Here is a 72,089-nt window from a genome sequence, read left to right as displayed (position 1 = left end):
AAATCATCGATGGGTTCGATTCAGGCAGTCAATCGGTCGCTAATATTTAGCTTTTTGGCAGGGCCGTTTCTAGGTGTTTTGCCGCCCTAGGCGAGAATTGAAAAATGCCGCCCCCTCCCTTTTACAACCACCAGTCTCTCCCCTGTCATCCAGGCCTCTACATTTTCTCACTCTCTATACACTTTCATTCTTTCTCTTACAACAAAATCGTTTAGCACTTTTTGAGAACTTCAACTGCCAGTTACATTGGCAACTCTCCTCGTTTTGCTGAAGAGTAGACTGGCCTTGGTGACTGGCCCATTCCTATACCTGGCTGTCATCTCATCACCTTCTATCTCATCAAAGGGTGAGCTCAGGAGCCTCTCTGACCTCATTCGATCCTGTGACAGGATGTGAGAGGGTACAGAGAAAAATCTAGAAGTGAAAAACTGAACTCTGCGTAGTGAAGACAGACAGATGTCAGCTTTCAGTTACCTACCTTAGAGCCTGAGCCTGGAAGTAACTGCATGCTGCCTGAGGGTCCATGCAACAGCAGCTGAGGAGCAGTAGTGGACTGATGCTGGCAGATGAAGCCAGGAAAGTTGGAAAAAAAACTGTCTATGTGTGAGAGACAGTGAGTGCATGTGTGTGTGTTTGTGTGTGTCCGATTGTGTGTATGTGAGAGAAACAGAGAGAGAGAATGTGTGTCTGTGTGAACACGTGAGCATGTGTGTTTGTGAGTGGAAATGATGCATTTCTGGCAATTGGCATATGTAAAGTAATTCTTGGCAAAATTCTGGCATTGGTATACTAGATGTAATTGTTAACGTAAGGCAAAACACCCAATTCATATTAGGTGCACCAATTGACATACAGAGTGTACCCACTGCACATTTTGAATAAATGGGGTCCACGCCTAGGGAGCGTCAGGCTGCACTGGTTTGGCACACCAACGGCTATTTTGCCAATTAGTGTAAAATGTGACCCCATATCATTCAAAATGTTACTTTACCAGTGGAGAATCTCCCTAAGCCCTTATAGCAGAAGTCTATGAATATGATTGAAACCTGCACTGCTACCTTCGATGCTGTTCCTGATCGCTGTGCCTTCCGTACCTAGTTGTGCCTTTTCAGGTGGTGCTGTAGCTGGTATTGAGGCAGTAACTGGATATTGGGGCTGTAATTGGACAGCATAGCAAGGTCATCTGGAGATATATATATATATATGACAGCCACATCCTTGTTATAATTGCCGATCTGTTGGAATATGTATAATAACTCAAACAGACTTGTACCTTCTTTAGCATTTTTGTTATTTTATTGACTAGGGATTTAATTTTGCTCCTCGGACCATAAGTTGCCGCTTATTGTACACCTGCTGCTGAGCCAACATATGCCAAGTCTGATTAATATTTTATGCAGAGGTTAGTAGGGAGGTAGTTGAGGCGCTGGGTGTTTATTAAAGAAGGCCACGGCTCCTTAGCTGATGCGGTACATCTTACTTGAAGCCGAACACATAGTGCCGAGTTCAGTTGGCACCTCCCTATGGCCCTGAAAATAGAATTTGAAATTATTATCTTTATCGAATCCGACGCTGTCTCGATACTGCACCTTTAGTTCCCTAATGGGAACATTGTTATTTTTTCCGATTCCTTCCACTGGAGCCGACCGCCGCAAATAGCAGCATTTATTCATAGTATCAGAGCTGTGATGAGCATAACCATAATTTCCGAGCCGCCAAATATAAACAACAACAACACAAATGGATTGTTGCTCTCCCTTTACTTTAGAAACACCTTTGGGGTGACAAGACGGACTACGTTTAACTTTCTCCTCCACTGCATCCCTAAGCTGTTGCAAGAAAGTGACAGGCGATCTCAAACTCCTGTTTTTTGCCGCCCTCCCCCTTTTGCCGCCCTAGGCGGCTACCTAGTCTGGCCTAATGGCAGAAACGGCCCTGCTTTTTGGTGGTATAGAAGGGAAATGGTGGATTATAACCAGTTATGGCTCTTACTGACAAGAGTGGGTGTTGTTCACCTGGACTTGCACCATTTGTACCATCTGTAAATCACTGCAACGTGCTTGCTTTAGGTTAGCTATGGCCAATCTCAAATTGTGTGGCTTCTTTGAGCTTTGTCGTTGGAACTGTTCACTTTCTGAAAGACATACAAGTTTTGCGGAACGCATCTGACGCCATCTGGGGTGTCCGCTTCGGGGATCACCGGCACCATGTTCACAAGCGAAAGGATGTGGTATGAGGACTCTCTTTATTCAAGTTTTGGTAAGCGTGAATATATTCTTTTGTTTTTGGTTGCCACCACTTCTAATATTTCTCTGCATTTCGCTGCTTCTACTCACAGCGTTCTCTTGCACCTGGCTGTCACCGCTCGTTGCACTTTCCGTACATGATCGTTACTGCCTTCAGTGTTTCTTGATGTCAGAAATAGCACAGCCTCTCTTTCCTGTACCTGGTTGTCCCTGCCTTTAGCCTTGTCGTGCTGTATGAATGACAGCTCCGTATCTCGCTGTGGCACAGTACCTAGTGTCTCAACTTCATGAGCAAATTTCTAGTTGACAACAAGCTTAGCACTGGCTGGAGTGGCGTTTTGACTCCACAAACGCCTACTGTCGATTTTCAGTTCAACTGAGGCATATGTAGCATGCACAAGCAGTTCGCTGGACCACAGCAAACTCTCCGGGAGAGCACTATTGGTTATTCGGGTTGCGGGTTTACATAATCCCCTATCTCATCACCAGATGTAGTATCCTACCCCAGCCCTGGTACATGCAAATGATTACACCATGGAGATTGGTATTACAAGTCTTTATTCCTCAGAGTGTAACCATTAACTGAACATTCTACATTAAGATTAATGGGGCAAGGCTTGACCCACAAAGATGGTGGTCGCGGTTTAATCACGCTCCGTCCAGCCTTGCAATATCCTGAATAAATATCCTGCCTATGGTGATTTAATTTGGAGCATACTACGCCGGTGAGCCCCTGTGATTGCGTGCAAGCAGGGAGCCGCGGGCGGCAGTGAGACGCGCTGCGTGGAGCCGGGGACTCCATCAACTAATCCGGCCCTGCACAGGGCCAGAGAAGTGGCGCGGCTGACTGGCGCGCCCCGGGAGGATTGGCGCCCAGATTACTCTTCCGGCCGGGTTCCCCCTCGGGGGGTCACAGCGCCGGCGGGAGGCAGGAATGGAGGTGCTGGTGGTGCCCACACGCGGAGAAGAGAGACGGCTGTTCTCGGTGGCCGAATCGGGCCACAGTGGTGGTACCCCCTAGTGGTAGAGTCACCGGGGAGCCAGCAGCCATCTTGTGGAACCCCGGGGCGGCCGCGTGTGGCCTGCTGGCTTTGGGGGTGTGACGGTAGAGCTGGGGGCGCCCGCATAGACCACTTGCCCACCCAATTGGCTGCCCCCGTGCTGCCTGCTCCCCTCCCTGGCCGGCCAGTTCTAACTGTTCGGCAGCCACATCGGACCGCAGCGGTGGTGAGACGGTGCCCTAAGACTGCTGGTGCCCAGGAGCCGCCTGAAACAGTGCTGGGATCAAGACTCTGAGGGAGCAAGGGCGCGCCGACGAGCGGACCCCCGTGCATATCCAAGGACTGTGCGCATATCGGTGGCCGGATCGGGCCACAGAGGTGAGGCCCTTCTGTGATAGGGGCGAAGGAGAACCGGGGGCCATCTTGTGTGGCCTCTGGGCAGCCACGCTCCCCCGGGTGGCTTGGAAGGGGGTGCCTTCCTGGCTGTGGGACTTTCTCGGTGCTCGCTCTCCTGCCGGGCCGCCTCTGAGTGACGGAAAGGAGGGCCAGCGATCAACCATGATGCGTTACAAGGGTAGAGGGGGGTCACACCAAGCAAGGCACCATTGACAAATTTACTGGAGCGGGTGCAGCGGCTGGGACAGCGGGCCCCCAGGGGCAGGTGACGGACAATGCAGCGCTCATGGCAGCCATCACCCAGTCCAGGAATATGCTCGATGCGAAGATCGGAGCAGTGGGCGCGGATGTCATGCTGTTGAGACAGGACCTGCGTAATGCGGTGGAACGCATCACAGTGACTCAGACCCGCATACCGGAGGTGAAGGATGATGTTACAACTTTGAGAAGAAAGTGGCGGCCATGGAAAAGATTCAGAAGGGGTTGGCGATGCGGGCTGAAGACGCCGAAGGGCGCGCCCGGCGCAACAACCTTCGCCCTGCGGGATTTCCGGAGGGATGCGAGGGAGACAGCGTGGAGAGCTACTTGACACGGTGGCTGGAGGGTTGGCTCCCTCCGGATGCACTCTCGCGCTGCTTTGTGGTGGAGCGGGCCCACATGGCGCTCATGCAGAAGCCCCCGCAAGGGGCTCGCCCGCGGCCGATCATTGAAAAATTTCTAAACTACATGGACCGGGACAATATCTTGAAACAGGCCAGGGCTCAGGAATTCCTCACATGTGACAACGCACGTATCCTCATATTCCCAGACTAGACACGTCTGAGGCAGCAGCAGCGGCGGCAATCCTTTCTGGCGGCAAAGTCTTGCCTCCGGGACCTCAAGCTCCCATATGCTTTGTTGTATCCGGCCCGCCTGAGGGTTGTGTACCGCTCTCATACACATTTCTTTGACTCCCCTGAGGAAGTCTTCAAATGGACTGACGAGACTACACGGGTGCGAGTGCACACACCTCCAGGTAGGGAATCGAACTCGCCTTCGAGCGAGGCGGCCTGGAAGGGCCCGCCGAGGCCAGCTGAGAGGCACCAGGAGATTGAGGTCCAGGCATCGTTCTCTGTCCTGCTCCGCTCTTCTGCTGGGGGGGATCAGCTACGGAGAGGCAGGCTTCGGCAGACTGATCACTGGGCCTGGCAGGTGTCGGGAGGTTTGGGATAGCATCTAATGTCCAAATAAGCATGTCTATGGGGCTGGAATCCCGGCCACACAATGGTGGTTGGGGACGGGTAAAGCCCGAGGGCTATGGGTGGTCTGTTGGGGATCCATTGGAGGTATGGTTCCTGTACCCCGGTTGGGGATTTTGCACCTATCCGACCGTGACAGATGTTTCCACGTTTGGGAGGGGTGGGGGGTTGTTGGGGCTTGGGGTTTTGTTCTGGTTGTTAGATTGCGCGTCCATACTGGTTGCTCGTAGCTTACTGTATACATGGGGTAACGCACACACTGGCCACGATGGTATGCTTCGTGTCCGGCGCACAAAAGGAGATAGAGATAACCCCTGGTTCCTTGTGCATAGTCAGTTTGAATGTCCGTGGGGCCCTAGACAAGGTGAAGCGGGGGGGCCATCCTCCATTACGCCAAACGGGCGGGGCCGTTGTGCTCCTGCTATAGGAAACACACTTGATGGGTACCAAAGCCCTGTGCCTACAGAGGTATGGGTATCAACACATTTTCCACTCAGGCTTCATGTGGGGGTCGAGGGGCGTGGCGATACTGATTCATCGCAGGGCCCCATATACACATGAGAAACATTTGTCAGACAAGCAGGGAAGATACATCTTTGGACAGGGCAGGATTGGGGGGACGTCTTAATGCTGGGCAGCGTGTACGCTCCACCGCCATTACAATGGACTTGGGTGGAACGACTCTTACACATCTAGGGGGACATGCCGGACACGCTCTCGGTCGTGGGTGGGGATTGGTATGACGTGATGGAGCTGGGTCGGGATAGATAGGAGGAGCGGGGACTTGGCGGAGCGGGTGGTTCCCCTATCAAACTACACTCTTTGGTGACTGGACTAGACTGGGCGTATGTCTGGAGATACATACATGGTCCCCGTCGGGAATATACCTATTTCTCCGCAACACACGATTCTTTCTCGAGGATCGATTATTTGTTCGTTCCCAGGGGGCTACTACACTGAGTATCGTCAGCAGACATTCTGCCTAGGGGCTTGTCGGATCACTCACCAGTTGCTCTCACATTCCGGATCGGCCCGGGAAGGAAGCCACTCCGATGGCGTATGTCAGGGTGGCAGTTGCAAAAGGAGGAATAAAGGGAACACTTGACCAAGGAGATAGATAATTAATTGGTAGCCAATGTGGGGTCGGTTGAATCCCCAGCGACACTCTGGGAGGCATTGAAACCCACGCTGCGAGAGGTGGATATCTCATGGTGTGTGGTGGCGCGGAGGGAGCGGCACAGGGACCTGGTGTGTCTGGAGGCGGAGGCGTTGGAACGTAGAGGTCGGGAGGCGGACGGCGGCCCGGCCAAATGACAGTTGGTGTTGGCACAACAACAATATGCAGCCCTGTTGCTGGACGAGGCCCGTCAGGCTTGGCTGGCAATGCGTAGTAGGGTATACCAAGGGGGGGATAAGTCCAGCATGATGCTGCATCGTTTATGTCAACGTGCATTGCATTCTCAGCTTCTACCGCAAGTCCTGGACCCCACGGGGGTGCCTCTTCTTGAGCCCCCCGCCATTGCGGAAAGCTTTGAGGCCTATTATGAAGACCTCTATGCGCCGAAAGAATGTCTCAAATCCGCTGTCATTGCGAAATTCATAGATGACCTCCCCCCTAAGACTATCTCGGATGAGGTGAAGGATCACCTAGATAAGCCAAGGTCTAACGAAAAGTTGGGTAAGGCTCTGGGGGAATTGAACCCTGGGAAGGCCCCGGGACCGAACGGTTTCCCCAGTGAGTTTTTCAAGAAATTCTTTGTACAGCTGGCCCCCCACTATCGACCTGTGGTGGAGGAGCCGTGGGAACATGGTTCGCTCCCTCCGGACTGGAGACACGCATAAGTGGTAGTGTTCCTCAAACCGGGTAGACCTCTGGAACAGCATGCCTCGTCTCGGCCCATCTCCCTTCTTAATGTGGAGGCGAAGGTATTGACCAAGGCACTGGCCAACTGGCTCTGACCTCATATTACCACACTGGTACACCCTGACCAGGCTAGGTTCCTGCCCCAGAGGGCGACCCGTCATATCAGGCGCGCACAAGTCGCTGTATCGGCCAGTGGGCGGCTTAGGGAGCCGGCAGCGCTATAATTGGCCGACATGGATAAGGCCTTCATCCCCTGAGCTGGGTGTACCTGTTTGCTCTTCTGAGGAGACAATGTCGGCCCGTGCTTTTTGGCATATTTGCAGTTGCTCTATACTGGTCTGACGGTGTCGGTGCGGGTAGGGGGAGCGATCTCTCGTCCCTTCCCCATCCGGCGGGGAATCCAGCAGGGCTGCTCCCTCTCCCCCTATCTTTTTGCGCTCGCCATGGAGCCGCTGGCGGCCTGGGTGCGCATTGATGCCCAACTCCGGGGGTTTGAGTGGGCGCCAGGTCTCACTGACAAAATAGCGCTGTATGCAGATGACATCCTGTTTTTTCTCACCGCCCTGGATAGGTCAGGGCCGCGGCTGCTGCGCATAATGCAGATTTTCAGGAAGACCTCTGGACTGTATATGAATTCCACGCAAATCCACGCTGTTGGTTCTGGGGGGGGGTCGACCGAGCGTGGAAGCCTGGGCCTCATCCATACAATTGGCGACAAGGGGGCTGAAATATCTGGGGTCTTTTTGTCCGACGTGTCAGCTTTGTCCTGGGAACACAATTTGATCCCGATGTGAGAGCGAACCCGGGGGGATCTTAAGGTATGGTCTCGCATGCCCTGAACCATGTACGGTAGGTTGGCCATCTTCAAGATGGTGGCGCTTCCCCGCCTCCTCTATCAGTTGCAGAACCATCCCTATCAGGTGTCACCCCAGTTGTTTCGGCAGGTGAACTCCGCTCTGGGAGGGTTCCTGTGGGAGGGGGGCATGGTGAGGGTGGCCCTGCACACCTGTTTTCTATCTACCTATTCTGGGGGCCTCGCTTCTTCAGACGTCCTCTCTTACTATCAAGCTGCACATTTGCTGGTCCTCAATGAGTGGTGGTACAAGGACAGGGGGGATCCAGCGTATGCGGTTGAGCGGCAACTCACTACACATGCTATTACACTCTGCACCGCTTCGGAGGCTCCGCCCCCGGCCACACAGGTGGTATTTCACATATGAAGGCAGGCACTGGGCAGGATGGGGTGGTGGAAAGTCTTGACCAGGGAGACCCCCATCTGGGGCAACGGGCGGTTGCCTCAGTTGGCAGACTGCAGGGCTTACATGGCTGGGATTCCATAGGGGAGCTGCCGGACCGCAAGATCTCCTGCATATACCATACATTGGTTATTCACTGTTCCGCCAATCTGCAGAAACTCAAGACCACTTGGGAGGCTGATGTGGGCGAATTGGAGAAGGACTGGGCTGAGGTCCTGGCGAGCCCACGGGGGGCAGCAATTGCTACGCGCCTGCGCTCGGTACAATTTAAATACCTGCACAGAGTATACTGAGCTTATGGAGGGCAGGAATGATTGGATCCCCCGAGTCTCTCTGCTGTCAGCGGGAGCAGGGCACGCTTTTGCACACTGTCTGTAGTTGCTCTGCTCTGCTCAGATTCTGGAGGGGGTGTATTCTTGTTTGTCAGAGGTATTAGGTTGGGAGTTTCCCTGCACACCGTGCTTGGCCCTGCTACACGTCATGGAGGGAGTGGGGGGCAATCACTAGAAGAGACACCTCTTGTTCCGAGGTCTCACGTTAGCAAAATTAGATATTGCTAGTGCCTGGAAGGCGCCCCAGGCTCCGTCACTGGCTGCGTGGAGAAACGGGATGGACTTTTGCATGGGGCTCGAACAGCCGGTCTTCGTTGCCAGGGTTGCCCACGCAAACATTATAGGATTTGGAAGAGGTGGGCAGACTACCGGGAACTGGATCCGCCTTAGGAGGGTGATGTGCGTTTGCCAGACTGAAGTATATGCTGGTTCTATAGAGGTTGGGTGGTCGATGGGTGTGCAGTTACGCTCTTGATGCATCCTTTTTTCCTTTGAGCCGTGGGCGCAATCGGGGGCAGGTGGTGTGGGGGGGGGGGGGGATTTGTTAATATGCCATTTGCTTAGCTTTATAAAAGTCAAAAGTCATCATTATAATTGTGTACTTGATGTGTGCAGAAGCCTCTGGGATGCAGAGCTATGCAGCTTATGTGAAACGTGACAAATAAAATTTGTTTGAAATAAAAAAATACTATATCCACTCCCACACATTTATGATCACCTTAAAGCCCAATGTTTGGCTACAACTTGCAATGATACAGTGGAAATGGGTATCTTTAGGGTCTCCATGTCGCCGACTGTGACCTGGGACGGAGCCTTACTTTATCGCCCACCAGGACCGAGATTGAACTTTGTCAACTACTTGACGGAATTTATAGCTATGCAGGCCCTGGCCTCCAGTAACTTTATCTTACTGGGGGATTTTAATTTTCACAGAGAGGATCTGTCTAACCCAGATGTTACTCAGTTGATCTCAAGCTTACATGACATGGGTCTACTGCAACAGGTCTGCAGTCCCAAGCGTAGCACAAGCCCTATGCTGGATCTGATCTTTACGAACATGGAACACTTAAAGTTTCACTTCTCGCGCTCTCTGACATGGACGGATCACTATCTGATTCTATTCTCATGCCCGCCTAACAGGGATTGTACTAACCGAAAGCCTCTCAACCCTTTAAATTCACAAAGGGGTAGACCCTGGAAAAATCTCACTGTGGATGCGTTCAAGGAGACTTTTCTACGCTTTAACAAGGACTCCGGACAAAATCATCAGGACACCTCCGCCAAATTAGCTAGTTTTAACTTGGCTGTGATACAGACTCTGGATGTAGTCATCCCTGAGTGCAATAATGCACCCTCTACCCGACGGAAATCGGCTCCATGGTATTCAGGGGACCTAAAAATGGACAAATCTTCATGTAAAACCTCAGAGAGACGATGGAGGAGAACTAAAGATGAGGCGGATAAACAAAGTTATAAAGCAGCTTTATCCTGCTATCATCATAAAATTAAAACAGCTAGATGCACATTCATACAGCTGCAAATAGAACAAGCCAGAAACTCATCTAAGGCACTATTTGACACTGTGAAAGATTTTGTTTCCCCTCCTTCTTGTAAACAATAATCTCTAGAAACACAGGAGCTCTGTGACTCTTTAGCGACATACTTTCAAAATAAAATCTCACTAATTTATGACAATTTCCCTACCAGTAGCTCTGATCATATTAGATCTACTGGGGTCGCTGATGTCTCCACTATAGTGCATGGCCGCCATCTTAAGCACTTCGAAGTTATCTCATTGGAGGATACAAAACATCTACTTCAGATAGCAAAATCGTGATCTCCGAGTGACATATGCTCCCCTAATACAATGGCCCTTCTCTCCCCCATTTGTGCTTCGCCAATCCAGGAAATTCTTAACTCCTCCATTGTAACGGGCCTCATTCCAACAGTCTGGAAGGAAGCATTTGTCCGACCAATTCTTAAAAAACCGACAGCAGATCCTCAAGGCTTGAATAACTATAGACCAATATCTTTGCTACCCCTGTTAGGGAAGATACTGGAAACACATATAAACAAACAATTGAGTCACTATTTAGAGATGAACAACATCCTGGACCCCTCGCAGTCAGGCTTCCTGCCAGGCTTTAGTACCGAGACCGCCTTATTGGTGGTCACGGACTCAATAAGACAAACCCTTGATGAGGGTGGATCCGCAATATTCATCCTCTTGGACCTCTCCGCCGCCTTTGATACTGTCTCCCATCGATTGCTGTTGGAGGGGTTACGGGAAAGCGGTGTTGAGGACATCGCCCTGAAATGGCTAAAAAGCTTTCTGACAGATAGAGGGCAAACTGTCATGTTGGGCCCTTACAGGTCTCAAAAATTCTGGTTTGATAAGGGAGTACCACAGGGCTCCTGCTTGATCCCTACTCTCTTTAACCTCTTGGCTGCTAATGACAAGGGTAACTCGTCATGCACTTTTCATTGATTTCAATGGAAATTAGATGAGAATAGTAAAATGGCCTTAGCAGCCAAGAGGTTAATGTATATATGGCTCCACTGGCCAAAATCGTTTGACCTTTTGGGTTCGAGATTATATTGTATGCAGACGATACCCAGCTGATCTTCCCTATGGGATCAAATCCTGATGAGGAGAGACTGGAATGAAGGCCATTTCAAACTGGATGACTGAATGCTGTCTCCAGCTTAATCCAGGAAAAACTGAGCTTATGCTTCTGGGAAGAACGAATAATCTCAATACGGCCGACTGGTGGCCTGCCTAGTTGGGGAGGGCCCCCAAAGCCTCACCCTCAGTTAGGAGTTTGGGAATATAATTGGATGACAAATTGACTATGAAGGATAATGTCAAAAACACCACAAGCTCCTGCTTCTATAGTCTTAGTCTTCTTCGTAGAATTATCCCATATTTACCAGTGAAATATCGCAGAACGGTGGTCCAGGCGATGGTGGTGAGTCGCTTGGACTACGGGAACGCTCTATTGGCCGAAGTGGGTGAAACTCTCAGGGGTGTGAAATTTATTAAAATATCTACTTGTCCATGGGGCAGGTTGCTTCATAAATCGACTTGTCCTGTAACAAAATCCACTTGTCCCTTTAGTGCCATGTAGTGCGGCGACAAATTATGGCAGCAATCTCATTATATAAGAGCTCTTAAATAGCCAGCAATCTCATTATATAAGAGCTCGTAAATAACCTCTCTGATTATGCCAGGGCTCATACCATGGTAGTGTTTGAATACTAGCAATCCCTTTATGTTGCCATGTTTCGGCAGATCTACATACTGGGACTGAAGGTAGTGGTAAGCAATAGTTTCAGGGTTGGAATACCCTTTTGAGTCTGTGCAAACCTACTAACCTGCATGTTTAAGGGTTTTCAACAACTCTTCTGTAATCTTTTCCCATACTGAGAAATGTTCGAAATGTACTCCTGATAATGGCAGACGCAACCCTTCTTCCAGAGTTAGGAAAAAAGTGGTTGGAGGGAAAACGTACTTGCAAACACTCAGGGTTTTGCATGAGCAAATCTACACATGCACATATTGCTCATGCTAAAATGCAGTTCACAAATATTTTCTAGGAGTACAATTTCTTGTCCTACTTCTGTAAATTCTTGTGAATTCATGAAAACCATATAGCTAAACTTAATGCAAATACATATACCATGGGTGCACTTTTGAGACTTTCTTTAATAATTGGGCCCCTAATTTTGTCTGACCGTAACAAGACCTTTTGGGTTTATTAAAATTCTCTCTCTCTCTCTGTATTGGCTGGCTTCACTGTGAGTGACAGCATTCTGCTCTTTCACAAGGAGCATATCGGCACCCAACATAGTTTTGTTCAGTGCCAATAACTAATTTGGCAGTGTGTGCTTTTTGAGACCAAATACAATTTTTGCTTTTGGCAGTGTTTGTTATAATGATAAGGGCCCGGCAGCTCTCGCATCAATAAGGTTTTACAAAAACCATGCCAAAACAAGTCACGTATTGCTAAAACTAAAACATTGACCAGCAATTTCAGACCTACTGGCTTTGCCAATGCTTGTTAATTGTTTTGTTTTCCATAATCTTATTGATACTGGTTACTCTGATTTTCCATTATGAATATCTTTGGGAAATACTAGCATGCATCAACACATTTTACTAAATGATGCTGCATAGAAATGGTACCTGAAATTTTACAGTAGTTTAGCAAAATGTTTTTTCCCTATTTTCATTTAGGAACATTTTATATTGAAAGCTAAGAATCATTAATCTTGCTTTCAAGCTTCTGCGAATATTTGCATCTAATCATAGAGCATTCTGGGAGCATTATGCATAGCCTCATATTGCTAAACTTTGAAACCGTGTGTATACATTTTTATACTGGAACCATAGTAAATAGTGCAGTCAGAATTTACATTTACTTAGAGCGTTCACCCTAATAAAGGCTTTAAGTTAATGAAGTATGAATACAAATTTGAACAGCATTAAAATATGCAAACAAATAACTTAACTGAAGGCAGTGTCCTTCCCTGACCTTTAATGTGGTACTGCAAACTGGTAGCCAAAGCGTTTGTGCTGCAGGGGGCTGGGCCTTCTTGTCCCAAGGACAAAATACACATTAACACGTGTTGTCCTTGACCCCAAACAATATGTTCTGGACATCGGGCTATAGGAATTCCACATCCCTAAACTCTGGTGGCGAAACTTCAAGTCATCCAAAATACTGTGGCAAGGATGGTCTTAAACTCCCACTCCCATTGCTCAGAGAGCTTCACTGGCTCTCAGTGGAAAAGAGATCATTCTTTAAGGTCTGCTGTTTCACCTTTAAAGCCATCAATGGTACAGGTCCTGGTTACTTGCAAAAGAAACTCTGTAAACAGATTTCCTGCCGGAACCTAAGATCAAATGATATGGCATTGCTGAAGATCACCCGCATCCGACGCACTCGTTCGGTGGGCAAAGCCTTTTCATATATTGCCCCTAAATACTGGAATTCTCTACCTGAGGCTCTACGTAAATGTTCCTCCTCGGCTTTGACACTCTATTCTTCCTCCGTTTTTTTCCACCTAAGTAAGCGCTGAGATGCCCCTGGGTGAGTCATGCGCTATATAAGAGGCCCAAAAAAATAAAAAATGTCGCTATTCTACGGAGTCCATCAGGAACCAAAAGGGTCCCATCATCTCTAACTCACAAGACACTACACATGGTACCAGATGCAGCAGAGACCTCAGGACGCTCTGTCCTGTCTGGCTGGATCTATGTCAACGAATGCCGCCTCGGAGATGCTTTGGGACTTCCTCTTGGTCAGCTGAACACAGTCCATTGGAACACATGGTGCACCATGAAAATTACATTAAATAGGATAAGGTGTATTAAGTTTAATCTGTGAAAGCGCATTTAACCCTTTGAGGTAAAGATAAGTTGGATAACCTCACACTTTGCACTCTTTTGAGAACCACGCATCACAGAAGAGAAGTGGAGAAGTGTGGCTCAATGGTTAGAGCGGCAGACCCTGATGCAGAGGTCTAGCCCGGGACCAGGGTTCAATTCCCCGCCTCGGTGGGTCTTGGGCTCAAAATTCCACGGACCTGATAATGCTCGCCTGGGTGCCTATTCCAATCATGGAGTCCCACTCTGCAACTCTGGGCAATAGCTTGCTTAATCTCCACAACGGCCCCCACAACGCTTAGGATGCCTGGCCTCCACCTTGGGGGTGCCCAGTAGTGGACGCCTCACAGGGAAAGCCAGGATGGGTTCCACAGCGGTATTCGTACAAGCGCCTTGAGATCCTTGCGGATGAGTAGTGCGCTATACAAGTATCAATTTACGTTTTAAGTTACATTGCACCTCCACATGTCAGGCTCAACACATAATTGTGGATGAAACATAAAAAACTATGACATGTCAGTGGCCACATCATGGTTACAACAAATTAAAGTGTTGTCCCATACTCCCTCCCACATACGCTGGTCCTGCTACATGATGCAGGAGACATCCATGCACTTTCAGGTCATGCTTGCCGCTTTCTCACCACGGCAAAACTATGCAGTCTCCGGCGTTGGCGGTCTCCACGGATACCCTCCGAGGATGAATGTATACAGTAGCTGCCTAGCATTGGATCATATATCGGTTACAAGACTGACTGGACCTTTTTTTCTACCATCTGGACCCCTTTCCTGGACCATGATCCTCACTGCCCCAGCCTTACTCCCCAACTGGGTTGTTAATTTCACAACCTGTTCACGACAGGTTAAAGACTTCACGACCGGTATCACTGGGGAGACCCTCACCCCTTGCTGGATTCTTTTCTTCTGCTGTACGGCGCGAGTTGTTTTGAATCCTAGCGTGTAGGCCAGACCGATGAAGACCATCCTTGTGCTGTCACCCTCCTCCACACCACCCTCCCCTGCTAGCTACCCCCCCACTGACAATGCTTTTAGAGTTGACACAGCCCTTCCCCACACCGTTTTCCTCCCCTCTGGGGATCTTCTACTCCAGGCGACAGGGGCAGGACTCTAACCACCTTGACTGCCGGGTTCAGTTACCTGTATACTACATCAACCCCTGCACCGTGCATAATATTTGCCCGCTAAGGATCACCTCAAGCTTCATACCCCATGACCTCTTTTTCCTCCCCACTCACCATCCTGGGAGCATGGATGGGCTCTCGACCCAACAGCGCTTTCTAAATTTTTTCTGTTCTTCAAAAGGGACCGGTGTGGCTGGGTTTCCACTATCCCTTTCGCCCTTTATACTTATGCAGGGAATATCACTGCTTTGGACATCAATTGTACAACGGGGTGATTTTGTTTTCTTCTTCTTACTGTCAGTGTGTAACCACAACATTTCAATAAAGAATGGAGTAAAAAATAAATGTAAATGCTGACACAACATCCTATTCCAGGAATGGTTCTTGGCATTTCACCAGCTACTGTTCCACTCAATGATTACAGATAACTTGCAAGAGAGAAGTCCACAGCTTTAAAGCTTTCCTGAGGACCATTTGGTTAAGTAGAGAACAACCTGCCAACCACAAATATTTGCACAGAATAGGCACAAGCAAATCTACCCACCCTTTCAAAGTGAGGAAGAAGTTATTTGCTGATCTTCAACAAAGGTAAGGATGGAACACACTGTGAAAGTTGAATGAAGTGAAAAAGGAATCGGTTTTCACTCACCATCCCAAAGACTATGGATTTTTAGACTAACGTAGGAGATTGTAAAAAAAGACCCCACAAATTCAGGAATCTTTATTGTTAAAACGATCTCTTTAAGACTCCTATATTTCAGCCCATGGGCAAAGTTAGTCTGCTACATTTATCCATGAAAAAGCAGCTTCCTAGCTGCCATTGCATCGAAGTGCAGGGCCACTGAGATACAGGCCTGTGAAGCTTAAAAAGTGATTCATGGGTGAAAGGTACTTTTAGAAACCCAGCTGACCTTACACATATAAGCTACCTCAGAGTCCATTTAAATCCATGTAGATTTATGCCAATATCGACCTTCTCTGGCTTAGCCTCTTTACATCCTCGAGGTGATGAGTACTCCCCGATAAGATGTAGATATTACAGAGCATGTTACAAAGTCTAAATTGCAATGTCTCTTCTGAAAGTATCTATATTGGGATGATAACATGTAACCCGTCTAGAGCATCGTGTAGTGTAACTGCTGCCAGAGGGACACTTGCTGAAGGGGGGTGAGAATTTGAAGTAAAAAATCCGCATGGCACCATCTTGGTACACTCTATTAGAAAGGAATGAAAATAAATGAGAGCAGCATTGCAAAGCTAGACCCCGGAAGGAGCTCTAATGAGATGGAAGCACATGCAGTATTAAATGCCGCTGAAAGAGAAAGCCAAACCAAGATGTAGTAAATTTGTCCCCCAGTGGCCATGTTAATGTCATCCAGCACTTATGGTATTCTTGAAGTTGTGTGTGCCCCTACTTCACACCCATAACCAATCTTCAAATAAACCACCGTCGAACTTACATTGCTTCTGCTACTGTGGAAGAGTCACCACCCCAGAAAATTACACCTAAAAGTATCAACATATGAAAACATGGTAAAACTAAGCATTAGCAAAGCAAATAGGTCTAGTCTATGCGATGTATTGGCTTTGTCGATATTTTTGCCATGCTGCTGTACAGTGTAGGAAGAAGGCTCTTTAGTATATCAAAACGAGATCTACTTTGCAAGGAGTCCGGGTATTCCCTTACAAGTGTACAGGGCTTGCTCTAGCAATCCAAAGGTGCTCTCTTAGGGGGCAGTGTGGTCGTACAACCTTACGCTTATGAGAGAAGAGTGTGAGACATCTGCAAATACACACAATAGTCAATAAATAATGTACAAAACTCAATAAGGAGTTACACACCAATTTATAATAACACATATCTTTATATAAGTTTAGGAACCAGACTAAATATGATGAGGTAAGTATATTTTTGAAGAGAAATACTTTTGCATTTAAACAGTTGACAGTGCATTTTTCAAAGGCTGCAATGTTATCCTATGGAGAGAAGAACAAATACAGGATACAAGTTTTTGGTAGCAACTTACGATACCAACCTCTTGGACTTGAGGTGAGGAGGGGGCAAGATCCAAGGCAGCATTAGCAGATCACTTCCAACTGCGCAAGAGCGGCTGGGTGCAGTGGTACAAAATAGCGTTGGCTGCCCAATCTATGCAGATGAGGGGGGTTCGGTCTTTGTGAACACGTGCTACAGTGTCAGACTAGCAAGACAGTTGGGCTGAACCGACAGGAGGGCTCAGACCTCAACATGCTCAGGGATAGGGGTCACCTCTGGTCCTCTTCTCCACGAGACAGAGATGTCCTTCAGCATCGGGTTATCGTCACTTGGAATGGTTGTGGTAGATGAGGGGCACAAACAGATGTTGCAGGCAGCATTGGAAAGTCCACAGCGGGATGACCCAGGTGGGCTTTGAGTCTGGAAGTTCTGAGGACCACACTGGCACAGTTGGCCCTACACTAGGCGGATGGATGTAGTCGTGCATTCTGGTGTCGGGTTTTTGCGATCTTGGAGCCTCACAGCTCAGTCTTTGGTACCTGCAAGATGCAGGGGAACAGTTCTGCTGTTTCACGGGGTTCCTGTGTCTTTGGAGAAGTGCTGGCTGTGCTCCCATGCTTTGGAGGATCAGCAGCTTGCTGGTATAAACATCTTTGGTGCAGTTGTTGAGAATAGGTGAACAGAAAGTCAGGGCTGGTGCCAAGTCAGTTGCTTCCTCTGTGGTTTTTGCTTTCGCAGCTCTTTGGCTCTACTTCTGGTCATCTGGATCCGATTCTCTAGTGCCAGGGGCTTCTCTAAATACTGAATTTAGGGGTGTTAAGGGAGTGTAGTGTAGTAGCTGATGGGCTATGTATCCTTTGGGTCAGTATGCCACCTATATGACCACTTCATAATTCCTGATTTTGCCATCACCAATTTTGCTAACTTTGAAAAGTCGCCTCCACTTCAGGTTGCCCACCTTAGGGGTGGCACTAGCCTGAAGGTGGACAGGCCTGTCTGACTAGCTAACTTTCCCGTCTGTACACGTGCCAAATGACTGGAAAAATGAGGTTGGCTTCTTCTGTGAGAGAAACTAGATTGTGATGGTGTTGTATTCTATTGAGATCTTCATGACTTGTATCAGAACTCAGCATCTGACAAAGAGGCTTCCTTCTAACCAGCCATGAGAGGATTATTTTGGCAGCCGAGAATGTTTCCATTCGGAGATGTAACACACTAAACCCTGCTTCTCTATCACCAACCCCAGAGGGAGATGATGAGGGTGACTTCGACCATGACTGTGTGAGTGTAACGAAGTTGTGCACAAAACAAGGCCTGATTTACTGGATGTCCCACTTCCTGAATCTGACAATAACTTTTTTGTTGACAGGCCTTGTCTGAGAAATCAACATCGGTACAAAAGGGGGTGGTGATAGACGGAGCATCTGAATCAATCAAACACTCACACCCAGTCAAAAGATCTGGGTTTAATCCACCACCGTTCTTTATCCCACTCTGCCACCCCAGTTCAGACATGGCTATATGCAAATCAGTCTGACCCTGTGCCTCATGGGAACAGTCCAGCCCGAACTGCCAAGCCATGTCTTCCCTGGACCGGAAACAAGCTCCCGAGGACCGGTTTCTGGCATTCCAGCCGTCTGCAGCCCGGCCTGCTTGAATCCAGTGGCAAAGTGAGCAAGGGACTCACGTCTGAGCATACCCTGCCACACTTATGGCGGCCAAAAGCGGTACAAAAGGGGGTGGTGATGGACGGAGCATCTGAATCAAACACTCACACCGTCAAAAGGTCTGGGTTTAATCCATCACCGTTCTTTAGCCCACTCTGCCACCCCAGTTCAGACATGGCTATATGCAAATCAGTCTGACCTTGTGCCTCGTGGGAACAGTCCAGCCCGAACTGCCAAGCCATGTCTTCCCTGAACCGGAAACAAGCTTCCGAGGACCGGTGAGAAATCAACATGGCATCCTAAGAGCTGCCTATGCCATATGTACACTGAGCGGAGTGGTGGAAGCTTCCTACTTATGTAACCTCAGTGCAAGTAGCTGAATTGATTGCCTTTACCAGAGCTTGCTGTACTACAGAAGGTTCAAGAGTTATCATTTATACGGACAGCCAGTATGCGTTTGGAATTGTGCATTACTTCTGCCAGTTATGGTTGCAGTGTGGATTTCTGACTTCGGCTGGTACAAGCATCCGAAATGGGTTTTGTGTTTCAAATTTGCAAAATTTTGCCAGAGGAAATTGCAGTGAAGTGTGCTGAACACTAGGGTGGTAGAGACTTTGCCACCAGGGGCAACCGCTGTGCGGACAAAGTCGCTCAATACTACACTCTTGAGTCCAGTACCTTCATCTAGATGATCCATGTAATACAGAGGGAGCACTAAAAGAATAATTAAACAGGTTGTGTAGATTAGACATAATTGAGGAAATTGAATGGTCAGATTGGTTATCCCCAGTGGTAGTGGTTCACAAATCCACCAGAAATATAAGACTTTGTGTGGATTTGAGAGCTTTAAATGATTGTATATGGGTTGATCGCCATCCAATTCCGAACATTGAGGAAATGTTTACAATGACAGATGGTGTCACAGTGTTTTCCACATTGGAATTTTCCAGTGCATATCACCAAATTGCACTGCATAATGATAGCAAACATTACACCTCGTTCATTACCCCGGAGGGAGCTTTTCGTTTTAAAAGAATGCCTTTTTGGCTTTATTTCAGCATCAGCCATATTCCAAACAGTGATGACAAACTATTCAAAGCTGAGCAGAAAGTCCTGTATTTTCAAGACAATATTCTTGGGAAAACAAAGGAGCAGCACAAGGAGATCCTATACAAGGTTTAGGCTATTTTGGGAAAAAATGGTTTAACATTAAGTATAGACAAATGCAAATTTGAAATGAACTCTGTAGATTATTTATGTCACAATATTGGGAAACATGGAATTTCTCCAAAGCAAAGATCAGCTAAGGTCATTTTTTGGTCTTGCTGAATACTATGCAAAGTTCATTCCCTTGTACTCTGATAGAACCAATTGCATGAGAAAATTAATGGAAAAAAAGCAAAAGTTTATTTGGGATGACAAATGTACGTTAAAGTTTGGAGAGATTAAAAAGGCCATAGTCACGGTTCTAACTTTGGTGGCCTTTGACACCAAATAGAAGTCAGTTATGACAGAAGCAAGTAATGTGAGATTTGGAGCAGTCGTGTTGCTAGATAACAATGGCAGTTTGAAAAGTGTGGCATTAGCTTCAAAACCTTTGAGGGGTGCAGAATTGAAGTACTCAACATTAGAAAAAGAAACGTTAGCATGCTGGTGGGGAATAGACTTCTTCAGGAAGTATGTGTAAAGAACTAATTTCATTGTAATGACGGACCATCGTCCTTTAGTGGAGTGAGTGTAAGAGGGCCACACCTAGAGTAGGCAGGTGGCAGTACAAGCTTTCATGTGGAATACATTCCAGGTGCCAGAAATATGTTTCCAATAGGTATCCAACTTTAGGCCTATCTCGTTGCTGCCTATTTTTTCTAAAATCTTGGAAAGGCACATCAATTCACAGCTGACTCTCTTGGTAGAGAGTTCGGGCTTTTTGCATCCATCGCAATCCGGCTTCAGAGCACACCATTCCACAGAGACCACACTTTTGGGAGTTACTGAGAATTTACGGTATCGATCGCGGGGATACATCTGCACTTATCCTTTTGGACTTAAGTGCGGCGTTCGATACCATGTCCCATTCCATCCTTCTCACATCTCTCCAGTCTCTGGGAGTTGTGGCTCGGCTCTGGCTTGGATAGCCTCTTTTTTAAGTGGTCGTACCTTCCAGGTTTTTTCAGCCAAAGCATCCTCGAAAATATGTGCATCGCCTTACGGCGTTCCCCAAGGGTCTATTCTTAGTCCACTACTATTTAATATCTATGTTAGACCCCTGGCCACCATTGTGGAGGAAGCCGGCTTGAATTTATTTTCTTACGTCAATGACACACAAATCATCTTCTCCCTCTCTAACAGGGAAGGTAATAACATCTCAGCTCTTAAGCAGTGTCTGACTCGAGTGGCAGAGTGGATACAGGAGAATTTCCTCAAGTTGGATGGGGATAAGACCGAGGTTGTGATCCTGGGCAAGGGTAAAGATCTATGGGGTCCTCAACATTGGCCCTAGAGCATGGGTCCTACCCTTCAATCCGTTGCTCAGGTTCGCAATCTCGGATTCCTCATTGACGAAAAGCTCACAATGTGGCAACAGGCCGTCAGAGTGGCTTCCATCTGTTTTGCCACCTTAAGATGGCTTAAAAAAATCTTGTGGATGCTTCCCGCCTCTACACAGTGGACTGTGGTCCAGGCTTTGGTAATATCTCGCCTGGACTACGGGAATGTCCTCTATCTTGGTGCCGATTAAACAACAGTGAGTAAACTTCAGGTCGTCCAAAATGCAGCCGCACGGCTGTTACGTAATGTTCCTCGGAGAACATCTGCCCTTCGCGATCTACATTGGCTGAGAATTAAGAGTAGAATTAAATTCCAGGCCTTATGTTATATCTTTAAGATAAAACAGGGCTCTGCCCCGAGGTACCTACAGAATCTCATTCATGCTTATAAGCCCAGTCGCAGTCTGAGATCCTCAGGAAAAGGAGATTTTATCGGCCCTAGATTTAGGTTAGTGAGTATGGGCTGCCGTTCCTTTTCTTATCTATTTTACAAAAAGGGGTGGTGATGGACAGAGTTTCTGAATTAAGCAGAATACTCTCACCCAGTCAAGAGATCAGGGCTAGATCCAACACCGTTTTTTAGCTCACTGCACCATCCCAGCTCAGAACCTGGCTATATGCAAATTAGTCTGTTCCTGTCCCAGTGCATGATGGGAACAGGGCAAACCAAACTACCAAGCCAATTCTTACACTGGGAAGGAAACAAGCTTCCGGGGACCGGTTTCTGGCATTTCAGCCGTCGTCGGCCCGGCTTTCTTGAATCCTGATGGTGCAATGAGCAAGGGACTCACATCTGAGTATACCCTTCCACGCTTAGGGTGGACAAAATATTTTACAAAAAGGGGTGATGATGGACAGAGTTTCTGAATTAAGCAGAATACTCTCACCCAGTCAAGAGATCAGGGCTAGATCCAACACCGTTTTTTAGCTCACTGCACCATCCCAGCTCAGAACCTGGCTATATGCAAATTAGTCTGTTCCTGTCCCAGTGCATGATGGGAACAGGGCAAACCAAACTACCAAGCCAATTCTTACACTGGGAAGGAAACAAGCTTCCGGGGACCGGTTTCTGGCATTTCAGCCGTCATCGGCCCGGCTTGCTTGAATCCTGATGGTGCAATGAGCAAGGGACTCACATCTGAGTATACCCTTCCACGCTTAGGGTGGACAAAATATTTTACAAAAAGGGGTGATGATGGACAGAGTTTCTGAATTAAGCAGAATACTCTCACCCAGTCAAGAGATCAGGGCTAGATCCAACACCGTTTTTTAGCTCACTGCACAATCCCAGCTCAGAACCTGGCTATATGCAAATTAGTCTGTTCCTGTCCCAGTGCATGATGGGAACAGGGCAAACCAAACTACCAAGCCAATTCTTACACTGGGAAGGAAACAAGCTTCCGGGGACCGGTTTCTGGCATTTCAGCCGTCGTCGGCCCGGCTTGCTTGAATCCTGATGGTGCAATGAGCAAGGGACTCACATCTGAGTATACCCTTCCACGCTTAGGGTGGACAAAATATTTTACAAAAAGGGGTGGCGATGGACAGAGTTTCTGAATTAAGCAGAATACTCTCACCCAGTCAAGAGATCAGGGCTAGATCCAACACTGTTTGTTAGCTCACTGCAACATCCCAGCTCAGAACCTGGCTATATGCAAATTAGTCTGTTCCTGTCCCAGTGATGATGGGAACAGGGCAAACCAAACTACCAAGTCAATTCTTACACTGGGAAGGAAACAAGCTTCCGGGGACCGGTTTCTGGCATTTCAGCCGTCGTCGGCCCGGCTTGCTTGAATCCTGATGGTGCAATGAGCAAGGGACTCACATCTGAGTATACCCTTCCACGCTTAAGGTGGACAAAATATTTTACAAAAAGGGGTGGTGATGGACAGAGTTTCTGAATTAAGCAGAATACTCTCACCCAGTCAAGAGATCAAGGCTAGATCCAACACCGTTTTTTAGCTCACTGCACCATCCCAGCTCAGAACCTGGCTATATGCAAATTAGTCTGTTCCTGTCCCAGTGCATGATGGGAACAGGGCAAGCCAAACTACCAAGCCAATTCTTACACTGGGAAGGAAACAAGCTTCCGGGGACCGGTTTCTGGCATTTCAGCCGTCGTCGGCCCGGCTTGCTTGAATCCTGATGGTGCAATGAGCAAGGGACTCACATCTGAGTATACCCTTCCACGCTTAGGGTGGACAAAATATTTTACAAAAAGGGGTGGTGATGGACAGAGTTTCTGAATTAAGCAGAATACTCTCACCCAGTCAAGAGATCAGGGCTAGATCCAACACCGTTTTTTAGCTCACTGCACCATCCCAGCTCAGAACCTGGCTATATGCAAATTAGTCTGTTCCTGTCCCAGTGCATGATGGGAACAGGGCAAACCAAACTACCAAGCCAATTCTTACACTGGGAAGGAAACAAGCTTCCGGGGACCGGTTTCTGGTATTTCAGCCGTCGTCGGCCCGGCTTGCTTGAATCCTGATGGTGCAATGAGCAAGGGACTCACATCTGAGTATACCCTTCCACGCTTAGGGTGGACAAAATATTTTACAAAAAGGGGTGATGATGGACAAAATATTTTACAAAAAGGGGCGGTGATGGACAGAGTTTCTGAATTAAGCAGAATACTCTCACCCAGTCAAGAGATCAGGGCTAGATCCAACACCGTTTTTTAGCTCACTGCACCATCCCATCTCAGAACCTGGCTATATGCAAATTAGTCTGTTCCTGTCCCAGTGCGGTGATGGATCAAGCCCTGATCTTTGGACTGGGTAAGAGTGGTCTGCTTAATTCAGACACTCTGTTCATCACCACCCCCTTTTCTGAATCGTTTTTGGCCACTACAGGTGTGGCAGGGTATACTCAGACATGAGTCCCTTTCTCACTGCACCATCAGGATTCAAGCAAGCCGGGCCGAAGACGGCTGAAATGCCAGAAACCGGTCCCCGGTAGCTTGTCTCCTTTCTGGTGAAGAATTGGCTTGGTAGTTTAGTCTGCCCTGTTCCCATGATGCACTGGGCCAGAGACAGACTGGTTTGCATATAGCCAGGTTCTGAGCTGGGATGGTGCAGTGAGATAAATAACGGTGATGTATCAAGCCCTGATCTTTGGACTGGGTAAGAGTGGTCTGCTTAATTCAGACACTCTGTTCATCACCACCCCCTTTTCTGAATCGTTTTTGGCCACTATAGGTGTGGCAGGGTATACTCAGACATGAGTCCCTTTCTCACTGCACCATCAGGATTCAAGCAAGCCGGGCCGAAGACGGCTGAAATGCCAGAAACCGGTCCCGGTAGCTTGTCTCCTTTCTGGTGAAGAATTGGCTTGGTAGTTTAGTCTGCCCTGTTCCCATGATGCACTGGGCCAGGGAGAGACTGATTTGCATATAGCCAGGTTCTGAGCTGGGATGGGGCAGTGAGATAAATAACGGTGATGGATCAAGCCCTGATCTTTGGACTGGGTAAGAGTGGTCTGCTTAATTCAGACACTCTGTTCACCACCACCCCCTTTTCTGAATCCTTTTCTTATCTAGGCACTAAATCCTGGAATGCCCTGCCTGTGATCCTGAAGTTGGAGACAGTTCTTCTTCGCTTCCGCAGGGGTTTAAAAACTTGGCTCTTTCAGCAGTAATTTGAGCAGTCTTCTTCAGTAGCTTCATTGACAGATGCTTTGTAGTTCATTCTTCTTCAGTCTATCCCTTGGCGCCGGGAAACCCACTGCGGGTAGCCGTGAGCTTTATAAGTTTAAATAAATAAATAAATAAAATGTTAGCTGACTGTTTGTCACGACTATCGGTGGTTGAATTAGAGAATGGGGGGTTCAAGATGAGGAAATGGAGGTCATTTCTATTTGTAAGGTGTTGTGTGGGTGCATTTCGGAGTCTCAAAAGATGCAGACATGTAGTCAGTGTTCAACAGACCTGTGAACACCAGGCCACCATAAATCACTTCGGATCTTTCTTTTCATACTACTCATTGCTGGATGTCCCTCATGAGCCATTTCCAAAACTGTTTCTGTTAGAGATTCAGGAATCATCATTTGTTCCCCATGGAAAAACACGCCATTTATTTTCGAAAGATCAATAGCAATGTGAAAGTAGGATAATATGTATTCTCCCAATTGCTTCTTACTAGGCCATTTGGTTTTAAAATGTGAGCTAAGGTCTTGTATAAATGTGCGAGAAATGAAAAGCATCAGAAGACTATTTGGTATGTTCAGGGTCTCATATTGAGACCAAGTAGTGTAGGAAAGGATAACATTGGACAAAGCAGGACTAATTTGTTTGTCTAAAAGCCAAGTATATTGTTTAGTGGTAATTGACCAGTTATATCCGGGCCGGAGGTTAAGGTGGTCAGCCAGGTGACATTCAAATGTGTGATTGACTTCATGAAAGACATTTTCGAAAGAGGGTTTTCCTAGGAGTCTGGTAACGGATAATGGTTTTCAGCTTACATCAAGGTAGATGGCTTTATTCTGGGAAGGGCATAGCATGGAACATTTCAGGTCGTCTGTATATTATCCCCAAACTAATGGGATTGTGGAATGGTGAATAAGGTCTTCAGTTGGCCATGATCAAAGGAAAAAGTTGTTGGTCCGCAATCAATGAGCTACGGTGAAGTTATCGAACCACACCTAGATTGCCTGGTGAAAAACGGACATTTGAGAAAACGAGAGTTAAGCCTTCCTTGTATATTGTGAAACAATCCTGGATGTTGGATCTTAAAGAGGATGTCAAGAAAGATGGGAGTAAAAGTCTGATAAAAAAAAGGTTTTCAGAGAAAGAAACATCTGAAGACTGCACAGACAAATCTAAAAATGTTACTAAGTTGAACGTGGGGGAATGGCTGTGAGTGAAGAAGAGTTGGTTGGTTAGATCAGGTGAATCCAAGTTTTTGGAGCCTTTGAGAATTGAAGAGTGGGTAGACAGGTGGTGGATTTGTTGGATTGAAATGTGTGGAGCATGAGTAAAGTAGTTAAGGTTCCAGAGTGTCTCTTGGAAAGCAAGTTCAAATGTTCGGGTATTGTTAGGGAAAGGAGTAATGGGTTTTCTCTGAGTAACAAATGGGTGGGTTCACCCTACTTCAGTTGTGAGGATTCAAAAGTACGTCAGCCTTCTCTCTGTACGCAAAGAAGTAGACATAGTCCCAGGTGGTTAAAAGACTACTATGTAAATGAATGTGCTTGTCAAGGGGTGATGTTTATGTGTTAATCAGTGCTCAGTACTGACCTCCGTCATATTTTATGTTTACTTCTAAGTAGTAATAATAGGAGTGTCACTACACTGTTGTAGAAGTAATAATTATTATAAGATTCAAAGTGCAAATTTGTTGCATGTTTACGTTTGTTTTACTGTTACTGTTATGAAGAGAGATGTGTGGTGTCATGGGTGGAATCCGGAGGTGAGGTCAAGAATGTATCGCACATCGGGATTCCAGCCAAGACGGTTAGCCCGGCCTCCTCTGCCAGAGACAGTTTCATGTCACTATGTTTATAATTAAATATATTTATTACACTCAGTGTGTGACGTTACAGAGTGCCTGATCTGGTGCGTTCTATCTCTCATCAGGTCGACGTCGCTACTTCAGTCTTGAACCCTGATGACTGGGTCCCCATCAAGAAACAAGTCTGCAAGTCATGCCTGGAAGAGTGCTAGCATAGACCCTAACAAGTGATTCTGGACACCAACACCGCTGTCAAGTGTTGGTCAGCCAGATTGGATACACGCCTCCCATACTAAGAGGGCAAGGTACGAAGGCGAAGAAGCAGAGTCAACATCTGCTGATTTCTCGAGCCACACCAGGTCAGAGATGAGGAAGACCAGACCGGAGATCCGCAGTCTCTATTGGATGAGTAGCATGCGGAGCCACAGACTAATGGGAACACTACAAGTCCAGCCACCACTGTAATACCAACAACTAGATTGAGAATATGAATTCAATAGGACAGTGAAAACTCATGGAAGGCCGAGACTAACCTGTCTGAGCAAGCTTCCCCTAGGAGTGCAAGCCGGGGAAGAACAAAGAAGCTCCTCCCCAGAAAGTAAATCGGCCCCATCCCTAGAGACGATTAAGAAAGATGGTGAGTTAGAGGAACAAGAATAACTGGACCAGATTGACAGCACAGATGTAGGCATGGAGTTGAGCAATACAATACGATCTAAAAAAGAAAGAAAGACTAATTGAAAATATTCAGGTCCAGGCTGTATCAATTTCGACACAGATGACTGCCTGACTGACCCCGGCGAACCTCCCTGATATCAAGGACTCGTGGGGACGAAAACCTCTTCACATTGACAGCTGACAAAAGTCCAAAGGACGAATATAAAGTCAGGGTAATGGTCAGAAGACATTAGCTTCCTTAGGCCTACAGCTAACAAAGAATAAAAATCCTTGTAGATTTCGAGTAAGGGTATAGACAATATGGTAGAAACTAGAGGATTAACCCTTTAGGGATTTTCTTGATCTGATTAAAGCTAAACATGGTGCAGTCACGCTGAAAAGTTGTAATTGTGAGTATGGCAGTTGCCATTTCAGTTTCTGTGTTTGGATGGCTATTAGATGTTTAGTTCCTAGGAAGAAATAATATTCCTGTATCAACCAGTTTTACCACTGCCCCTGTAGATAGGCTTCTGTTATGGCAGAGTTTTTGGCTTTATTTAGCAGTGATATAGACCTTAGTCTTGCTCACATCTAGTATAGGTATTCTTAGCCTGTGTTGGCCCTTTTAAGCCCTTTTTTCCAGACCTAGAAGAGGATAGCTGCTTAATATGATAATAGATCCTTTATTCTTGACTTTAACCTGTCTATTGCCTATTGGCTTTGACATATTAGACACATTGGTATGGTTTATGTAGGTATTCTGGCAGAGTTAAGGGGCATTTCATCCCTTTCAGGCCTACAGGCCTAGAACTAGAGCGACTCCATCTTGATGAAGCTGAGAGGCTTTTCAGGGTAAAGGCAAAGTTTATAGTTAAGGCTGTTTTTCACTTGGAGAGAACCGGTCTGGGCCAGCCCTTATCGGTAGGCTGTATTATTCTCTGTGTGGAAGACACAACAAAAGGCCGGCCGGCTGGGTGTGTGTCCTTGATGCGAGGTGATGCAGAGACCTGGTGGGCGGCAGGCTGATGGCTGGAACTTTCCATGAGGAAACAGCATTCTATATCAGTGAAGTGCAGAGGCGGAGTCAGTGAATCGAGTAGAGTGAGAGTCGAGTGGAGGTGGCGGTGCCAGTCAGTCGTGTTAAGGTGGAGGAGTGGAAAGCAGTGGAGTGGAGTTGGCAGAGAGAGAGGGTTCAAGCTGGAGAGAGAGCTGAGTTGAATAGTGAGCTGGAACTGAAGGAAGCAGTCAGAAGCAGTTGCTTATCAGGAGGAGGTGTGAATAGCTGGAGTCTGAAGTAATGCCTTTTAGAAGAGACGGAGAAGAGATCGTGGACTAACCTATGGGAGCAGATGGAGTTATTTGGACATTGGTGCAGAGACAGAGTGAATAAGCTAGTGGAATGAACGGTGATCAGAGCGGAAGGAACCATTAGATTGAAGCTGGAAGGTGGAGACAGTTCGTGGGGGAGAGGAGTCCAGTGCAAAGTGATCAGCGCAGAGGTGTACCCAAGAGTGCAGGAGAGAGAGAGAGTCTGAGATGAGCCAAGGCACAGACGAGAGAGGAACCCAGATGACAGCTAGAACAAGACTACACACTAATAAGGTGAATTCTATCCATAATCTTGTCCTTATTCCCTAAGCCATTGTATGTTTAAATCTTTTCTCTTTCAGCGGAGTGTTCCTGTTATGTTTAATCTTTTCTCTTTCAGCGGTGTGTTCTACCTATAGTCTTTGTCAGTTACAGATCTGTGTAAATGTTTATATTGTTCTAATAAAACCCCAATTTGTAGTAAATTAAAGCGCCTTATATCCTTGTTCAATCTAGGTAAATACATCTCCTAGGTGTTTACTAGGTACATGAATGGATGAGTAATCCCAATCAGGTAAGTGGTGATCACATAAATAGGGAGTGAGTGGACCTATGATGCCAAGAATAAGAGGTACATTATATTAATTGGCTAACTCCTAATATTGTAGTAGCAGACCCTTAGTGAAGAGACTTCCCTATATATATATATATATATATATATATATATATATATATATATATATATATATATATATATATATATAGGTGTTCATAGGAATGTGGTCGTCGTTGATATGCGGCGTTAGTGAGAACGCTGGCTAGGAGACCAGCGTGTATACCCACAAGATTGTGGCTTGAATAAGTGGGAGCGTCAGGGGGGAGACTGGCGTGGAGGTTTGCAGGATTGCGAACCGTTTGGAAAAGAGAGCATTGGGTTCTGCAGGCCCATGTGTAGACGCACCGGATTGTGTGTCATATCTGCCCTAGGGTAGACCGGTCTGGGTCGGGGTGGCCGCGAGACCAACTGATGTGAATATAAGTGTGGTGTAGGGTATGGATATCCCTAGTAATCAGTGAGTATTCTTAGTATCCCTATAGATTTAGTGGTGTTCTTAATAATATGAGCTTGTATATTGCGAGTTCCCCTTCCTCAGGTAGGTACCCAGGTGCCTGGATAGTTGGTCCTGAGGAGGGATGTGATTACGTTCTGGCTGGGTTGGAGGGGCCCCTAGGGGCTGATCCCATCTAATCAGAAAATCCGGTCATTACAGCTTCCCTGGCTCGACAGTAAGGTTTCACATGTTCCACAGAATGAGTGTGTGTACAGCAGAGGTCTTCAAACTTGTTGATGCCGAGACCCCCTTGTAAAACTTTTATAGGCGTAAGGACCCCCTTTCGAAAAAAAAATCTAGAAACTGGTACTCCTCATCATCAACTTCTGACAACCATAAATGCACCTGTTAGACCCCATCACATCCATCCATCATCATTCATCCACCCACACTTTCACACATCCATCCATCTATCCTTCATCCATCTACCCTTTCATCCTTCCATCCATACTTCATCCATCCACCCTTTCATCCATACTTCCATTCTTCATCCACCCACCCTTTCATCCATCCATCCACCCATCATTCATCCCCCACCATTCCACACAACCATCCATCATTCATCCGTGCAACCTTTTATCATCCATACATCCACCCTTTCATCCATCCATCCTTCATCCATCCGCCCTTTTATCCTTCCATTCATACATCCAGCCTTCATCCGTCCACCCTTTCATCCTTCCATCCATATATCCATCCACCCTTTCGTCCATACATCCATCCTTCATCCACCCACCCTTCATCCATCCATCCACCTATCATTCATCTCCCCACCTTTTCACACATCCATCCATGCATCATTCATGCAACCTTTTATCCATCCATACATCCATTCTTCATCCACCCACCCTTTCATCCATCCATCCACCCATCATTCACCCCCCACCATTCCACACATCCACCCATCATTCATCCATGCAACCTTTTATCCATACATCTATACTTCATCCATCCACCCTTTCATCCATCCATCCTTCATCCATTAACCCTTTCATCCTTCCATCCATACATCCATCATTCATCCATCCACCCATCATTCATCCCCCACCTTTCCACACATCCATCCATGCATCATTCATCCATGCAACCGTTTATCCATCCATCCATACATCCATCCACCCTTTCATCCTTCTATCCATCCATCCTTCATCCGTCCACCCTTTCATCCTTCCATCCATACATCCATCCATCCACCCTTCCATCCATCCATCCATCCATCCATCCATCCATCCATCCATCCATCCATCCACCCATCATTCATCCACCCACCTTTTCACACATCCATCCATCCTTCATCCATCCACCCTTTCATCCTTCCATCCATCCTTCATCCATCCACCCTTTCATCCTTCCATCCATCCACCCTTTCATCCATACATCCATCCTTCATCCACCCACCTATCATTCATCTCCCCACCTTTTCACACATCCATCCATGCATCATTCATGCAACCTTTTATCCATCCATACATCCATCCACCCTTTCATCCTTCCTTCCATCCATCCTTCATCCGTCCACTCTTTCATCCATACATCCATCCACCCTTCATCCATCCACTCCTTTCATATTTAATACAATTCAGATGGTCATCAATACCAAAAAACAGCTGTCTTATCTCAGTGTCAGCCTGTATATACCTTTTTGCTCTGTAAATTAGAAATGAATTTTGTTGTTAAAAAAAATGTTACACAAGTTTGGTATTTCAGTTTTGCAATGAATATGCATTACCTAAATTAATGACAGGAGTTTTTCGATCTCTGAAAAACTTAGCTGGGATCTGCCAGCTGCACATTTATCACTCCTCCCTACCAAATTGTTGCTGCTGGCTGGTAACATCCTGTCGCAGGGTTCGGTTGTCTCCCGTGTTCAACAGTACACGTCACAAGAAGCGTTCTGCTTACCGTAAAAAGCCTGGGATCGGTAGAATGGACATTGTGCCCCTGTTCCTGAAACTTATGGGATCAGAGGGCAAGAGCTGCGAAGCGTTTTTTTTTTTTACAGCAATCGGAGGTAAGTAATCTGTGGGGGTTTGGGAAGGCATACCAACACCCTCGACCATGACCCCCCCCCCCCTCCCCCTTCAACACTCTAAGGGCCGGGTCAGACGGCACAGAAAGTCTGCATATGGCGGCGCTGAAAAGAAAAACAAAGATGCCGCCCTGCGTCATTCTGTCTATCTGGGGCCAATATGCGAATTGTGTGACTCCCCCAGCCACCCCACCTCACCCCCCCCTTGTGTATGTGAGGCTGGCTGAAAGAGCTTCAGAGACACACCAAAGCCCAAGCACTTCACATTACTTGTTAATGAGGCTTGGATGTTTTTTCACACCTCGGTGTGAATTAGGCCTCCACCGTGAGCACCCTCAATTAGCCCGACGCCACTAAGGCAAAGGAACTGCACGCTCCAACAGAATGTGGGACCCCCTTCCCAGGACTCCACGACCCCCCTGGGGGTCGCGCCCCACAGATTGAAGACCTCTGGTGTACAGCAATAATGTGTGTTGCCTGATGATGTCTGAATATGTAAAGGTCATGGAAGTAAAGGATTACTTCATCTGCTCTTATCTTCCTGCTTCAGCTTGAATTCCTTTCACCTACCTTTATCCTACTCTGTAGCTTGTTTTGTCTTTTTAAATCTATTTTACCAGCAAAACTCTATTAACTGTTTTATTCAGATTCTAATAATCCTTTAGAAAATGTGCCATTCATCAGAGGAGAAAATCTGTGTACTACCAAACAGATCTCATTCTTATCAAGGGTCGAAACTAAGGGATCAGCGGGATATATGATGACATTCTTTACCCCTGTGACTAACATGAGCAGTACTAACCAGAGGCTGCATAATGTAACTTGCGAAATTAACCAAGATGAAACGGTATTTGTAGACTAATTGAACGAAAGGATATGAATAGATGAGGAGAGAAGGGCAGACAAGCGCAGACCATATTATAGGGAATGGCAAGGAGATCTTAAGGGGACCCCAACATTAAGCATTGAAGTCACCAAGAAAGGATCTTCATGCACAATATGACAGTCAGAGGGGAACGAGAGTTGAGAAATTGAAATGGAGCCAGTGTGAGCATAAATATTTAGTAAAAGGGAAAACCTTTTCTAATTTAGAGGTTATCATCAAAGGCATTTATTATGTGTTTTATGCAGCTTTAGTTTTCCCCAAGATCTATCATACTACTGAGTTAGACTTTCCTCTTGAACAACACATTAGGCAAAGTAAGCGTAGCTTTAAGCAGATCAACTCACAACTAACACGGAAAGTGCATTGACTGATTAATAAAGAATTGCTTGCAATGCGAGCTATGATTATGCAAAGTCGCCTTGTGTTGGATTTACTCCTCGCGAAAACAGGCAGAGTTTGCAAAGTTATTCATGCTCAAAAATGTTGCGCATACATTCCTCAAAGATAAACAGCTCGACAGCTATATTACTAATATTACAAACACAATGCAAGAATTAACTGAACTGTAATAATCTGGTGCATGGAAATCATTAGGATTATTCTTTGGATCCATTGGTAAAGGGTTTGCTAAGACAGGAGAATGGCTTGGCCGTGTAGGTGGAGGAAGAATGAAGTTGCTACTAACCCCTCGCTTGATTATTCTAATTGGAATTGCATTTGTGCTCATTTTGTTGAAGTTTTGCAAAGGAATTCCATCACTGAAGGGGAAGAATTGTGGGTATAAGAAGATGTCACAAATGAGAGGAAGAAAGCGGAAAAGACTGGATGTAAAGGTTGAAGAGATGCAAAGCGAACTTTAAGACACTGAAGGATCTGGAAGAGACCAAGCAAAGGAATCCAAAGTTGATAGATGATGTGTTGTAATAAAGAATTTAAGTGAGGACTCAAATCATCAGAGGGGGGACTGTGAGAGTTGATTTTGTGTTATAAAAGAGCATTAAGTTTAAGCTGTGTGGTTACACTGTCTTCCATCTTGCTCTCATGATAACTACTGCTGGTTTACGTTCTAAAAAAAAAAAAGAGTATTACTAGTGTTCGCATGACTAGGCAAAGAGTGCTCTCAGAGATGTTTTCTCACTGTAGTGAATCAAGGATTTACTCAACCGTCCCCAGCTCTTGCTCAAACATTGTTCCGTTTAACTGTTCAGCTAAAAGTTATGAGAATAACTGAATCTCATTGTACTGCTACGCAGAGAGAATCTTTGAATGTATTTTGTAGTTCAATGTTTCTTCTAGATTATTTCCTATTGGTGCAAATCCTGAGAACCATGTATGAAATACAGAATGTATGAAAGTCTTTGTCCAAAGCCCTACAAAAGGACGTGGATTTCTGTAACAGTGACACCCACCCTTTTGTCCGACCTTTAGAAGGCAAATCTATGCCAGGTTTCATTTAGAACTGCACCGAGTTCTTTGTACTAATGATTTGTATGCTTTGCTGCTAAGCCTACAGGTGACATGTTTATTGTAAGCCGTCTATTAATTCTTTATATAAAGCTTTGAAATGACAATCCTAGTCCGTCATTCATAAGAGAATGTTTCAGCATATTCATGTAAATTTATCTTAAACAGAAAAAGTGACCACTCCAGTCCCAGTCCTCGTCGTTGTAGCGCCTAGTGAGTAATGGTTGGAGACCAGTATATGCACTGCCATTATCAGTTACATTATTCCTTTGCATTCCGTGAATGCCCTAAGAGGATTTCAGTGAGTATTAGCTTAGACAGAGCAAGGTTTAGTTAAACACGCTTTATGACACTGCTAGCACTGGCCGCGTCATAGCATTTTTTTTTCCAGGCGCGGGGGCATGGGCAAGCAACAGAGTTGGGAGGCCAAGCAACAATAACAGAAGGGGACATTCAACAACAAAAGGTGGGCAGGTGTAAGCAATTGGAAACAACAAAGTAAAGAGAGGCTACCAGAGATTGCGAGGCTACAAGGTAGGGACAAGGGCTACCAGAAACGGCAATGACGGGAAGAAACAAAAAAAAAGTACTTCAATCCCAGAATAAGCAGTGTAAGGACATCTATAAAAATATTAATCATAACTTGGCCCATGCTCCATCAAAAGGGACAAACTCACAAAGGGGAAGTGAACCCGGGACTAGTGACCAAAGAAAAGCGAACCAATTGTAAATGACAAGCGGGCTTAAAGGCATTTTCCTTTTTTTTTTTTTTTTTAAAGAGCAATAGGCTCACAGAAACACACTTTCTCAGGTAAGATGTAAAAAACGAAATAATGAACTAAACAAGATGCAAACTTTTTATTACAAAGAAAGAACAGAACTGCATATGGTATAAAAGGTAGAACTATCTGGAAACACAAGTGCATCACTGACATTTTCACCCGCTTATTTATAGAGAAGCTAGCTAGATGCAACGTTTATTAAGACTGTTAAGGATTCGAGTAAAGCTATATTTGAATAAATAAGCTGGAGGGTAAATATTACAAATGCAAATGAATGGGATTTTTTTACACAATATTCTAGGATCTGTAGTTGAAACATTTGTAACAACTTTTAGGTCTGCAGAACCAAAGATGGCAGAGGCCACATTCAGAAAAAGTGGTCAAGCACCAAACACATTTGCAAATTCAAAAAATAAAACATGACAATAAGGATCTGGTCTGTTTTCCGATGTGAAAGCATAGGATACATCTGCTATAGGTCTGCTGTCTCCAACAGTTCTTTTCACCTAATATGCTATGCTGCCAGCCACCAATGACCACAGGGTGTCCTTTACTCAGTATCCGCGGTCTTTCAGCCATCAATGAGCACAGGGTGTCCTTTACTCAGTATCCGCGGTCTTTCAGCCTTCAATGAGCACAGGGTGTCCTTTACTCAGTATCCGCAGTCTTTCAGCCATCAATGAGCACAGGGTGTCCTTTACTCAGTATCCGCTGTCTTTCAGCCACCAATGAGCACAGGGTGTCCTTTACTCAGTATCCGCGGTCTTTCAGCCACCAATGAGCACAGGGTGTCCTCTACTCAGTATTTGATGTCTGGCGGGACCCATGAGCACAGTGTGTCCTCTGGTCTGTAGCCGCTGTCTTCCAATGCAATGTATATGGTTATCCTTTGTTACGATTCCAGTATATAAGCTGAGGAGACGTTTCCAATGGTAAGAAATGTTTTTCAGTCACTGAAATTTATTGTCAGATTGTATTGTCTAGGTTCTGCTAATGCTCACATTATCAGTCCAGAATCATGTACAAACGGTTTCTGCTGCAGTACCCATTAGATTGGCTACTTAAACTTTGATATATGTGTCAATATTTTTCTAAATTTCCAATCTTAAAAAATCACCTGGTCTAGAAATTCAAGCAGCAGTAATTCACACTGTGTATGGTAGGATCTCGTCTGCAGGCACTTGTCTGGGAGGAACAGGTAGCTCCACAGACTGCCTTATTGTTGATTTTCCTCTGTTAGAAGGCTGGTGCAGAATTGTTCGATAAATACCACCAGCAGTCACACTCTTGTGAAAGGGGTCTCTCTTTAAACTTTCTGTGAAAAAGGAAATGCACAGAACAAAAACATAATGTACAGTGCATACAATTTGGTCCAATCAGATGGGGGATTGATGATTTCAGGCTATTTCCATTGAGAGATTTCAGTCTACAGAGCTATTGTTTGCTGAAAGGCACTTGAGTTAGGTTATGTTGGTGGCCGGGGCCGCCACTGCGAATCCCTCACTCAGATGATTGGCTTTTAAGCTGAAAGGTGTTGGTTATCTCATGGATCTTTTCCCACAACCTAGGACTTCACTGATCTACATGTTGGGTGGGTCATTTCAATAATCTCTAAATGAATTTATTGCCAGACTAATTGACTAGGTTGATGGTCTCCATTGTTTCTCAGTCAACAGTCATTTAATAACTTATTAAACTAATTGGTTGGTTGGTTGCATCATAAACCTTAATTGCCTCCGAATTAGCGCTTGGTTAGGAACTCACATGAAGGCTATAACTAGTGTGCTGTGTATTGTTCCTTTACTGGGTCTCGTGTTTCATTTCGTGATCCGCTGATCATCTATTAGCCGCCTTCGATATGCATTGATTATCTGCAGGTTCTCCGTTCGTTAGCTATTTCTTGGTCTTCTGGAATGGTTCATGTAGGACATCGAACAGCCTCTTTGCCTGCCAAGAAAATATACAAACTGAGCCAGTGGGAGAAACAGGCCAAAGCCAAATAGCATATCTAACTCTGAGCTTTCAAGCATCTTGCAGCAATGTTATAATTAATGAACAAGGCATTGAGGCCATGACCACGAGAGGGGTGGATGGGGATGAGGTATATAGCACACCCTGTAAATACAAACATGCATGGGAAGGTCATTTACTTGGTGCAACAAATACCTCCTAATCCTTCTTTTCCCTCAGAAATGTGCCCATAACAAGTGACATTCAATTCTACATGTTGTGGTATTTTTCTCTGGTTCATTCCAGGTTTCAACTGCCGAAATGTATTCGTCGTAAACTGTGGGGAGAGTTAGGGTGGGCAGTAAGGGGTGCAGGGTGTGTGATAGTTACTGTTGAGACGGAGTAACCTCTCTGCCAACCTCTAAATCAACCCCTTTGTCTCTTTAAGCTGCAGATTCTCCAGTTGGAGCTGTGCCTATTACAGTGTGTGGGAGCTGACTCTCTTCCAGTCTCAGAACATTAGTTCCACTGACCTCAGAAAGTTTTGTAATAAAGCAATACAGTTAATATTTTCTTTAGAGCTTCTCATCAGTGATTTCACATGCCTGGGAGGCAGAGCCTGATTCTATACATCGGTGTATAGCAGTGCACAGTTTGGATGAGGCACCCTCAGATTAATTTTTGTTCCATTCTTTACCAACTAACTAAGGCTGAAATATTGCAATATATCTGCTATAGATACTAAAACAAAAATATATATTTTAAGATCAATGATTGGGTGGAAGGGTCAAGTGAGAATGATTAGGTTACTTACCCTGTAAGTATCTGTTCGTGGCATATAGTGCTGTAGATTCACAAACTCAGAATACTCCTTCCATCTAGTATTGGCTCCGGATGTGTTGCAAGTTGTTTTTCTTCAAAGAAGTCTCTCTCTTGTCATGAGGTAAAGTGACTCTTCCCCTCAGTGATATTGGGCATGGACTCCATTGTTAGATTGTTTTCCCGCAGTTGGGTGAGAATGCAGTGTGAGTAATTGTTAGTAAAGAGATGCCCATGCATAGGATATTGTAGTAGGTACTGGAACAGCCACAGGTGTCCGGGGAGGAGGCAAGGCGCAAGTGAATCTACAGCACTACATGCCATAAACAGATGCTTACAGGGTAAGTAACATAATCCGTCCGATTGGCATATGTGGCTGTAGATACACATGTTCTGCACAAACTATAAAGCAGTGCCCTCCAGAAAACAGTGGCTAACCTGCGGGTGTTGCAGCTGTTTAGAAAATGGTATGTAACACTGTCTGCCCTACAGTCGCCTGTTGGCGTGCTAATACAGCCACACAGTAATGTTTAGTCAAAATGTGTGGGTTGACCATGTTGATGCTTCACAAATGCCAGCTATTGGTATATTCCCCAGGAAAGACATAGATCGAAACTATCTTGCGAGTAGAGTGTGCTCTAGGAGGTTTGGGCAAAGTTCTTTTAGCTTTGATGTAACATGTCTGAATGCATTTCATTATCCATCTAGAAATACCTGGTATTGATATGGGCTTGCCTATGTGAGAGGGGCGAAAAAGCCACAAAGAGTTGTTTGTTTTTACAAAAATCTTTAGTTCTGTCAATATAGTACATTAAAGCTCTTTTAACATCTAGTGAATGAAGAGCCCTTTCTGCAACGGAATCAGGTTGTGGACAGAAGACAGTCAATTCAACTGACTGATTTAGTTGAAAAGTAGAAAATGACCTTTGGAAGGAATTCTGGGTTTGTTCGAAGGACTACCCCATGTCTAAGCGAGGTGATGGCTACTAAAAGGTAGACATTCCAAGATAGAATGGAGAGGGCAATTAAGCAGGGGTTTGAATGGGGGACCCAGAAGCCTGGAGAGTACAATGTTGATTCCAAGCAGGTGCAGGTGGAACCCTGGGTGACATTACTCTCATGAATGCCTTAATTGGTATCTTGAACATTGATAAATGTCTGTTTTGCAGGTAAGCAGCTACAGCAGCTACATGCATGCGTATTGAAGTGTACGCTACTCCAGTAGATTGACAATATATTGATCAGTTGCATGAAACAGGTCAGTATGTTTATCACGGCATAAGAAAACAAATCTTTTCCACTTCCCAACGTGAACATTCCCTAGTTGTGTGTTTACAGGCTTCTTTTAGAATGGTCATACATTCTGGTGGGAGATTTAGGTAACCAAATTCTATGACCTCGGGAGCCAAATCGCATGATTGAGTTCCTTTGGATTTGGGTGCCTGCCTTCCCCATGATTCTGAGCGAGAAGATCTAGATTGAGAGAAAGCTTTTCACAACTGAAAGATCGAGTAGTGTGGTGAACCATGGTTGCCAAGTGGATGCTACCAGAATGAGGGAGTGAGGTGCCTTCCTTCGATTTCGAACCACAAACAGAAGAGGTAGAGGTGGATAAGCATAGGCAAATATCCCAGACCAGTTTATCCATAGAGCATTGTCCTTGGATAGTAGGTGTGGGGGCCTGGAGGTGAAGTTTGGGATTTTTGCATTGTCGGGTTGCGAGCAAGTCTATCTGTGGAAACCCCCACTTGTGGATGTATGGGAGGAGGACTCTCGGATGGAGTTCCCACGCGTGGACTAGTTTCTGCATGCTGCGGAGGTCGGCGAAGTCGTGTCCATTCCTGGTAGAATTTCTGCTAACAGGTGAATGTTTGACGTATTGCCCAACGCCAAATCGTCTGAGATATGCGTGATAACTGTATGGAGTGTCCCCACCCACCGCGTTTTTGTAACGAGAACATGGTGTTGTATGTCCGGACCAAGACAACCTTGCCTTTGTGGTGGATTAGAAATGCTTTCAGTGCTATATGCCTGAAGCTCTAAGTAGTTGATGTGGCGACTGGTGACCCTGAACTGTGAGATCCTGTAGGTGGGCACCCCAAGCTGTGAGGCTGAATCTGTGAAGGCTGAAGGTGAGATTCGTGTATGTTGATTGTGAACTCCAATTGATGAAGTTGTAGAGTGGTCTGAATGTTTTGTAGACACAACTGAAGTGTACTGGCTTTGACGAGCCAATCATCCATATACGGGAAGACATGAATACTCAGTCTGCGTAGACGTGCTTCAACTACAGCTAGATATTTAGTAAACTCCTGGGGTGTGGTAGTGACTCCGAATGGAAGCACTTTGAACTGATGTGTTCCTGCTATGATGAACCGGAGGTGTTTTCGGTGAGCTGGATGTATTGGGATGTGGGATGTAAGCGTCCTTTAAGTCTAGTGCAGACAGAAAGTCGCCCTGTTGTATGAGAGGAATCACATCCTGAAGAGTTGCCATGTGGAAGTGCTCTGAGAGGATGTAACGATTTAACTGTGTGAGGTCTAATATGCGCTGGAGTGAACTGTCTTTTTTGGGAATGAGGAAGTATAGAGAGTATACTCCTGAACCTTCTTGTTGTGGAGGAACAGGGTCTATGTCTATGTCTCCTTTTTGCAAGAGAGTCTGTACTTCTAGTTTGAGCAAGGTTTGGTGATGTTTGGAAAGTATGTGCCTGAGAGGTGAAAAGTTTGAAGGGGTTTTGATGAGCTACAGACAATTACCATGTTGGGTACTTGTATATGTGTTATGTGAGCTGTCACGAGCAATCCTGTTGTTTAATAGCTCGTGCCTTTGGGAATGTTGGGAGACCTTGTTCTTCAAATATCTGGAATGTGGAGAGTAAGGCTGTTGGGGTAGTTATGGGCATTACAAGACTGTACTTCATGACGAACAGACGCGAATAAATCTCGTCTTCATTCAACAGGTTTCCTACGTGTTTTCTCTTCCTTTTGACTTCCCTACACTGGTGACGGGCGGGATTTGTTACCCGTTTGTGAGGAACAAGATTTGACTCTGCAGTAAGACCCGTGGGAGACCCGTGTGAGACCGTGAAACCTTGTTCCGGAGCTACGGAGAATTCATTCGATTTTAAATGGGAAGAAAAAAAGAAAAAGGAAATTTGAAAGAGAACTAATCTTACTTTAGACGGCTTATTTTTGAACCATCTTTGTGTTCATTTGGCTGCCGTTTCACCTTCGAACTTAGTGGACCCGTGTGGATTCCATTGTTGTCAGCGTTCACGTAGGAGCCAGCGTTGGAATACTGAAGACGTTCTTCCTTCGTTTGTCATCACGTTTTGACGCTACACGTCGGATCGTCACGCAACGTGAACGCCATTATTATTTATTTTTTATTTTTTTTATTTTGACAGCTTCATTAGCAACGCGACTTGGAAGGAGTGTTTGGATGCTTATTAACGCGAGTGTGGAGAAGCATTTGCGAGTTATTTCTTCTCTCATGGTTTAAGCTGGAGAATTTATTTTACTCAATTACATCGGTGATACGCACACTGCGTGTCTTATCTACAGTTGGAAACTTTCTTTCTTTTACACGTACATTTTATTTCTGATTGTTTTTTTTTAAAAACTCATTCATTGTACAATATACGATAAGTTTACAAACTTGTTTAGTATGGCTGGCATTGTTCCTCCTCCATCTTTCTTATCACCCTGGTGAACCTCCCATGGCTTGGGAAATATGGGAACCTGTATTTTTAGCTTATGTAGATGTGTTGGAGGAGGGAGATTGTGAGCCAGATAGGAAATTGTCACTTTTAAAGCATTGTTTGGGTGGAATTGCACTGAAAGAGTTCAAAACTTTACCAGCTTTAGTAAATCCAGGGAATATTAATGTGTATGAATATACTTGTTTGCAGTTAAGTATAAGATATGGAAAAAAAAAAAAAAAAGAATATTGTCATGGAGAGGTTTATTTTTTACTCACGAAAGCAACGTGCAGATGAACCTGTGGAAGATTTTGTTTCGGCTTTAAGATCACTAGCAGTTACGTGTGATTTTGAACACACCTCTTATGAGCAAGTCTTGAGGGACCAAATCTTGATGAGGACAAATAACAAAAAAGTGCAGGAACGACTTTGGACAACACCTGATATGTCTCTTAACAATGCTATAGATATTGCAAAGTCGATAGAACATTCAGAAAAGTTTGTGAAGGAGATTAGAGGAAACGATAAAAATGATGTTTTCAGTGTATCAAAGGATTCTGACAGGTCAAAGAAAAGTTACTCACCAAGAAATGATTTTTCATCTAGAACAGATATCAAGTTCAGGAATCAGAAGTTTGAAAAAAAGAACTCAAAGTTATTGTGTTTTAGATGTGGAAGCGATGGGCATTTAGCAGATTGTAGGAACTGTCCAGCTTTAGGGAAAACATATTCAAAATGCAACAAGAAAGGCCATTTTACAAGATTTTGTAGATCATTACCAGGAAAAATCAACTGTATACATGAATGTTGTGAAAGTTATGCATTGGATGATGAAAGTGTCTGTTATGGCTTTCCAGGAGGGGAAGAAAAGTTGTAGTTGTCCCGCACCAAGTATTAAATGTTTGGGGGAATGAAAAATGAGTCACTGTATGAACGTGGAGGATGTGGTGCAAGGGGAGGCACCTCTTCCATGCCCCTAGGAATCATTTCCTCTATATGTACCTCTGTAATATCCTCTTGATGGGGAGGTGTGATGCTGTTGCCTATATGAAGAGGTAGAGACACTCAAAGGTGTGATTTGTGATCCCTGTTTGTATGTGGGGGGCCAAAAAGAACCATGACGAGTTGGGGTCTGAAACGTCCCCATTGAGTTGGCAACCTTTGTGTTTTTCCTTATGTTTGATCCACTTGGGAACCAAACAGGTGTTGTTGATCTAAAGGGACAATCAGGAGTGTCTGCTGTACCTCTGGCTTAAAGCCAGAAATGCATAGCCAAGCCTGTCTAGGCAACAGTATACTTGTATTTATGCCTCTGGTAGCTGTATCTGCTGAGTCGAGGGCACATCTGATAGAGTTGTTTGAAATTAATTTACCCTACTGGACAAATGTGGTGGCCTCCTTTCTTGTACTACTCAGGGAGATATTGGGGGAATTTCTCCATCTCGTCCCAAAGGGACCCTGTCGTACCTTGCCAACAACCCCATAGCCTGATCTGGCCTCTCTGCATGTTGACAATTTGCCAATGGTTGCCTGCTATGCTGCCACTCTTTTCCCTGAAGCGTCAATGATTTTAGACTCTTTATTGGGTGGAGGGGCATCTGCTGATATCCAAGAGTTAGACCTCTTGCAGGCATTAGATACTACCAGCGAGTCTGGGGGGAGTTGACCCTTGATGTAAGGTGGATCTAAGAATGCAGCTTTGTATTTCATGTCTACTCTTGGTGTAATAATACATGCCCGTACCGGATATTTAAAGATTTTATCTGAGTGATGGAGCATCCCCTTTAGCGTGGGCAGATATTGGCATGGCTTAGTGGTAGACGAGAGGGTCTTAAACAGAAAGTCACCCTCTATTGAGTCTTTGTGCAAGGGTACCTGGTGATATGTAGGTGCCTTAGATATAAATTCACAAAAGAATGTTGCATTATCTGGGAGTGAAGGCTTAGGTGGGAAAGGTCTGAGTCATTATATCCCGGGTGGGGTGGGGTCAATGTTGTGGCTACCCCATGGATCTGTGGGCAGTTCACTGTCATCTCCTCCCACCCCCCCCCCGATATCAGACTGTGTGTTGTCCTGTAGAGTATTGTATCCTGTATCATTAATGTTCTGTTATAATGTTTATAAAGCGCGACAGCTGCCCCAGCGAAGAGGCGTCCCGGCGCGGACTACAGTGAGAGACAAACGGGGGTGAGGCAGGGCGGTCTACAACAGAGTCAAAAGGTGTGTTTTAACTGTCTTCCATAAAACTAGGGAGTTGTTCAAGCTGCGGATCTTTACAGGAAGCCAGTTCCAGGGTTGTGGCAACAAAGTGCGAAACGAGCGTCCCCCGCGTGCTCTCCTTACCTGGGGAACCACTACCAAGTTTTGCCCCAAGGAATGGAGTTGGCGTGTCGGTACATATGGCAGCAACAAATAGGCTAAGATTCCTGGAGTGGCAAATTTCAGGCCAAGCAGAGAGCCTTAAACTCAATCCGCCTGGCCACCGCCAACCAGTGAAGTCGGAGAATAGCATCTGACACAGGACAGACTCTAAGGAGACTGAGGAAGTTCTGGCAGCTGCGTTTTGGACCCTCTGAAGTCTCACAATTTCAGCCTTGTTAGATCCTAGATATATCGAGTTGGCATAATCCAGCCTCGATAAGATTGAGGCCTGGATAATGATTTGCCATGTTGGTGCTTCAAAAAAAACCAATAAGGGTTTGAACCCTAGTAGTAACCCAAAGCATGTCCCAGCCACCTTCTTTGTTTCAACTTGGAAATTGAGGGCTGAGTCCACCCAAACCCTCAAATTCTTCACCACCTGATTGGGGCGTCACCAAGGGTTTCGGGCCACCAGTGCTCGCTCCAAAGCCCGGGGTTGTTCCCTACCACCAAAAGCTCCGACTTGTTGGCATTAAGCTGGAGGCAGTTGGCAGTCATCCACCTGGCGACGGCCGTGAGATCGCTCTGAAACTTGGGAGCACCCCGCATGGGTTCGTTCGAGAGTGCCACTACCAACTGTGTATCGTCGGCGTAGGAGATCATAGTCAGACTTCTACTCTTGGCTACCAACACCAGGGGTTGGACGTACAGGTTGAACAGCAGTGACAGTGATGTGATGTGATGAAGGAGGTGGTGGTGGTGAGGGAGGTGGAGGAGAAGCGGGCAAAGGTGGCTGTTAGAGACTGGTTGCAGTGTCACTTTCCTGTTTCTGAGAAGTTACGGGTAGATCGATGGCCTCTTCAAAAGAAAGCTGATGCTTCGATGGAATAGGGGCCAATTGCAATTATCTAAATCTGACCAATAGAAGGCTAAATGTGTATCTTCTGCTTTGGATTGAGCCTCTCCTTCACAGTCTAAAGGGTCGGTTCTGGTGGCGAAATGGATGATTTTGATGTTGAACGTAGTCTCTGTTTCGGTGCCGAATCAGCAGAGTACTGGGTGCTTGGTGCAGATACGCCCGATGGTTGGCCTGGAACCTAGAGTGGTCGAGTTGATGAGGAAAGTTTTGACTTGGCTTTCAGTGCCGGGCCCGAGGGTGGGGCACCTTTAGCAGATACTCTGTGCCTACCATGGCCTGTTGGCAGTAGTAGCCCAGGAGCAGTAATTTCGGTCAAAACCAAAGGTCTCTTATTGAGTTGGACAGGGACATGAGTACTCACTGTACACTGTCCCGAAGGCATGTCCTGCATCTGTAGGTCAAACTCCATTTCAGATTGAGACACGGAATCCGATATGGAAAGGGCCTTTTCCTCTTCTGCCGTAGCCTCATGCAGTTCTTCCTCCTGTTAGACAGTCGTATTGGCCAAAGATGTTGAGTGTCTCTTCCAGATATTTTCACTGGATACCTATTGTTTGCACCCGGTGGTCCTGCAACATTTTCTTCGTTCGAAAAAGATAGACAGGCATCACAGTTTTCCTTGATGTGGTCGGGAGACAGACACAGGTCGCAAACCTGATGGAGGTCTGTTTTTTGCGTGGTAGTTGGGACAGAATCGAAATGGAGGTCGATCCATTCGCAGGGCATTGTTGGTCAAAGCCAATGAGACAAGAAACAAGGCCCGAAGACCGCAACTGGAGAACATCAAATGGCTACCTGAAGGATTACTTCTGTTTTCAAAAGACAAAAGTGGAACACTAACAAAAGCAATACCTACAGGTATAGAGGTTAACAACGAGCTTAAGGGAACCCAAAAGCAGTCTCAAACTTGAGCAACGAAGAAGACGTCCAAACCCAATGGCAGAAAGAAAACAATCTAACAATGGAGTTGATGCCCATGCACAATATCACCGAGAGGAGTCACTTTACCTTGAGAGACTTCTTTGAAGAAAATAACCTGCACACATCCGGACCCAACACTAGATAGCAGGAGTATGCAGAGCATGTGCATCTACAGCCACACGTGCCATCGAACATAACTTTACAGCTGTCAAAATGGCTGCCTTTTCTTCGCTCTTGTAGTATCATGTGCGCCTGCCGAAGTTACTCTTTATTACTGGTGCCTATTTATAGTTCAGGATTCTGATGGGTAGGCAGTATTTACCCCTACCCCCTCTCTTCCATCAAGCCTCTAGCAATCTCTTGTTGCATTCTTCAACTACTGTAGTTAAACCTCCTCCTAAGCCATCTTACTTCCTCTCCCACTTCTTATTCTAGGTGCTAGAACAGCTCACCTTCTGAGGGCCAAGACCAGGGCAAAGAGAAAGCTCTTCTCGTGCAGCTTTTGTGAGATCTGCCAGGGACTGCAGAGGAAAGAAGAAAACGTTTATTTCCTGTAGAACAATGAACGATAACCAGAACCAAGTCAGAAGCTGGTACTCAACCTTTGAGGAACTTGGAAGGGGAATTCTGAACTCCAGCTTTGGATGGCTGAGGCCTGTGGAGTGGCATCAATAAGGAATGCCGGGGGGGTGGGGCAGATGATGGTGGCTCATGTTTATAGTGAGAGACTTCGAGAAGGACGTCTACAGTAATAATGGAGAGCAGCCAGAGCAGGCTATGGTGACACTGTTTAATCTGTCAGGGTGGCAGCTTGGTGGACAGGAACATCTGCTGACACGCACAAAGGTCAGACCAGGCTATGGTGAGAGAGTGAGAGAGAGAGTGAGAGAGAGAGTGAGAGAGAGTGAGAGAGGGTCTAAGCAGAGAGGCCAGATCAGGCTATGGTGAGCTCCTCATCCTCACAGAGAGGGAGACAGGGACATATGCATGGTCCATGCACTGGAGCCTGGGTGGATGTAACGACTGCCTCCATGGGAGAATGAGCCTTTGAGCTACAGAAGAAAGTCTACTTGAGAGCTGGGTAAAAAAGGGCCCTGCACTGTCCTCACAAGAGAGTAATGTTTATGGAGAAAATAATGTGATCCAGTGGTTGAATTGCTAAGCTTTGGACATGGAAACCTACACTCTAATCAGTACAGAAGCAAGGAAATAATTATTGGCCAATCACTACATTCTGGTGTCTGGTATTGTAACTAAACATAATCTATGTAGAAGAAAAACCAACTTGAACTGTTTCCAAATGGAGAGAGGGTGCAGAAGAGAAGGAAACTTTAAGAGAAGAGAGCAGATTACAAGAGAGCAAACAGGATAGAAGTTACAAGGGAGGGAAATACAGGAGCTTCAAGGAAGAGCACCATAGAGAGAAGCTAAAAGAGGTGGAAAGAGGCTAACATGGAGCGAGAGAGATGAACCAGTGAGGGAGACTATAAGAGTGAGGTGCGGGAAGGCTACAAGCGAGAGACTGAGGATACAAACAAGGGAAAGGAAAAAGAAGTGCTATTGATAGAGAGATTACAAAAGAGGGAGACAGGATACCAGAGGGGAAGCAAGAGGCTAAAAGAGATTAAAAAAAATAAGAGGCTAACAAAGAGCAAGAGGCACTAAAATATTTTAGTGAGGCTATAAGAGAGAGATGCAGGAAGGCTAGAAGAGAGTGTCTCAGAATACAAAACAGGGAAATGAAGAAAGGCTAAAAACAATAGGATGAGAGGTTATAAGCGATGGAGAAAGGAGAGAGGTGATACATAAGGAAAAGAAGATACAGGAGGGGGTTGGAGGATAGATGAGGGAGAGAAAAAGAATATAAGAGTGAGGGAGAGACAATACAAGAGTGGGAGAAGAAGAAAGAAGTAAAGAAAGGCTACAAGAGATTCAGAGGCCGCTAGAGAGGGACACAGGCTATCAGAGACAGAACACCAGAGGGTGACATGCTGGCATAGGATGTCACATATGCACATAGAAGGTGAGAGAGGCTAAACTAAAGGAAGGAATGCCTTCAGACATCTTACTGGAACTGGAAAAGATAATGATGAAGACAAACTGAATGTCCTTCTAGGAAAAAGACACAAGGTGAAGACTATGCATCTCCAGAAAATAAATGGGAGGACAGTTGTACAGTGCTGAGCATTCTATGCAGGGTAGAAATATATAGTTGAGGTACCTTAGGTGCACAAAACTTAGCTTTCATTCAAAGTGAAATCTTACCCCAAAGGTGGAGAGGAGTGTGGTGCAGTCAGTTTTGTTCACTGATTTCACAGTTGTCAAACAGTCAGTAACCTGCAATAAGAAAAGGTAAATACAGAATTAGTCTAGTTTAAACCCCACAGGAGAAACTCATGCAGCCCTCTCCCAAGATATTCAAAGCTCTCCACCAATGTACATCTGAATGGGTATTTAGAAGAAAGTCTATCATGATATTCATGCAATTCCAAATTGCCAGAGAGTCTACCCTGCCCCGGAAGCATATGCCCTCACTTAAAGGAGGTGCGATATTGGTCACCAGGTTCTGATACTTCTAATCAGGCTGCTATGTGTCAGCAGTTTGATTTCATTAGATCTTTCTGCAGTGTTGAACATGATTAGGCAACTGTGGGAATTGCATGCATGGAAAAAGCCAGGATCTGGAAGTCAAGCGGTTCTCCTTTGGCAGACTACAGCCAAAGAGCCCACATTTCTTCCTGCTCCATCAAGCATTTCCAAGACCACCTTCTGGTTGCCAATACTTTGCAACTTATTTCCTCACTTACCTAATTCACAAATTCAAGCATTTAATATCTTCTACAACTATGCTGGTAGCACCTAAATTCTAATAATACTTCATGGGGACCAGGTATGGTCACCTATGAGTAAAGGTCTCTCAGAGCTCAACCAGTGGAAGCTGCTGAAGCATTTTAAAGAAGGAAGAAGAACACTATTCTTTACCCTTTCGCGCATCACCAAAAATAAATAATCAAAAATATTTCTGGCAACTGAGGTTCCTTTGGCGTTTGAGGCTGACTGTGAAACTGTGTCCCCAAATGTAATGCTGGATGAACTTTGGACACTTAACCTATGACCTTTAAAACGGCAACATGCCCAAATGATGCACCGGTATTAAAGAAATTCCATACTGACCCAAGTCAGCGATGTACATAGCGCTTTTGTCTTCCTCATACAAGGTATGACAACAGTTTTACTGTTCCAGAAAGGCCACATGCCTTGTGTTTTAGTGACTGGATCACTTCTACAGCCGTTAGTTGGAGCACTCTTGGTAGCTTATATGATGGTGAACAGCTCAGTGACCGAACAATTGGCAATCACATTTTCAGCCCTACAAAATCTTTTCGGTCATTTCGGCATTCAATTCTAACATTAGCAGCTAGGCTTCCAGGGCTAGCTCGCAGGTCAGCACAACAAGAGTTCCCTATTGAAGTTCAACTTCATTTCCTAAGGATAGAAGAAGTTCTGCCTGCTTGTTCATTCTGTTCAGTGATTACTTCCTCAGACATGTTTGCACTCGCACTCCACCATCAATGAAACTCAAACTAGCCTTTGAGGAACCACTTTCACCTAGGGCAAGAGCGTCTGAATCATGCAATTCACCCATCCAGCTGTCCTTACCATGCTCTCCTCATGAGTTCAATGTATGTTACAGCATGTATACCTCTTGGCTACCCAAGTCAGACACTGCACGACCACCTCCTCCTGTAATATCAGCGGTACAATTTATGCTAGACCATCTGTTGCGCTGATCAACCCAATTCACATCAAGATCTGCTGATCCGGGACCCACGTATCACTGTAACATTCAAGCCCAACATTCACACTCCTGGACCTTACTTTAGACATAAAGTCCTGATCCACTTTTTCCTTTAAGACATCTGCTGGCTTCTGCTCGTAGGATTTATAGGTCTCAAGGTATCTCCCGGCCTCTTCTGCACTGGAGAAGAATAAAGAGAGAGTTTAGGGAGTGGCAACAATAGGACATATCTCATTTCCAGCATGCATGAAGATTACATTTTCTGTTCCATTCTTACACTTCCTTGTTGAAACATCACACAAAGCTGTGGACTTACAAGAACCCACAGTGTGATGTTGCCAAAAAGCACAAGAGGAAAAAAGTGAAGCTATAAAAACAAAAGGCCTTTATAAAAGTAATAAGAGAATTCTTATGTTAAAAAAGTTCATCAGTGAAATCAATTTGGGCCATTTTTTCTGGTCAGTAATGCCACCTCAATGTTAAATGTAAGAAAAAAGAGGAAACCTTTGGTTGCCTTTTCTACTTTTCTGTAACATATTAGTCAAAAGGATGAAATAAAGTGTTGAACATAACGTCTGACTCTATATTTGCATCTCTTTTATTCTTTGAGGGTGTTCTATGTTGATCTTCGCGAAAAAAGTATGTGTTCCATTATTTTGTTGTTTGTTGAAATACATCCTGAAGTGCAACAGGTATGGCAAAAGCAGTTCCTATGCTCACTGTGCCACACAACTCAAGCTATACCTCACTGACAAGACCTTAGCAGGTTAAAACAAATGTGTGGTTGCTTATGTCCCTATTGTGAGTGGTCTTGGTGTGGCAGTTTCGACTGCTCCAAATGGAGCAGGACAACAGATTCTTTGCATATGGCTGGTCGCTGTCTAGAGTGGCAGAGTGGGTGGAAAACTACAGTGCGGCTCCGAGTGACCCCCCAGGGCTGACATTCATTCAAGCATTCCTTCCATCACTTTGTTGTTTGTTGCAATGTCTGTTGCCCATCATGAGAGCAAAGCAACAACCTCTAGCTCATCTTTCATTCGACTACTAGAGACTCTCTTCCACCACTGCCTCTGTTGCTTACCTCCAAGCCAGGATGAGGGTGCAGTCCGCTAGGATACAAATCTTCGCCAACTCCTTGAGCGCAAAGTGAGGATCTTTCTATTGGTGCAAAGAGCAGTAATATTATTAGAGTCATGTCACTGTTACAGAACCAAGTGTCAGTACATTGTACAAAAATAAATATATATCATCTATATGAAATATAAAACATGCGAAAACAAAAAACACTCCAAAACCTGCTACACAAGAAGAAATCAAGAAATGTCACACACCTGCCCTGATTCTACAAATGCTTTCAGTTTTGCTACAAAATTCTCAAGAGCGAGCATCGCTTCTAGATCTACACAGACAGAGAGATCCTTTTTGTTTGGTATTTTCAGAAAAAAAGGAAGCCTGTACTCCAACCATTCCTAGTTCGACAGGATACTCACACTTACTTACTACATATATGGAAAGCACACATAAAATGCTTAGGAGCTAGGGATACACCTTAAAAATAAAAAAGCTCTTCGGCCAGGTACAAGTTCAGCTTTTTCGAGATGGGACTATCATGGTGCAAATAACTAGCGGGTGATGATATTCAAGCTGCAGCATGAGGATGGATTTCATACGGGAATGCTCAGCATAGCTTGAGTCTTCAGCATGTCAAAATGCGTTAATGTAGAATACTCTTGATTTTTCCCTCCATCACTTGCAAATCTCAACGCTCCAGGGACCCTCACGGGCCGCCTCCAGGAAACCTCAAGCGCTGTCCACTTACCACGTCAACGAGCACCAGGAGGACTCTCAGTGCGAACGACTGTCCCAGCACCTTCAAGCGCTCATGGATGTAGTTGGGGTTCAGGTTGTGATAACGGAGGCTGCAGCACAGAGATAAATATCAGAATTCGTCTCTGCACAGCTCAAAGGACACAACATTGACAGCTGCCAAAAATACCAGAGCACCTCAACCATGCAATGCAGCTTGCCCAACCATTCATGTACTGGGATCTCACATACAGTTCCTAAAACTGCTTTGATAACACCCATTGCCTTGGAACTTCAAAACACCTAGCATTTCAATCCAATACCCACAAATCCTGCTGCTACGGCACCTTTATCCTTTCATACAGTCCTTGCTGGAACTACAGCATGGATACCCCCTTGCAGTTCTGCCAACACACCTCAATCATGCATAATATGATGCACCCCTAAAACTGATTGACCACAAAAGGGTCAGGAGACCTCTAACTACAAATTAATCTAAATTGAACACATTTACACAGCTGATGGCAACCCTGAAAATCTGGCACATATGTCCTCCTGTACCTATGCTGTAGGCTGTACTCTAAAACATTGAATGTGGGGCCCACTTTACACCCCTATGCAAGTGGAGCTGCCCCTGACCAGCAGCATCGCACCGATCCCATTCTATTTATGGGTCTCTACAACCCCTTCAGAGTACAAAGGCAGGACTGGTGGAAGAATAACAAGGTTGACTGACCTGAGAAAGAGGGCACATGTTGTGGGACCCATGACATAGTCAGGGACGATATCCTCAAACTCCCATGGGACGTTGCGGACAAACTTCAGGATTGGGTTTCCTCTCTGAGGGAAGAGAAGTTTGATAGTTATATCTGTCACAGAAATCTTCACAAATAAAGAAAAGGGTGACACAGAGAGCGCGTAATTATCATTAAAGAAGGGTAAGAGCAAAACACCCCCCAATTTCTTTTTTTTTAAGTAACTGGAAAGGGGAAATTGTAGGTGTCCAAAGAAGGGATTAACAAAGTTAAAAATGGACAGAACATATCAGAGCAAAAAAAAAAAAGTGAAATGGTTAAAAAAAAAAGCTAAATAAAAGCAGACCTGTAGCCAAAAAAAGACAAGCATTTGCAATGCAATAGGTCTCGCATTAGGAAAGTTTGAGCTATTGGTATTGTAAATGACACACTTTTTAATTATGTGTTGTTTTGAAAATAGCGAAATTAATAGCTTTGTCATTTACAATGCCAATAGTTTTAACTTTCGCAAATGTGACACCTATAGCATTTGTAATGCAATATGTGTATTATTTACGTGACCTAGATGTATTGATATTACAAATAATTATGGCTTTTGTTTTTTTTAAATAATTAATACTTAAATATAAGCTAATGTAATTTATAATGACAATAGCTTAGGTTGTAAATAACTTTTGTGAAGATTATGTTCAGTGTATTTTATTGTGACGAAAATCCAAGAACAGAAGTGAAATATTAACATCTTTTTGTGACATTTGTAATAAAGGTTGGAACATTGCGAGAACATATTTGAACCAGTTGTTGTTGAATTGTTGCACATATTGATGCTGTGGTGGCGCGGAGTGATGTTGTGGAGGCTACGAGTGATGTTGTGGTGGCTACGAGTGATGTTGTGGTGGCTACGAGTGATGCTGTGGTGTTCAGTGATGCTGTGGTAGCGCATAGTGATGTTGTGGTGCCCCTGAGTGATCCTGTGGTAGTGCTGAGAGATGCTATAGTGATGCGATAGAGTGAGGGCAACAGATATATGGAGTGAGGTGGCCTTGTGGTGGACGTGTTGGTGGCCATGGTGCTGGTGGTGGACTTGGTGGATTTGGTGGATGTGGTGGTGGTGGACGTGGTGGTGCACGTAGGTGGTGGACGTGGTGGTGCACGTAGTGGTGGACGTGGTGGTGGTGGAGGTGGGTGTGGTGGTGGTGGACATAGTGGTGGTGGATGTGGTGGTGGTGGACGTGGAGGTGGTGGACATAGTGGTGGTGGACGTGGTGGACATGGTGGTGGACGTGGTGTTGGTGGTTGTGGTAGATGTGGTGGTGGAGGTAGATGTGGTGGTGGACGTGGTAGTGGCCTCGTGGTGGAGGTGGTGGTGGATGTGGTGGACTGGGTGGTGGTGGACGTGGTGGTGGTGGTAGTGGTGGTGGTGGACATGGTGGTGGTGGTAGTGGACGTGGTGGTGGTGGTGGTGGTGGCTGTGGAGGTGGTGGCTGTGGAGGTGGTGGCTGTGGAGGTGGTGGATGTATAGGTGGTGGCTGTGGACGTGGACTGCTTGGAAGCCAGGACAGGCTGCAATTGAGGGAGTCACACAAAGCTTCACGATGAATATAAGGGTTTTATCAGCTCAGTTCTGGAGTGTCGGCTCCTGCCAGGTTAAATTCATATCTCACTTCGAAACTGGTCTGAACCTGTCTGTACACTCATGTACTTTACTGGCAAAAAAGACTGATAGATTTCTCCACAAAGGCTGTAAAAAGAACCCTGCAGGACGTTCCCCGTTTACATTTCACGTTTTGCTTCTTCTGGATTTCCCTAACCGTATTTGCTTTTTTCCCCCCCAACATGTGTTCCTGTATTTGTTCATGCAACACATGACTCTCGCATAGTGAATACTGTACTGAGTCGACACGTCTCCGAGTCATTTCAGGTTAGCATGGGTGTTTACATCGGTGCAAGATTCAGAGCTCTGAGGCAGCAGTCAGTTCTCATAGTACCAGTCAGTGGGTCACAGACGTGTAAATAGTACTTGCCCATCCACATCTTGGCCTCTCTGCGGAGCGATGGACACATATGTGGCAATTGTAATTATGCTTTTTTGGCCATGGCCCTTTTATCAACCCAACTTTTTCTTCCCACTTAAAGCATTGCCAATCAGCAGTGCTGCAATTCAGTGCTCGCAAGATATTTACAACACCCGGGTTCCGCGGCCCCATACTTGCCCGGTGTGTCCTCGGCACCAAGCCTGCCATCCCCCGACACTAAGATGCCCACGCAAACCGAGAGATCATGTGCAACGAACAAGCACAACACCGAAATGAGCATGGGCACTACACTGTGTGCTTGTGCACCGGACGGGAAGGACGAGAAAGCCAGAGTGGAGGAAGAGGAAGGTGACGCTCTGCAGGTCCCTCCAATGTCCGACCCACCCAGAGAGAGGGTGGGACGTAGGACTGCTGCTTGAGGAGAGTAAAAATCAAAGTGTAAAGGGCTAAAGACTGCAGCTAGCAATAGCGATGTGGGAGGGCTGTGCTCTTGGCTCACTAGCCCCCGGGTGCCATGTCCGTTCGCATCTCACTGCCCTCCGTAACTTTTCCTACCTTAAGGAGCACTCCCGAATTAGAAATGGGGGTCAGCTATGAAAAGGGGGGGGGGAAGGTCGATGAGGCCACTTCCCAATTGAGTTTTTAGGCGGCAGCGGCGGCGAATGGCATCGGATTGCGGGCAGCGGCCTCTGATCTGCGCATGCATATGAGCCAGGGGAGGGGCGGGGGAGTGGACGGAAAAGACATCTGGACAGAGCTGACCACAAATACAACGTAAATGCATGCAGATTTTTTATACGAATGAACTCATTTAATGACAGTCTGAGCGATCGTTGTACTGTAAATAATGTGAAAGAAAGGTCTTTTTACTTACCTGGTTTATTCTGCATTAAGGATGATATAAAACCCAGTGTTATGCACGCAAAGGTATCGAGGGTGGCCAGGAAGATTTGTAAAAACATCTGGAACGGGGGATGACAAACTGGCATACGCTCGCTTAAGAAACTCGGTGCCGACTGTTCATTCCAAAGCTGAGGCAGGGAGATAAGTGAAACAGAAAGCAGCTCAGTATCCGGGCTGAGAGGAGACCTGGGAGGGCAAGGGCTGCCCTCGCATGCGCGCCATTTCTACCTTTCGTGGTGAAGAGGGAGCCCCGGCGCTAAAGCGAAGTGCGGGAGGTGAAGTCCCGGGTCCCAGGAGGGGGCCCAGGTGAAGACCAGCTGATAGCACTGCAGGGCTCCCATGCTTTAGGGGAGAGCCCTGCATCGTGCTGGCAGAGGAGCTGGAGAGCTCCTGAAAAGCGCCGCAGCCAGCTGCTGAGGAGTAGTTCCCCCCGCAGACCGGGTGAGTGAGGGATTCTCCATTAGTCTGAATGGTTGTGCGGATGAAGGCACAGTGTAGAGATATATTTCCTGAGCGGACCCGCCGGTGAGGGCCGCTCCAACGATGGGGCAAGAATTTTTTTATAACAAATAACAGAAAGTGAAACTGCATGCTGGCTTGAAGGAAGGGGGACAGGAGATGTGCACGGCGCGTGGCTGTACGTGCGCGTACACCTGCTGAAATCACCGCTCTGCGCGTGCCCATCTCCTGTCCCACTTCCAAAGCAAGTCCATAACAATAGAGCTCGCTGGCGACCGCGCTTTCGCGCTGCTTACGCCAGGCTCGACCTAAAAAAGGAGGCAAAAATCCACAATTACCAGAAAAAAACCTATTCAGAGTGTGGACTTACTAGAACGCAACACGGGGGGAAAAAAAGGAAAAAACAAACTTCAAAACAGTACAGGTAAAAGAGGCAGCCATACATTAATTGAGAGAAATAAAGATAAGATCGAAAAAAGAGAATATAGAAGCACAAAATGAGAAAGACAAAAGGTTGGAAAACAGCAATCATGGGTGGTGAAAGAAAAGAAATGTGTGAGGGAAGCAAAATACCACCCCAGATAAGGTAAGAAAGGGCGTTTATTGCGGAAGTCCGCTACAGAGCACAACTGCCATAATCTCAACAATGGCAACATTCTACAGCGAGCTTCAGGTGAATGTTCTATTTTAGAATGCAAGACTATACCAATGGGAAGGAAGAGGAGGGGGGAATGGGACCAGGGAAGAAAAGGGGATCTAAGATAACGTACAACACATCTCCTTTTAACAGAAAAATAAGAATTCTCAAAAGACAATGCAGTAATAAGTACATATTCGAACAGGTAACCTACAATATGCAGTTAATTCATTTTGTAATCTGATTGCCAACTTGGTGGTCAACGATTCCCGGCTTTCCTAGATTCTGGTGTATTGGGAGAAGCATTGGGCATACTCCCAGGAAGCTCATTCCCTGGGATGAGAGCTTCTGGGCAGCGGGCTACGTTATCCATGCTCCAAGTGCGATCATCCTCAGGCACTACAGTATTTTGTTTGAAACACTTAATTTTCTCCAGATTGGAGAATGATGTGAATTTGTTGCATGCGTTATAGGGTCTATTAATAACTTCTCATTGTCCTTCACTCCAATCCCCATTAATTGCTCCCCATTTGTTGTCATACCACCTCTTGTATTGTTGCTGATGATCTTCCACCTTTGCTTTGACCGAATTTCAATCTATCCATACAGGATTATTCCCATTAAGCAAATTAAAAGTAACCTTAAAGCCCAGATTCCTTCCTTTTAGGGATATAAATGGCGATATTCCTGAAACAGCATTTGAAGTAATGTGATATGACCATAACCATTTTCTCACTGCTTTAACAATTTGCTCCCCAGTGGTATGAGCGAATTGTATGGCTTATTTAATCATCCTGTTCACCCTTTCCACTAGACCATTAGCTTTTGGGCAATAGAGGGGGGGTCTTTACATGGTTGATGGCTAAGTTTCTTAGGAACTGCATCATCTCTTCTGAGGTGAACTACACCCCATTGTTCGTAACAATGGTACCAGGCATGCCCTCCCTGGAGAACGTACCCAAAACAAATTCTATTAACGCGGAAGTGTTAATGTTGCTTATAGTTTTGGTCGTGATCCAATGTGAATGATAACCAGTCATTACAAACATGTACTTGTTAATTACAGTGGACAAATTTATGGGTCCAATAATGTTGAGACCAAATTTGTCCATTGGTTTGTTAGAAACCTCTATGGGGATTAGAGGTACCTTGCGGGCGATCTTGGTCTTGTCACTGGCGAAGCAGGCTAAACACACTCTCACCTTCACTTTTGGTAAGGAAGAGGAAGGGGAATTGATAAAAGGGGATGTACCATCTAAGATAACTTACAACAGTGAGAAAGAAGACGACAATTGGTGGATAGAAGTCAAGGTCAAACGGGATCAGAGGCCATGCACATCTCTGCTCACCTGACGCGGGCTCACCACCAGACAGTTTCCTTTTCCGATGGATTTCGCTGGGACCGCTGCCTTTTCTTCTCCTGACGTAGATTCAGCCTGTGGTACTATCTCTTGTGCTGCATCAACAGTGGGCTCTGGGAGAGTCTGACCTGCACTGCCAGTAGGTGGCAGTTGTGCAGACGCAACTTCTCGCACAGCCACTGTAGCAGCAGGCACAACCTCTACAGGAGCTACTCCCCTCCCAGCCCCAGATATAAGTGCACCCGGTGAAGGTCCCGCTGGGGGCTTGGGGGTCCTCAATGGTCCATGCCCTCCACCAACGGGGCGAATGGGTGCTGACACACTGGCCGTTTGCTTGAAGATATAGTCTGCATATGTCCCGGTATTCTGCGGCTGTGGTGCCACCGGTCCACCCCGAGCTGATGTATCACCTCCAGCCATAGACCTGAAGAGGGGCTTCACCTGGGGCACAAGGGAGAGAAAACAGAACAGATATTACTGTTTTACAAGTTTACAAGAATAGTATGTTTATGGTGGGACAGAGAAACCAAATGTAATGGGGTTGAACCATAGGGGTCAGAGGTGCAATGAAATGAAAAGGCTGTGCAGTGGAGGATTCTGCGACAGAACGATCATGTAGCTTTTGTAAATGTAGACGATATGATAAAAGTACCATTTACTAAAGCACATAAAAAAAATATTAGTATATAAAGGGCAGTAGCAATTAGCAGCTGTTCCCGCCAGGATGTAGGACATAAGATTCGTTTTTAAAATAGGATTTGGCGAACATAAATAAACAATGCAAAATTAAATCTAGTCTTGGATGACTATCAAGAACAATGACACTAAATTCTACAATGTACCAACCAAATTTGTAAACAAATACAATTACCCTTAAGAGGTGGCGATATGTATAAAAATCACAACAATATGAGCTACACTGGATGGAGAAATTGAACACTAAACGCGTAAGGACTGAATGATGAACAATACTGTTTATGTTTTGTTTTAGAGGAAAATATTCGTAGTCTTTAAACTACTAGGACCAGCAATCCATAGGAGGGGGACCCTATAATAATGAACAGGACTTCAGGAACAGAATGCATCAATTCTGTTGCGGAAGTATAAAATCAGCCCATATTGACTACAAGCGGTTACTGAATTGCCCAATGGCATGGGCTATTCACAAATAAAGAAAAGCAACAATATTGTAGATTACGGCACTACTTGCACTACAAATATATCAGCATAATTCCGACACACGCCTACAAATCTGAGCTGTATGCCTTCTGTCCCTTAGAAGTCATCAACGACATTATGTTTCTGAAAAGTTTTAAAAACACCCTTTCTGAAGTGCGGTTTTCGGTCAATGGGTTCATTAGGGTAGCTCGGTTGAGGGTGTTGCAACTAGCGCAGGGAGGCCTGGTCGCGCAGCCATGCGCTATATGAAAACAAATGAATTGAAGTTTGAATGTGAGACGATAACCTTTGCTTCTTCGATGGCGGATCCTGCCAAACTGTATATGGACTGCTATCTAACCTATCATTTAAGTGTAGTTAAGTTTCAACAGAGGATGGATGTTTTCCAAAACCATCATTAAAATGGCAAAAAGCAAATTATAAAAAGTTGTTTTGGGCACCACTCGTTATAGATGAAAGTGAAATAGTGTTGTCCAGAGCAAGGGTTTCATCCTCAAATGAGTCACAAAATTGTGTTACTTCTTATGTTTGATAAAAACAATATGGTTTGCTCAGAGAACCACAAAAAAAAATTGATGAATAATCGGATCAAAAAATCGAATAAACCAAGAAGAATATCTTACTAGAAGTGAATGCACTGAAATCTTATCACTTTAAAAAAAACTTCTGAAGGTGAATTTTCCTTCTTAACTATGAGGTTTGCGCACTGCGGAAGGTGAACCCCCACAATGTTACCTGGTTTAAAAGGAGAGGGCATCCAGAAGCCGCATCCCACAATAAAATACAGAGTGCAGGTCATGGAACCTTAGCACCAGTCTGCCTATCCTCACTGAAAGCGGAGTGCAAGACATCCCCTGTCCCAGTCAGCGTCATGTCCCTACTTCATGTACAATGGAGTCGAAAAAGCAGCAACCAGTGTTTGCAGTCCATAAAGGGTAATAAGACCTGATCTCATTGCATCCCAGATAATCTCAATTTCCAGCTTTCCCACAATCCACCAATAATCATTACCAAGCTCTAGCTTGTTTTAAATCCGCCATCCTCAGCTGCCACCCATGCCACTGGCCACTACCACTTGTCTCTCACCTCCAATTCTTCTCCTCATATTATTTTAAGATTTTGTCCTATTAAAGTACTCCTCATTGCATTTCATAAATTAATTTATTCAAATGCAAGTTCTTTCAGTTTTAAATGTACTTTAGTTAGCATTGTTTAATGGTTCTTTCAAGTCTGTACCCCTAACATTCTGCGGGTGTTTGCTACCTCCTACCAGGAGTTGTATGCCCTAGGCCTCCGCCTCCCCGAGAGGTGGCACACACGCTGCTGGGTAAGATCCCTCTTCTGACGACCCCCCCCTTACTGGCCCACAAACTGGACCAGGCTATCATGGCAGACAAGATTGGGGCGGCACTCTCGGCCATGCCCTCCAGTAAGACCGCGCCTCTACTGGCTCACTATCTAATTCTATTGTAGGTTTCGGTTCGTTTTGATCCCGCCTCTTCTGGACACGTACTCCGAGGCTGTGCTTGTATGTTTCGGTAAGTTTTGATCAAGCCCCTGCTGGACATATACTCTGAGGATGTGCGTACAGGCACCTTTCCCTAAGAGCTTGACCTGGCCTCGATCAAGGTCATTCCCAAGGCGGGTAAACCCTTGGAAAGTTGTGCCTCCTATAGGCCCATATCCCTGATCAATTCAGTGATCAAGGTGTTTGCTAAGGTCTTGGCCAATCGTTGCATTTAACCCTGCTGTATCTGACCCATCCTCATGAGTGCTGCTTCATGCCAGCCCGTGGCATGCAGCACTTAATCCGTAGAGTCCACCTGGCTTTGCCTCAGGGACACTGTCTCCGCCACCTGGCAGGACTGCTCCTGATAAACTTTGAAAAGGCCTTTAATAAGTTTTGATTGGTCCTTCTTGAGTATGGTCCTGGAGTGTGCACAGTTTCTGCAATACATTACAATAGTTATACATTTCCTGCACCAAGCTTAATGGACTGCAATACTTTTCGAACCAGTAATCAGAACACCCAGAGTGTTTATAACCATTATTAACGTTTGTAGAATTCTTGTACCACTCACTATAGAAACCAGAGCATTTGCTCCACTTTAGACTGTCTCCAGCCCTCCCGTTTGAGTCTCTCCTTTCAAATAAGGGGGCATTTGCAAAGTTACCCGAATAACCTTGCTGGTGGTAGCCGTCTTGCTACCCATGGTGACCAGACATCTCTGCAGGTTCTGGGTCAGTAAATGAGAGTACAAGAGTTTGGGAGAAAAGAAAAACACAGCAAGAGAGCAACACTGGTAGGTCAGCCAGTTATTAATGCTGACATCAGAGCTCATGCTCACAGACTATGAGCACGTCGGCCCTTTTAAAATTCGAACCATGGATCCCGCAAATTCGAGAAAAAAAACAAAAGAAACAGTAATAACAGTCGGTTTTCGAAGACTAAGCAATGTAACAAGCTTTTTATTCTTAAAAAAGCTAATATTTTAATATTGTGTATCCAATAAAAGTGACTACATGTTTTTATTATTATTATGTGAAAATGTATTTTTTCTTCTAGAAACGTAAAAAATAACTGATATAGATTGTCAAATGCCTTCAATAATGAAACAACAACATTTTTAAAAGTAACAAAATGCTACTTAAACAGCGAGAGGGTGGGTGAGGAGGGAAATAAATACACATACATGATCCGAAGACGGAAAGAAGTAACAGGGATGGGGCGGGTGGGAGGAGACTGAGCTTGTGAAACCAGGAGCACTCGTATGGCGTGTTCCAATACAAATAAAACAAGCATTGGAAATGCAATAGGTCTCGCAGCATTAGAGTTAGTGCTTTTAGAATTGTTTATGGGTTTTTTTTGTAAATCTTTAGCATTTTTGTTTCCTGTAGCCAATGCTAAAGAATTACAAATAAAAAAAGCCATAAACAATTCTAAAAGCTCTAACTCAAATGCTCCGAGACCTATTGCACTGTGTGAGGGTGAGGGGTTGAGGGTGAGTGAGGGTGAGGGTGGGTGAGGGTGAGTGAGGGTGAGTGAGGGTGAGTGAGGGGTTGAGGGTGAGTGAGGGGTTGAGGGTGAGTGAGAGTGAGGGTGGGTGAGGGTGAGTGTGAGTTAGGGTGAGGGGTTGAGGGTGGGTGAGGGTGAGGGGTTGAGGGTGAGTGAGGATGAGTGAGGGTGAGTGAGGGGTTGAGGGTGAGTGAGGGTGAGGGGTTGAGGGTGAGTGAGGGTGAGGGGTTGAGGGGGAGGGGTTGAGGGTGGGTGAGGGGTTGAGGGTGAGGGGTTGAGGGTGAGTGAGGGTGAGGGCGAGTGAGGGTGAGGGGTTGAGGGTGAGGGGTTGAGGGTGAGGGGTTGAGGGTGAGTGAGGGTGAGGGCGAGTGAGGGTGAGGGGGTGAGGGGTTGAGGGTGAGGGGTTGAGGGTGAGTGAGTGAGGGTGAGTGAGGGTGAGTGAGGGTGAGTGAGGGTGAGTGAGGGTGAGTGAGTGAGGGTGAGTGAGGGTGAGGGGTTGAGGGGGAGGGGTTGAGGGTGAGTGAGGGTGAGGGGTTGAGGGTGAGTGAGGGTGAGGGGTTGAGGGTGAGGGGTTGAGGGTGAGGGGTTGAGGGTGGGTGAGGGGTTGAGGGTGAGGGGTTGAGGGTGAGTGAGGGTGAGGGCGAGTGAGGGTGAGGGTGAGGGGTTGAGGGGTTGAGGGTGAGGGTGAGGGCGAGTGAGGGTGAGGGGGTGAGGGGTTGAGGGTGAGGGGGAGGGGTTGAGGGTGAGTGAGTGAGGGTGAGTGAGGGTGAGTGAGGGTGAGGGGTTGAGGGGGAGGGGTTGAGGGGGAGTGAGGGTGAGGGGTTGAGGGGTTGAGGGTGAGGGGTTGAGGGGTTGAGGGTGAGGGGTTGAGGGTGAGGGGTTGAGGGTGAGTGAGTGAGGGTGAGGGGTTGAGGGTGAGTGAGGGGTTGAGGGTGGGTGAGGGGTTGAGGGTGGGTAAGGGGTTGAGGGTGAGTGAGGGTGAGGGGTTGAGGGTGGGTGAGGGGTTGAGGGGGAGTGAGGGTGAGGGGTTGAGGGTGGGTGAGGGGTTGAGGGTGAGGGGTTGAGGGTGAGGGGTTGAGGGTGAGTGAGTGAGGGTGAGGGGTTGAGGGTGAGTGAGGGTGAGGGGTTGAGGGAGAGTGAGGGTGAGGGGTTGAGGGTGGGTGAGGGGTTGAGGGGTTGAGGGTGAGTGAGGGTGAGGGCGAGTGAGGGTGAGGGGTTGAGGGTGAGGGGTGGAGGGGTTGAGGGTGAGGGGTTGAGGGGTTGAGGGTGAGGGGTTGAGGGTGAGTGAGGGTGAGGGCGAGTGAGGGTGAGGGGGTGAGGGTGAGGGGTTGAGGGTGAGTGAGTGAGGGTGAGTGAGGGTGAGGGGTTGAGGGTGAGTGAGTGAGGGTGAGTGAGGGTGAGTGAGGGTGAGGGGTTGAGGGGGAGGGGTTGAGGGTGAGTGAGGGTGAGGGGTTGAGGGTGAGTGAGGGTGAGGGGTTGAGGGTGAGTGAGTGAGGGTGAGGGGTTGAGGGTGAGTGAGGGTGAGGGGTTGAGGGTGAGTGAGGGTGAGGGGTTGAGGGGGAGGGGTTGAGGGTGGGTGAGGGGTTGAGGGTGAGGGGTTGAGGGTGAGTGAGGGTGAGGGCGAGTGAGGGTGAGGGGATGAGGGTGAGGGGTTGAGGGTGAGTGAGGGCGAGTGAGGGTGAGGGGTTGAGGGTGAGGGTGAGGGGGTGAGGGTGAGGGGTTGAGGGTGAGTGAGTGAGGGTGAGTGAGGGTGAGTGAGTGAGGGTGAGGGGTTGAGGGTGAGGGGTTGAGGGTGAGGGGTTGAGGGTGAGGGGTTGAGGGTGAGGGTTGAGGGTGAGTGAGTGAGGGTGAGTGAGGGTGAGGGGTTGAGGGTGAGGGGTTGAGGGTGAGTGAGAGTGAGGGTGAGGGTGAGTGAGGGTGAGGGGTTGAGGTGGAGGGTGAGGTGTTGAGGGTGAGGGTGAGTGAGGTGTTGAGGGTGAGTGAGGGTGAGGGTGAGGGTGAGTTAATATACAGGAGCTCCTGAGCGGAGTTGACAAAAGCCATCTTCGTTCCTGTGAAATTGAATACTCAAGGCACAATTCACAAAGCTGTGTCTATGAGTAGTTATATTAGACGTGATTTACAACAGAATATCCAAGCCTGATTTATAAATTATTTTTTGAGAGTCCTTTTGAAGAGTAGGATGTGCTTTCTTCCGGAAACCATGAGGAAGCAAGTCTTACTCCTGGTAATTCTAAGTAAATCACATCTAAGATTGTAGAAAGATGCACCTACTTTTAAAAAAAGCATTACTAATCGTGCCCCTTCTGCTGAAATCTTTGTAATCTGTAAATTACAGCTTTGAATTCCATAATGGCTGTGTTACGCTCTCTTTCATCCATCTGAGGTCTAGAAACGGACTTTCTTTCAATTGAGTAATAATAGCATATAGTATGTGCTACACTATGAAACTGCAAAATATGTCTTAGCAAGGTCCCTATAAACTCATCGTGGGCTATTCAGAAAGATATTTGTAGGTGACTTACTCCCATAGTTCTCTGTCTTACTCCTGGAGTCCAGGACCAACGCAAGAGTGAGTACTGCAAGACTAAGTCGCTGCAACCCCTTTATGAATTGAAGTCATTCTATTTATTGTAGTAATAATAATCTTCCATCGTACTTCCCGAGGTTGCCAGCTTGCTGTTTGCATGTTCTACAGCAGACGTTTAAGCCGTATTCATCCGTTGGGTAGCTATCGCGTCCCGTTCGTTTCACTCGGGGTGACCTTTTCATGAATAAAGTGAAATAGGATTAAGGCATGGAATCCAGGACCAACGCAAGAGTGAGTACTGCAAGACTAAGTCGCTGCAACCCCTTTATGAATAAGTGAAATAGGATTAAGGCATGAATTTTCAACAATAGGGAAAGCAACAGATGCAGCCGACTTTGGACGTGGCATGAATTTTCAACAATAGGGAAAGCAACAGATGCAGCCGACTTTGGACGTGGGAGGACTGTTGATGCGGTCTTGCCAAAAGAGTGTGTCTGTGTTGACAAAATGAAAAACAACTCTAGAATTCTAGGTACTTTAATGAGGGGAGTAAACGGCTAGTGGGACTATATGCAGCATGCTACCACAGTGGATGCTTAAGAGAGAGAATATTCTGGAATGTCAGAGGGAATTGAGGGAAAGGAAAGGCTGTCTGTTTTTATTTTCGTATTGCCGATACGATTTCCATCTGAGTTGCTCTGCTGCGAAGTGTGCTCGAAGTCCCTCCCTCCCCAACATCTTACAGATGTGTGTGCTGGCTGTAGGGGTGGCAAGTGAAAAAAAAACGAAAGAGAAAGCAGGGTAACGTGACCCAGGAGGGGGGAGGAGGGAGGAGAAATGCATCTCGGCCGGAGCAGGGGGCGGAGCAGGGAGAGCGGGCTTTGGAATGTAATTCACACGGCCGGCCGGTCGTGAAACTGAAAGCATGGCCGGCCGGCCGGCCGTGAAAGCCTTTGATGCGGCAGGGGAAATGCGAGACGGCGGGAAGGGGAGGGGGCGGAGCGGGTAAACCAAGACGGACGTGCACGCGCTTTTAAGCTCAATGCGCATTGAGCTTAAAAGTCACAGGCACTGCAAGGAATCGCCACGATTCCTTGCAAGTTGGGGAAAGAGTGGATAAGTCCCAATACTCTCGCTTGCTCGATGCGCATGCGCATCGACAGGCGAGACCTAAAAAGTAGCTCCCCAACAGAGAGCAGTAGATGGACACAAGTAATTGATCTGTGCCAAACACAGAAAGAGGCATGACAAGCATGCCCTGGACAAACTGGGACAAAGGATAAGAGAGCGACAATGGAACAAGCAAATGGGAAGCCTATGGGCATGTGGCCCTCTTCAAAATGATGGTACTACCCCAATTCCTATATGTCTTCCAGAATATACCCCTCCCTATCCCTGGCCAATGGTTTACTGCCGTCGATTGCATCATTTGTCCTTCCTTTGGCCTGGGGATCAAACTTGTATCGCCTTCAACAGCTGCCAACAGTTCCCCTGCGACAGGGGCATGGGGATGGCAGACCTACACCATTATTACATTTCCTCTCAGGGGGTTGTGGTGAATGACTTGCTCAACACGACACAAATAAAAGAAATATTCAGGTGCATCTGCACACTCTCACCGGAGCAATGTCGACGTCTTGAGATGGAAGCACAAAGCGCTTTTTCCTCTCGGCTGGGCCATCGTCTTCACTCATGGTGGCAATGTCAGGGCAGGCTTTAGCGGCGCACCCTAGGAAGGGACAAGCAACAACTTCAGAGTCTGTATATTTATATTTACAGTGTAACTACTGAAAAGTAGATCATTAGTGTATTTGGGGAAGGGTTAGCACACTGAGGCACAACACACGAGCTCACCAGTGGCTTTGCAGGAGGCTTTGGCTGTGCAGCTGCTGCTCCCTCTTTTTGTTGGCTTGCTGCAGAATCAGGCAGAGCTGAAAAAAAAAGGAAAACAACATTAAAAAGTGAATATAATCTCAACAAAGACCTATTGTATCATGATTTAGCATTTTCTTTTTTTAGCCTCATATAGGATCATGTGCCAGGGCTGTAAATCCTTTGCTTTTAGGCTCCGGGCTACAAGTGACCATTAATTCATAGCCCTTTCCATTCACCCACAAATGCTCTGCTCGGCTGGGGAACTCTCTCAAGTGCATTTGTAGCAACGCATTGCTGTCTAGTGAGCTACACTGTTTCTGGAGACGAAGAAAACCACTGTTGTCCTTCCTGCTGGAGGAATGTGATCAAGGCACAGACTATGAATGACTTAAAGAACTTAAATTATGCAAATCTGTGGCTGCTACATTTTCCACATAGTTGTGGATTTGCAATCCTAGCCACATACTACACCACACGATATATACCTTGCAGATTTCAAACAAAAACCTTCTATTTCAAACAGATCAAAAGTTCCTTGGCAGAGGCTTATTGGTCACCTTTGAGTTGCTGAGTGCTGTCTTCAGGTTTAACTGGTACTAATAAGGTGACACATTTGCTTAACAAGTAATAAGTGTTAACATTACAAAATAGTGAAATAATTCTGCCACAGAAGGAGCCACATTATGCTGCTTTGTGTTTTCCTTGCTGCATCAGTTAATTCACCAATGCCACATACTTCCTGTGGCCCTGTTTACAGGACCGCTACGCAGCAGAGTACCCTGCCTTGGGCTTCTGCCTATCCGTAGTCTACAGGTCTGCATTCCTTGTGTTAAGGAGAAGGGTGGATCCCTGGGGTGGGTCTTTCCGAAGCAAGAGATGCACCGACCGTCACTCTGCCTATAACATCCCGATGTGTTTGGGGGTAGGAGACCGTGCTTCATGTAGGTTAGGTGATCAAAGAGAAGTTCCCGATCAAACAAGCAGTCTTGACCTGTCAAGTAATTCCCCTCTGGGACATCAAGGTGACTGTTAATTTAGCTGACCCACCCCTTCCTGCTCAGCACTTGTATGTGTGTGGCGGCTTCCTTCAAAGGACGGTATTCAGAGTGTGTGGAAATAGTGGCAGAAATAATAAAAGCAAGGATTTTTAAAGGACGCTGGCACAAACAAGTAAAAAGCGGTGTGCGGGCTTTAAGCCCACAAAGAAGTATATACTAAAGTATATACAACAGGTCTCGAAAGCTCGACCTATTGAGACAGGCTGAGCTAGAGAGACCAGAAGCTTATAGGGGGTTTGCAGTGAAATTTTAGGAAAAAATGATGTGCCTGTAAATAGGTGTTAAAGAAGCATAAATATGTAGAGAGAGAATCTGTAGTAATTTTGCAACAAGAATGGTAGACTAGAAACACACACCCCACCAGTGCATTGACTCGCCACATATCCTAGAATGCAGCGGAAGCGCAAGCACCAAAGAGCGCGGTCCACATGGATGGGGAGAGAGGGGGATGGACTGCAGCAGGCTGAGAGAGGAGCTCTCAGAGGTGTTCAATCAGTGACACAGATCTGCTCTGCGAGGTTTAACTACATAGTGAGGCGATGGTGCCGCCATTAATGTTACCTCACTGAATTCATAGGAATTGTAAAAAATCCAAGCATCACACGGAGAAGGTATAGCAAGCAAGCCACGCCCATTCAGCAGGAGAGTGCTAAGGGTGTGGTGTGTTGCTGGTAGTGCATGTTGGAGTACACTGTCACAAATATATTAATAAAGTGTGGTTTGGCACACTCCCCTTTACAAACACCATTTTCCATTGAAATTGCCACAAAATACACACTGGGCAAGTTTTACTGATAAAACCATGGCTCACAAACAGTAATTAGGCTTTACCAAGTATGTATCATTTGCATATTGCAAAGTAAATTGACTTGCTTTGTTTGTATCGTTTTAAAATGTTTGTATCCATCACCATTCAGCATTAAAAAAGAAATGTCCTTTTGTGCTTTCTGATGATTCATTTTGAAAATTTGTTTTCAGTTAATTTACAGGTATTTAAATGTTGTTGTCTGTTAGAAAGAAACCAAGATCCCACAGCCTTTCCTTTCCCAATCCCTGTACCCCAGCAAGATTGTCAGATTCTGCTCTTACTAAGGGCTCTAACTTTGCAGTTAAAACAAGCACCCATCCCCACGTGAAAAGAATCAATCTATCAATCAATGCATTTATATAGCGCACTACTCACCCAGAGGGTCTCAAGGCGCTAGGGGAGGGGGGTCCGCTACTGCTCGAACAGCCAGGTCTTGAGTTGCTTCCTGAAGGCGAGGTGGTCCTGGGTCAGGCGGAGGTGGGTCGGGAGGGAGTTCCATGTCTTGGCGGCGAGGTAGGAGACGGACCGTCCCCCTGTGGTGGCTCTTCGGATGCGGGGGGACGGCCGCGAGGGCGTGGCCGGTCGATCGAAGCTGGCGTTTGGGAGTGTAGAAGTTGAGGCGGCTGTTGAGGTATCCTGTGCCTTGGTTGTGTAGGGCTTTGTGTGCGTGGGTGAGGAGTCGGAAGGTGATTCTCTTGTTGACCGGGAGCCAGTGCAGGTCTCTCAGGTGTCTGGAGATGTGGCTGCGACGGGGGATGTCCAGGATGAATCGTGCTGAGGCGTTCTGGATCCGCTGGAGTCTCTTCTGGAGTTTGGCGGTGGTTCCGGCGTAGAGGGAGTTGCCGTAGTCCAGACGGCTAGTGACGAGGGCCTGGGTGACCGTCTTCCTGGTCTCGGTGGGGATCCACCAGAAGATCTTACGTAGCATGCGCAGGATGTTGAAGCACGACGAGGAGACGGCGTTGACTTGTCTGGTCAGGGAGAGGGAGGAGTCCAGGATGAAGCCCAGGTTGCATGCGTGGTCTGTTCGTTTGGGTGCGCTGCCTAGGGCGGGAGGCCACCAGGAGTCGTCCCAGGCGGAGGGTGAGGATCCCAGGATGAGGACTTCCGTCTTGTCCGAGTTCAGCTTCAGGCGGCTGTTCTTCATCCATTCGGCTACCTCTTTCATCCCTTCGTGAAGGTTGGCTCTGGCGGTGGTGGGGTCGTTGGTGAGGGAGAGAATCAGCTGGGTGTCGTCGGCATAGGAGATGATGTTGAGGTTGTGCTGGCGTGCGATGTCTGCGAGGGGGCTCATGTAGACGTTGAAGAGGGTTGGACTGAGCGAGGAGACTTGAGGGACGCCGCAGATGACTTCGGTGGCTTCAGATCTGAACGGGGGAGGCGGACTCTCTGTGTCCTTCCGGCGAAGAAGGAGATGATCCACTCCAGTGCCTTCTCCTGAATTCCGACGTTGCCGAGTCGCTGCACTAGTGTTCGGTGGCAGGCAGTGTCGAAGGCCGCGGAGAGGTCTAGGAGGATGAGGGCTGCTGTTTCTCCGTTGTCAAGCAAGAATAAGCAGCAAAGTGTCAGAAGACATAGCCTGACATTTGACCTCTGTCTTTGAATGCATCACAAATGCGCCAAAATGAAAACACAATCTAAAAGGATCTATATTGGTTGTTCACCTTCTGACCCAGCATGGCAATTCTGAGGGGGCTGAAGCACACCCTGTACTCCTCAGCAATGGAGGAGGCAGGGGCCGTCTGTGTTCTGTGACCTTATAAGGAGTCCAGGAGTGCCTCCCGTGACATGAAAATGGCACAGAGACTTACAGGTAACAGGTATGTGTTTGGCATAGAAGGATTTGTACTTAACCCACTGGCCCTTCCCCGCCCCATGCCATGCTGAATGGCCTGAGAACTGTTTAGCACACTTAGAGCAGGCAGATTTGGTCTGATGCATAAACATTTTTGGTTTCTCTCTAGCTCAGCTGTTGTCTGGTGGTTTTGATAAAACCAGTAGACAACTGACAGTCAGCTAGGCTGCGCATCTTACACGGTGCAAAGGATCACACTTTGTCACTCAAAACGTGAAATCCTGATTGCACAAGGACCGTGTTAGAGATGTCACAGCAGAAGTCTGAAAGGGTATCCTGGAAGCTGAAAGAGAACTAGGCTGCTTGCTGGACAATTCAAAACACTGTGTAGTCTAGTATTCTGGGTTGGCCTTGTGACTTGGTCAGAACCTGCTCTTCCGGCACCCTGAAAAGTCTTTACAGATAGCCCCCCCCCCCCCCCCGCCCTGAACCCCGACTCTCAAGAGTTAAAAGTGGCTGCTAGAATTAAGTATACTATATGTTAATAAGAGAAGCTGGCATGAATTCTAAAAGTATTGAACACCCTTGTGATATCCTGGAGGGGGAAATAGAGCCCCACCGAGGCTAAAAGAAACACTTGTCAATCCCATGTGCGGCAACTTTTCAAAAGGAACCCAAGCAACACTATTAGCATTTACAGTGTATTCTTAATAAACATAAAAGAAAAAATAAACCGCACCAAGACACACATAAAAAATACCTACAGCAAGCAGCTTACAAGAAAACGTGCTAAACAGCATTCTTAGAAGCCCTAGTACAATCCCAGTCCTGGATGACACTGCCCTTCCCCACCCCTTGTCTGAATGAAGATATACTCGTGTAGCAATAAAATTGATGACAAGCGCCTCGGAGCTCTGTTGGTTAGAAGGCCGATGAAAACCATGGAACTGGAAGATGGCCAGACGTGGGGCCAGTGCTCTCCAGGCCACTGGAGTCAAGCTAGCCTAGATGATAAGGGGTGAAAGCCGAAACCAGTCCCAGGATGCTTGTTTCCAGTCCAGGGAGGACCTGGCTCAGCAGTTCGGGTTGGACTGTTCCCATAGGGATCAGGGTCAAGACTGATTTGCATATGGCTGGGTTCAAACTGGAATGTCATGGGGAGCAAAAAACTAACAATGGATTTAGGCCCAGATCTCTGTATGGGATGAATGTATGACATTATTCTGCATTCAGTCCATCAATTTTTCTGTTTGCATTTGTTACCCTAGTGGGACCGGTATGCCCAGATGCAGGTTCCATACTCTTTAGGCCGCTGGAGTCAAGCTACCCTAGCTGATGAATGGTAAAACCCCAAAATCGCTCCCAGGAAGCTTGTTTCGAGTCCAGGGAGAATCTGGCCTGGCAGTTCGGGCTGGACTGTTCCCATAGGGATCAGGGTCAAGACTGATTTGCAGATGGTTGTGTTCAAACTGGAATGGCATGGGGAGCAAACAAAATCAAAACAATGGATTTAGGCCCAGATCTCTGTCCAGGGGTAACTGTATGACATTGTTCTGCATTCTGTCAATCAATTGTTCGGTTTGTATTTCCGGTAGGAGACAGAGTAGCAATTTGATTAGACGCATCGCTATCTTTAACCTCAGATTCATAGGTTCTTCAGACTGTGCAGGGTTATCAAATAGAACTCTATCAAAGCCCAATTCAATCCCATTTTCCCCCTCCTCTTTTTTCTCAACAGCAATCTCATTTAATTTAAAACGAGATTGTTTCTCTACTAACCATGGAAGCCATAGAACACACAGATCTCGATCATTCAGGATTTCTCAGCAGCATCTTTCTGGTGCAGAAGAACAAAAATTTCACCTGGTGTTAAATCTAAAGGTCTTCAACAATCCCGTAGTCAATTATTTCAAGATAAAAACTACTCTCCATCTTCGAGATATCCTTCTTCAAGATGATTGGCTGGTCAGATTAGATGTTCAGCAATCTTATCTTTCAGTTTCAATTCATCCTTCTCACAGAAAGTTTCTTCAATTCCACTGGGGAACTTCTTTCTTTCGTTCAAGACTCTTCCATTCGGTCTTTCCTCATCCCCTTGGTGTTTCACCAAAATTCTCAAACCTGTTGCAGCCTTCCTCAAAGAGCAAGGTATCACACTCATGGTCTACCTAGATGACTTCTTGATAATTGCACAAGACAAGAAAGCTCTAATAACTCATTTACAATTTTGCCAAGACTTACTTCTTCGCCTCAGCTTTCTTACCAACATTCCAAAGTTGGCACGGATTCCATCCTCTCAACTAGAGTTTCTCAGTTTCCTAATAGATACTTCTCGATCTATTCTGCAACTGGCTCTTCAAAAAGTCACCCTCATTAAAAAGGAGATTCGGTAGCCTCTCTTACTCTCACCCATTTTTCTCAGAGATTGTTAGCCCGCTTGGTGGGCTCCTAGCTTCTTCCATACAAACAATTTTTCCAGAATCTCTTCATTAATGGGCCCTTCATAGATTAAAAATCCAGCATCTTCATAGAGGTCTCACTTATTTAGACCGTTTCTTTAGATCCAGAGCCCAAAGAGAAACTCCTTTGGTTTGCTGTCTGTAAAAGGGAGTACGTTATGTCAGTCCTCTTCAGACTAA

At 46.1% G+C, this 72,089-nt stretch overlaps 1 protein-coding gene across 1 annotated transcript; it reads right to left on the bottom strand.

The window, feature by feature from the left end:
- Positions 1–34,821: 34,821 nt before the first annotated feature.
- On the bottom strand, positions 34,822–65,850 carry ERCC1 (ERCC excision repair 1, endonuclease non-catalytic subunit). The gene is made up of 10 exons (XM_086953225.1): positions 65,769–65,850; positions 65,534–65,643; positions 57,178–57,630; positions 51,775–51,878; positions 51,052–51,151; positions 50,314–50,390; positions 49,313–49,412; positions 47,699–47,770; positions 45,886–45,954; positions 34,822–36,707 (listed from the first exon to the last, which is right to left on the bottom strand). Exons 2-10 carry the CDS (start codon positions 65,606–65,608, stop codon positions 36,654–36,656), a joined length of 1,104 nt encoding a protein of 367 aa, XP_086809351.1. The 5' UTR covers positions 65,609–65,643; positions 65,769–65,850; the 3' UTR covers positions 34,822–36,653.
- Between the last annotated feature and the right edge of the window lie 6,239 nt (positions 65,851–72,089).

The sequence above is a fragment of the Lissotriton vulgaris genome, chromosome 1_2 (assembly GCF_964263255.1).
Source record: "Lissotriton vulgaris chromosome 1_2, aLisVul1.2, whole genome shotgun sequence".
Taxonomy (NCBI): Eukaryota; Metazoa; Chordata; class Amphibia; order Caudata; family Salamandridae; genus Lissotriton; species Lissotriton vulgaris.
The sequence above is the reverse complement of the archived record's forward strand: the minus strand, read 5'-3'. Positions and strand labels throughout refer to the sequence as shown.

Bases quoted from the DNA above. Each gene is read 5' to 3' on its own strand.
- ERCC1 (XM_086953225.1), bottom strand. From the start codon at position 65,608: ATGAGTGAAGACGATGGCCCAGCCGAGAGGAAAAAGCGCTTTGTGCTT. The intron at 49,413-50,313 runs GTAAGCAACAGA...ATTCTTCTCCAG, and splicing joins ACCCTCATCCTGGCTTGGAG to TGCAGAAGAGGCCGGGAGAT. The intron at 47,771-49,312 runs GTAAGGTCCAGG...TTCTTATTGCAG, and splicing joins ATCAGGACTTTATGTCTAAA to GTTACTGACTGTTTGACAAC.